At 41.3% G+C, this 72,089-nt stretch overlaps 1 protein-coding gene and 1 long non-coding RNA gene across 2 annotated transcripts in view; one reads left to right on the top strand and one right to left on the bottom strand.

Moving 5' to 3' along the window:
- The window catches only part of LOC122565046 (unconventional myosin-Vb-like), a 187,612-nt gene extending 182,856 nt beyond the window's left edge, over positions 1-4,756 (bottom strand). Inside the window, exon 1 of the mRNA XM_087975842.1 lies at positions 4,730-4,756. Within this exon, the coding sequence (XP_087831968.1) occupies positions 4,730-4,756 (27 nt within the window). The remainder of the gene's footprint in view (positions 1-4,729) is intronic.
- A 24,351-nt stretch (positions 4,757-29,107) lies between these two features.
- On the top strand, positions 29,108-71,817 carry LOC148142507 (uncharacterized). The gene is made up of 3 exons (XR_015751910.1): positions 29,108-29,246; positions 70,393-70,792; positions 71,679-71,817. It is a non-coding gene; the product is annotated as an uncharacterized LOC148142507 (long non-coding RNA).
- The last annotated feature ends 272 nt before the right edge of the window (positions 71,818-72,089 follow it).

The raw sequence follows: 72,089 nt of genomic DNA, 5'->3' as shown, positions 1-72,089 counted from the left end.
ACAGCAAGAGGAGGAAATCACAGGTGAGTTATCTATAGGCCCAAAAAGTTGCCTGTCAGGCAAAGTACACATCAGGAAATAATGGCGGTTTGTAAGAAAGGCATTAGGCTTGCGATTATGAGCTGCATATGGTCTAGACAAAAAAAAAAACAGATGAGCAAGGCTGGCATGGAAGTCAAATGTGTAGCATGCATCAGAAATAGCTTCTTAGAGCTGTACATTGCTACATCTAAAATAGTCTGTTCAGATGTAGCAATGAGAATAGGATTAATAATGGACATCTCATAGTTAAGACTCTCTAGGGGATAGAGATCATAACATTAGAATTTCAAAATCAGTTTTAAGCAGAGCAACTCAACTCTCAAACCAGTGACCTCAACTTAAACAAGGACAATTACAAAACAGTTCAGAAAGTTGTTTGAAGCATGCTGTCAAAGTAGACTAATGGGAAGGTCAGTGGATGCACAATGACAGGCATTTAACCAGATATTTCATTACACTCTGCAAAATCTAATCTAGGCATAAAAAGGACTTGAAGAGAAGGATGAACCACTATAATTAACAAAGACAATTGAAGAGGATATCCAGTCAAAAAATTATGGAATGCAAAACAATGAAAGCTAAGTGGTACGCCATGGGACTGGGGCTTTGCTTAAAGAACCAGCAGATTACTAAAAAAAAAGAGAATTGACTATGGAGCAAATAGAGGACACTGGTGCAAATAGAGGAAAAAAACAAAAAACTTGTATAGATATGTTTTTAAAAAAAGTGAGCTACAGTGAATATAGGACCCTTGGAGAATGTAACTGCAGAATTAACAACAGGGAACAAGGAAACAGCAGATCATTTACATGAATATGTTGCATCGGTCTTCACTGTGCAAGACAGTGAAACATCCCAAAGGTTAACAGATAAGGAAGGTGTTAATTGGAAGAAAAGTTCTGTAACATGAAGGATAAAGTATTTGACAAACCACCAGGATGCAGTGACCTGCATCCTTAAGTTTTAAAAGAAGTGGCTAGAGACAGTGGAAGCATTGATCAAACTATGCTATACCTCACTAGATTCTGGGAGGAATCCAGTGGATTGGAAACCCACTAAAACGTCCCTGTTCGAGAGGCCTGGGAGACAACAAGCAGGAAGCTATGGGTCAGTTAACCTAGCATCTGTCATTGGTCAATGTGAGAGTCCATCAACAATGAAATAGCATGGCATTTAGAAAAGCTTAACTCTGTAAAACTGAGTTAATCTAGTTTTGTAAAAGGGAAGCCTATTTTGTCAGATTTGTCACACGAGTTCAGAAGAATGAAGGATAATTTTATGGAATCAAAAAGATTGAGTTGACATGACAGGGTAGATGTGGAGGAAATCTCAAGCTATAGGACAGTTACAGAATAATGGGATACATTTAAAAATAAGTTTCTTCTCAGAGTAGTGAATATCTGGAATTCTTTGCCACAGACCAGTGGGTAGACAAGCAGGAGGCTGGAAGAACACAGCAAGCCGAGCAGCATCAGGTGGCCAGTGGGGGCAAGATAATTGAAAGTATTTAAACAAAAGATTGATGTTTGAAGTGTCAGGAGATTGAGGCCTACGAGGAGCTGGCATGAAAGAAGAGTGGAGACCTGGGGCAAATCAAGCAGAATATTATAGAAAGACAGGCAGGGAGGTTCGATGGGTCAAATGGCCTACTCCCACTCTTATGTACACATTACTAGGCAGCCAATACAGACAAAGGCACCAGCTATATATTCTGGTAACTTGAGTTCATTCTCTCTGAATGGCAGTCCAAAAAGAGAACATAATCACTTAAAATCATGGATAACCCAGCTGACCTCCTGGGTCAGCCAAGTAGGTAGAAAATGGTTTCAATAAGCAACTATCACAACGTCAATGTGGACAAGAGAATGCATTTCTCTGCACTAATGCATGACTGAAATATATGAGATCTCAAGTCAAAAAGTGTGTAGTACTTGGTCCGTGTAAGCATGGGGGAAAAAAAAACTACATTCTGGATGGAGCCATATCCTGTTGATCCATTTATCACAGTAACAGGCCTATTTGCAAATAGAACACCAAATCCAGCCCACAACAAGTAGGATTTTCCTTTCAAACCCCAAATCAAAACAACTTCAACCACAGCTGCCAGTGTTCCCAACACTTTCTCACAGACACTGAGTGCCTTTACAGTCTACACTCATTAAGTGTACCAACCTCAAAGCATCAGCATGAATATATTTAGTCATACAATGGTCTCAAAAAGTACACATTTAAAAATACATTTCATAAAATCTGTTGATCATTCAGAAGTCCTTGCAAGTGTATAAAAACTTCGTTGACTCCAATCAACTTACAGTTGATTTGCCACTGACAAAAACAACATTTTCATAGAATCATACAGTATTGAAGCAACCCTTGGCCCTATCAAACCATTCTACATTAGTCTCACCTTTGCAGCATTTGACCCATTGCTTTAAACATTGACATTTCAAGTGCTCATCCAAATACTTCAAAAAGGTTGAGAGAGATTTCCTGTCTCAACAATCATCCCAGGAAATGCATTCCAGACATTCTACTGCCCTCTGGGTGAAAACTTCCTCCAATCCTTTCCAAACCTCCTACCTTTCACTTGAAAAGGTATGCTCTGTTATTGGCCCTTCAACTCATTGGGACAGCTGCTTTCTTTTGATCTTGTTCACACCCCTCAATCAAGTCCCCTCGCACCCTTCTCTCTCAAAAGCCACCAAAGCTTATCCACCCTCTTCATACTTAATCTGATCCATCCCAGTAACATTCTGGCGAGTTTCTTTAAGCTGCCTCCAGTGCAATTGCATCCTTTCTATAATGTATGACCAGAACTGCACATAGCTGAGGCCTAACCAAAATTTTGTACAGTCCATCATAACTTCCCTGCTTTTAATCTCACAACTGTCAAAGGCAAGTTCCTATATGCTATAACTACCTCATTAACCTGTCCTGCCACATTCAGGGATATGTGGACAAGCACCCCAAGATCCCTCAGAGATTCTTAGTGGCCTGCAATTCATCCAAGACTCCTTTATTTTGTTACTTCTGAACAGTATCACTTCAAAAGGTTAATAAAATCAGCCACTGATCTGTCCATTGATCTCTATGCTCCTATAACCCAAGGCCTTCTTCCTCACTGTCAACCACTTGGCCAAACTTCAATCATCTGCACATTTAGTCATCACAGACCCCTACATTTTATATGTCACCAAAAAAGAAAAAAAGGGACTCAGCACCAATATGCGATTCACACTGGACACCAGCATCCAGTCACAAACTCTCCTATCACTCAGCCAATTTTGGATCCAACTTGACGAGCTACCTGGATCACACGTGCTTTTCTCAGTCTCCCATGAGTCAGTGTCAAGAGCTTTGCTGAAATTCACAAACTACACTGACCTCATCGACACAACTGGTCACTGCTCAAAAACTTCAAATTTGTTAGGCATGACCCCCTCTGACAAAGCTATGCTGACTATCTCTGATAAAACCTTACCTATACAAAGAGATCAATTCTCTCCTTCAGAATTTTCTCCAATAGCTCATGGGAGATTGATGAGACACTCACTGGACAAAGTTGCATACGTAAAGATGATTATCAGTGTATCTGAACATAGGAAGGAGATATGTCTGATATGTCATATCAGAAGGATGTTATGAAACTTGAGGGTTCAGAAAAGATTTCCAAGCATGTTGCCAGGGTTGGAGGTTTTGAGCTATCGGGAGAGGCTGAATAGGCTGAGGCTGTTTTCCCTGGAACTTCAGAAGCTGAAGGGGAGACCTTCTAGAGGTTTATAAATTCATTTGGTGCTTGATAGGATAAGCAGACAGTCAGTCATTTCCCTGGGTTGGGAAAGTCCAGAACTAGAGGACATAGCTCAAGCTAAAAGGGGAAAGATGTAAGAGAGACCCAAGGGGCAACTTTTTCCACACAGAGGGTGGTGTGTGTATGGAATGAGGTGCCAGAGGAAGTGGTAGTGGCTGGTACAATTACCACATTTAACAGGCATCTGGATGTGGATATGAATAGGAAGGGTTTAAGAGGGATATGGGTCAAGTGCTGGCAAATGGAACTACATTAGGTTAGGATATCTGCTCAGCATGGACAAGTTGGACCAAGGGGTCTGTTTCTGTGCTGCACATCTTTGACAAGCCACTTTCTTTCCTCTCTGATTATATGGATTTTAAAAAGGCAGGTATTCTTCAGTCAAGAATCATTTTTTCCTCATTGTTACAAAGTCCTTCTCATTATTTATAAGTTACAATACAAAAAAGTAATCTTCTTCAATCACCACTATTGTCTCCCAATTAATAAATATCACAACCTTAAATGGGATTACTACATTAAAAGGCCCTGTTTAAATACAGGCTTGAGACACACATTGGACGTGGTGTCATTTACTCACGATTTTGCATGGGCTACGCCCCCATCAGTAACTTCGAAATATATTTCCCCTTTCTTAACTCAAGAAAAAAAACTCTGATGCGAAAAACCAAACCGAGCTAGTAAGCGAATCCAAGACGTCTTTAATGTTATTTGCTTCAAAGTACACAAAGCGTAGTAAATTCCAATAGATATCAAATTGCTTCCACGTTTTTCAAAACGAGTCCCTCCATGTAGGCATCCAATTTGAAAATGTTCGAAATGTCTAACATTACGTCTAAGCAAATCACTTTCAAAACAAACAAAACTTGAGCATACCTTGGTGTAAAGTTCAACCACAGACATTGCGTCCCTTCAAGAAAAGCCTCCCTCTCTAATAGGGACACAAACAGATCAGACGAACTCAGGGAGAAAATAAACTATGCCTGTAGTTGTTTCGGTACAAGAGTTCGCACCTACCTTCAAGCTATCCCTATTACCCTTCTCTCAGCCAAAAACTAACTCACTACACGTGAACGCAACCACACAAACACCTGATGTCAATGAGGGAATCAGACCATAATGTGCGCTTTCTCACTGCCTGAAGACCGGAGCAAGGACTATTACCAAAGATAACGTGTTCAAGTCCAACATATCAACAACCAATGCAATTAATCATAAAGACATTCTTAGGGTTTTTGTGTCTCAGTTGTAATATCGCTCTCAGGCTTAAGTCAAACCTGCTCCAGAGTTATGTCAGAGCATCTCTAAACGGGTTGATTAAAAAATACAAATCCCGTAATTAATTCTTATCCGTTCAACAGTAAAACGGAAAAGGATTGCTAAACTGACTAAATCGTGACCATATATGTGTATGTGTGTGGCCTTCAAAATGTTCTTGAAATGAATTTGAACAGAAATTGTCTCAACCACAAATGCACCCTGGAGTGAAAAAAAAAGCACGAGTAATTTAGGTCACTTTCCCAAATACAGCTCACATAAAAGGAAAGGACTCAATTGCTGGTGGGGAGCCCCATCGAGATTGAAGTTAATGAATGTAAAGGATACAGAATGTCTTTGTACAGGTCTATATTGCCAGCCAGTGTTCCTCAAGAGAAAGTTCTTGGCTCAATTATCTTTTGTGCATTATCAGCTTTCCCTCTGCCATCAGCTTAAGAGTTTGTTGGCTGATACACTTGCGCTTACATCTCCAGTAATGAAGTAGTGTGACAATACTGTGCCTTTAAAGAGGTGCATTTGTCCTGTTCTTTTGAAGAGAGGGTTGAAGGTAGAGCTGATGAGCAGTCTGCCAAAGCCACTAGAGTAAACAGTTTCTGAGACCTTGGGTTATTATTAAAGTTGGAACAATAGAAGCAGCCTGGATGGGTGGGTCTAAGCTCCCACAGGCCCAGGAATGTAGCTTTCAGCAGTTGCTGTTGGTGTTTTGTGGAGTGGAAGCTGTCTTTTCCATCTCTCAGTTACAGCCAAAAGCTAGGGGTTCTCTTCCTGCTACTGGAGTTGTATATGAAATAATCTTTTGCTCTTTGCCAAGAGTGTGTTTATGGAAATGTTGCTGCACTGGAACAGTTAATTAGCAATAGTTACTGTATCTATTATTCTGTTAAGTTTTCCAATAGAGTTACATTATTCCAATACTTTCTTTCTTTTGTTGTATTTTAACTATAGAGGATGAATAAAGTGTGTTTTGCTTTGAATCTGTTAGTTTGACCAATCGAATTGCATCTGTAATACAACATCTTACCTTTTACCTTTAAAATAAGAAAGCATTAGGGTCTAGACTAACTTCTGAAATATTATGAGTGGGTTTGGCCTCGTCCATAACAAATGGCCTTTGCCATTACAATGCAAGACTTTGATAGGGTTGTGCTGATTTATGAAATATATTATTTCTGCCACAGAATTATCAGGCAATGATTAACACAAACAAAATCTCCTAGATACCTGTCCCTAACTTTCAACAACATCATCACTGAGTTCCTCACCAACTTCCTGCTGGTTAAATTGATTAGGAGTTTGACTGCACCAGCTATATCAGCACAGTGGCTGTAAGGAAAAGTTGAGTACTCTCTGACAAGTAGTACACTTCCTGATTCCTTAAAGCCTCAAAAAAGTTAAAATCAGGCCTTTGAAGGAACGCTATACACTCACTTCGATGGGTATAGATATATTATCACCATCCAGGTCAAAGTAGTACCTTTGCTTACATATAATGTTTGCACCAAACAAAGGCTAGGCAATGACCATCACCAATAAGAGACCATCTAACCATTATCCTTTGACATTCATTAACATTACTATCACTGAATTCCCCACTATCAACATCCTTGGGGTTATCATTGACCACAATCTCAACTAAGCTCACCACATAAACTCAATGGCTACAAGATCAGGCCAGAGGCTGGAAATACTGCCCCAACTCCTAACTCCCGAGCGCTTGTCCATCATCTACAAGGCACATGTACAAGGATGTGATGGAACACTTGCCTGGATGGGTGCAGCTTCAATAACATTCTAGAAGCTTGACAGCATCCAGGACAAAGTGGCCAGCTTAATTAGCACCACATCCACAAGCATCTACTCCCTATACTAGTGATGCTCTAACAGCAGTGTGTACTATCCAAAAGATACAGTACAGAAATTCACCAAAGAATCCTTAGGCAACACTTTCCAAACCCAAGACCTCTTCAATATAGACATACAGGGCAGCAGGTTATTGAGAACACCACTTCCCTCCAAATTCCTCTCCAAACCACTCATCATCCTGACTTGGAAATATATTGCATTTCCTTCACCGTTGCTAGGTCAAAATCCTGGAACTTCCTTCCTATTAGCATTGTGGGTCAACCTACAGCACATGGACTGCAGTGGCTCAAGAAGACAGCTCACCATCACTTTCTCAAGGGCAACTAGGGATGGGGAATAAATGCTGACCCAGCCAGCAATGCCCATGTTCCTCAAATGCATAATAAAAAAGATCATCCCTGATATATGCTTAATATTCACACCCTCCACCATCAGTGCATTGTGACTGGAGTATTCATTCTCTACAGGATGTACGACAACAAGTCATCATTAGAACCATTGTCATCAAGAAGGACAAACAGCAAGAAAATTACACAAAACCGCCATTGGCAATTTTTTCTCTAAATCATTCTGATTCAGGCATGTACCACTGTTACATCATGACCACTGGGACAGAATCATGGAATTTCCTTCCCATACAATCATGGCAACCCCATCAATGAATTCACTGCAGCAGTCAATGGAGAACATTTGTGGACCTGGCAAGATGTTGAGACAGATGGATGGGTGACCGTCAGGAGGGGCAGGCAGTGTCTGCGGCTATTACCATCTCTAACACATAAACCGTTTTGGATATTTTTGGGAGGCATGGCCTTTCAGGGGATAGTGAGAGCAGAGCAAGAATGGTGGCATCACAACAGCTCTGTCATACACAAGGGAAGATCAAAGTGCAGCAAGCAGTCAGTAGTCAAGGACTCTATAGTCGGGGTCACAGATAGACATTTCTGTGGTGAGACTCCAGGATGGTGTGTTTGCTCCCTTGGTGCCAGGGTCAAGGCATCTTTGAATGAGCCAGTGGTGAACAGCCAGAAGACGTGGTCCATATTAGAACTAATGACATAGTTAGGAAAGGAGATGAGGTCCTGCAAAATGGATTTAGGGAGTTCGGCAGGAAGCTAAAAAGCAAGATATCGTGGGTTGTATTCGTGGGATTACTAAAAGTGTGACATGCTAGTGAGACCAAAAGTATGAAGATAGTACAGCTGAATAGTTGGCTGAAGAGCTGGTTTAGGAGGGAGGAATTCAGATATCTGGATCATTGTAGCCATGATGTGGAGGAGCTGGTGTTGGATTGGAATGGACAAAGTTAAAAATCACACAACACCAGGTTATAGTCCCACAGGTTTATTTGGAATCACTAGAGTACAGAGCACTGCTCCTTCACTTGATCACGTAATCTCTTCCAGGGCAAGTGGCACCTGTACAAGAAGGATGGGTTGCAACTAAACTGGAGGGGCTCCAATATCCCGGCAGTGTTGTTTGCTCGCACAGTTTGGGAGGATTTAAACTAGTAGGGCAGGGGGTCATAGAATGAACAAGTGGGGCCAGTTTAATGAACAACGTGGGACTATAAAAAGTGTTTTGAGAAATAATAAAAAGATGCCTAAGGACAGAATACAGCATACAGCCAAAATTAGAGTTCTTTATACAAATGCACAGGGTGCGGGGAATAAATTAAATGAGCTGCAGGCACAGATTCAAATTGGAAACTATCATATAACAGTCATCGTGGAAACATGGCTGCAGAATGGTCAGGACTGAGAACTAATCATACCAGATTATAAGGTTAAAGGAGGGATAGAGAAAACTGCAGAAGAGGTGAAGTAGTGTTACTGATCAGAAACAAAATCAGTTCTATAGTGAGGGAGAATGTAATGAGTGGAATCACCCAGTGGAGACTTTAAGGATGGTATGTCTAGGAAAACTTAACAAACAGCAAAACCCCCAACTGATCTTGGAGGAACCTCACCGCACAGGAACAGATAAGTGCATAGTTTTTAACGTGTAACCTTGCTGTAAGTCTACAGGAGTGAGTAGATTGGGTATTTTCTTGATTATATGTTTTATTGAAATCTGTCTCTTGATTAAATTTTAAAGATATAAACCATAAGTACTAACTTAGCCTGGAGCACTGTCTTTTAGAGCAAAGAGACAGTGTTATTTTCTGGGTCAGTAGATTGTGAATGAGCAACAGTGGCCTTTAGTAGAGTGATGTGCTCTTCTTGTCAGATGTGGGAGTTCAGGGAGAGTTTCTATGTTACTGAGGATTATGTCTGCAGGAAGTGTCTTTGGTTGTGAATCCTATCAGATCAAATGGATCGGTTGGAGCGACAGTTTAAAGGTAATGAGGAATTTACAAGAGCCAGGGGTGTGATGGATGGCAATGACAAGAAGGGAAAAAAGCCACAGATACAGTCAGATAAATGGGTTACCTCCAGAAAAGGTAGGAGGGATAGGCAGGGAGTACAGGAGGCTTCTGTGGCTATCCCCATTTCAAACAAGTATGCTGTTTTGGAAAATGTAGGGGGTGATGGATTCTCAATGGAATGTAGCACAAACAGCCAAGTTTATGGTATCAAGACCGGCTCTAATGTAATGAGGGGTATGTCGGGTTCCAAGCGATTGATTGTGATAGTGGAATCTCCAGTCAGAGGCACAGACAGATGTCTCTGCAGCCAGTTGTGAAAAATAAGAATGGTGTGTTGCCTCCCAGGTGCCAGGATCAAGGATGTCTCAGAGAGGGTGCAGAATGTTCTCAAAGGGGACAAGGGCCAACAGAAGGTCATTGTACACATTGGAACCAATGACATAAGAAGGGAAAACGAGGAGATTCTGAAGGGAGAATATAGAAACTTAGGCAGGAATTTTAAAAGGAGGTCCGTGAAGGTAGTAAGATCTGGATTACTCCTGGTGCTTTGAGCTTGTGAGGGTAGGAATAGGAGAATGAAGCAGATGAATACATGGCTGAGAAGCTGGTGTATAGGAGAAGGGTTCACATTTTTGAATCATTGGAATCTCTTTTAGGATAGAAGTGACCAGTACAAGAAGGATGGATTGCACCTGAGTTGGAAGGGGATTAATATACTGGCAGGGAGATTTGCTAGAGCTGCTAAGGAGGATTTAACCGACTAAGGTCGGGATTGAGACCCAGGGAGATAGTGAGGAAAGAGATCAATCTGAGACTGGTACAGTTGGGAAAAGGAGCGAGTCAAACAGTCAGGGCAGGCAGGAACGAAGTAGAGAACAAAGTAGGACTGATAAATTAAACTGCATTTGCTTCAAGACAAGAGGCCTACCAGGGAAGGCAGATGAACTCAGGGCATAGTTAGGAACATGGGACCATAATATCATAGCAATTCTGGAAATGTGACTCAGGGAGGGACAGGACTGGCAGCTTAATGTTCCAGGATACAAATGCTACAGGAAGGATTGAAAGGGGGGGTGCAAAAGAGGAAGGGGAGTGGCGTTTTTGATAAGGGATAGCATTACTGCTGTACTTAGGGAGGATATTCCTGGGAATACATGCAAGGAAGTTATTTGGTAGAACTGAGAAATAAGAAAGGGATGATCACCTTATTGGGATTGTATTAGAGGCCCCTAATAGTCAGTGGGAAACTGAGAAACAAATTCGTTCCGGAGATCTCTATTATCTGTAAGAATAATAGGGTGGTTATGTAGGGGATTTGACTTTCCAAACATAGACTGTGATTGCCATGGTATTAAGGGTTTAGATGAAGAGGAATTTGGTAAGTGTGTACAAGAATATTCTCTGATTCAATATGTGGATGTACCTACCAGAGAAGGTGCAAAACTTGACCTACTCTTGGGAAGTAAGGCAGGATTTGTGATTGAGGTGTCAGTGGGGGAGCACTTTGGGGCCAGCGACCATAATTCTATTAGATTTAAAATAGTGATGGAAAAGGATAGACCAGATCTAACACTTGAAGTTCTAAATTGGAGGAAGGCTACTTTTGATGGTATTAGATAAAAACTTTCAAAAGTTGCTTGAGTGCAGATGTTCACAGGTAAAGGGACAGCTGGAAAATGGGAAGCCTTCAGAAGTGAGATAACGATAGCCTGGAGAAAGTATATTCCTGTTAGGGTGAAAGGAAAGGCTGGTAGGTATAGGGAATGCTGGATGGTTAGAGAAATTGAGGGTTTGGTTAAGAAAAAGAAGGAATCATATGTCAGGTATAGACAGGATAGATCGAGAGAATCCTTAGAAGAGTATAAAGGCAGTAGGAGTATACTTAAGAGGGAAATCAGGAGGGCAAAAAGGGGACATTAGATAGCTTTGGCAAACAGGGTTAAGAAGAATCCAAAGGGATTTTATAAATACATTAAGGACAAGAGGGTAATGAGGGAGAGAATAGGGCCCCTCAAAGATCATCAAGGCAGTTGTTATGTGGAGCCGCAGGAGATGAGCGAGATACTAAACGAGTATTTAGAGTGGAGAAGGACATACAAGGTATAGAATGTGGGGAAATAAATGGCGACATCTTGAAAAATGTCCATATTGCAGAGGAGGAAGTGCTGGATATCTTGAAATGCATTAAAGTGGATAAATCCCCAGGACCTGATCAGGTGTACCCTAGAACTCTGTGGAAAGCTAGGGAAGTGATCGCTGGACCCCTTGCTGAGTTATTTGTATCATCAATAGTCACAGGTGAGGTGCCGGAAGACTGGAGGTTGGCTAACATGGTACCACTATTTAAGAAAGGAAGCAAGGAAAAGCCGGGGAACTATAGACCAATGAGCCTGACATCGGTGATGGCCAAATGTTTAGAGGGAATTCTGAGGGACATGATGTACATGTATTTGGAAAGGCATTTGGAAAGGGATAGTCAACATGGCTTTGTGCGTGGGAAATCATGTCTCACAAACTTGATTGAGCTTTTTGAAGAAGTAACAAAGAGGATTGATGAGGGCAGAGCAGTGGACGTGATCTATATATGGACTTCAGTAAGGCGTTTGACACCGTTCCCCATGGGATTCTGGTACGAAAAGCGCAGCAGGTCAGGCAGCATCCAAGGAGCAGGAGAATCGATGTTTCGGGCATGAGCCCTTCTTCAGGAAGAAAGGCTCATGCCCGAAACATTAATTATCCACAATATTCATGAACAACTGGGGATAATGGCAAATATGGCAAATATCCAAATTTGCTGAAGACATTAACTTGGGTAGCATTATAGACTGTGTTGACAATAGCACAAAATTACAATAGGATATTGATAGATTATATGAACATGCAAAGCTGTAGCAATTACATTTTAAGTAATCAAGTGAGAGGTTATCCATTTTGGCACAAATTTTAGAAGGCACAATTTTAAATAGAGTGGATTTTCAATGAGATTTGGGGGTTCAGGTGCATAGCTCTTTAAAATGCCACAAACAAGTACAGAAAATAGACAAGTCTAATGGAATGCTGGCCTTCACATCTAAAGGGCTGGAGGAAAAAAGATGCAGATGCCATAATGCTAGTTAGACCCCACATAGAGTCCTGTAAGTGAATCTGGGCACCACACGTTAGGAAGGATGATTTGGCCCAGGAAGGTGTGTAACAAGGTTTTCAAGTCCAGGACTTCAGGGGTTAAATTATGAGGCAAGCTTAGACAAATGAAGCCATTATACTCTAGTATTTAGAAGGTTAAGAGCTGATCTAATTGAAGTCTTCAGCATATTAACAGGGGAAAAACAGGATAGATAAAGATAAACTATTTCCATTGGGTGAAGATTCTAGAATGGTCAGGCCATTCAGGAAAGATGTTAGAAAGCACTTCTACTGCAAAGCGTAAGTTTAGGAATCTCTTCCTCAAATAGTGGTTGACAATGATTCAGTTGTTAAATTTAAATCCAAGATGGACAAATTTTTATTAAGCAAGTATATCAAGGGATATGGTCAAATGTAGGCATATGGAGTTAGGCAATGGATCAGCCTTGATCTTACTCAATGGTGGATCAAGCTTGAGGGGCTGAATGGCCTACTGCTGTTCCTACGTTCTTAAGGTTGTACATTTTGAGAATTACAAAATAAACTATGGTCCATGTAAATTAATCAATCAAATTGAACTCATTTTAGAGCATTATGTTGTATGAGTTTGCATTTAATTCTCCACCACCACCTTTCCTTATTATTTTTCTGGCTCTATACTTTACAAAGAGGTAATAATAACTGTTGCTCCGGGGCTTCTGAATACATTGCAAAGTTAAAGTGAAGTGTAGAAGTTTGTAAGTGGCCAGTAAATTAACTATAACCTATCCTAACCTTCTCACCATTGAAATTCATGCTCACTATCTTAGAGAAACTTAGCTTAAAATTCAATATGTATTGATGAGCCTCTTCTGAACTGGAATGCAGTTCAGTCAATAATAGAGGGCCCATTCTGGTGATAGGTAGAAAATTCCAAAATGTTGATTCAGTGATGTTGAAGTCTTCATATCCTTTAGTAGAAAGGAGCACATTCTACTTTCTGTTGAGGCGCACAGGATTCCATCCCATGCCTTGGACACCAGCTTCCAAATGTCCCCTCCCCTCACCCATTCCAGGTTCAACCCACCAACTCGGCTCCATCCTCTTGATCTGACCTACCTGTCCATCTTCCTTCCCACCTAATTGCTCCATACTTCCCACTGACCTATCACATCACCCCTACCTTCGCCCAACCAACGCCATCCCAAATACTTTTCCCCTAGCCCCACACCCCTCATTTATTTCTCAGCTCCCTCCTCCCTCCCCAGTCTTGATGAAAGGTTGTGCCTGAAACGTCGACTCTCTTGCTCCTCAGATGCTGCCTGACCTGCTGTGCTTTTTCCAGCGCCAAATTTTATAGACTCTGACTCATCCAGCATCTGCAGTCCTCACTATCTCCTAGTTTAAACTATCAACAGTCATGTCTCTCCTTAATAAGACAGCAGCCCTATGGTGACTTCGACTTATATGGCCAGTTGAAATAAATAAGTAATTTAGCAATCAGTTAGACAATAGAACTGGAAACATTAGAGAATTCTAGCACGTCAAAGGTATATAATAATGGGATTTCATATTTATAATTAATATTGAGAAATAATAACATGAGAGGAGGAGAGAAATTAAAGACTCATGGTAGAATGGCAATGTCCATGAGTTATGTATAATTATCATAATTAAATAATATTAAAATATTTGTAGTAAATTAACAGCAATTGTACCAGAAGAAAATTAGTAATTTGAAAATTACCCCTGTTTTCTCTCAACCCTAGCTCATGAAATATCTTAGTTACTCATGAGAGAATATGCTCTGAAAACCTCTGAACCCTTCAGTGAGCTGGTGCCTTGAGTGAGCTGGGGTCCACTGAATGTTGAGCTAGGTGTGAGGCAGTGAATTGATGTAGAAACGATGCTGCCCCCTGAAGGCACGAGTTCTGATCATTCTCACCATTTGCATTTCTCTCTCTAGGGGCATGCTGATAAGAATTGTGCGCAATGTACAGGGTGCAGGTAAAAGAAAGAACCTGCAACTTTCATGAATCCAAAATACTGCGTACATTTTAACTGTAAAGAAAGGAATTTTGAAATACAGTTATTGTTGTAATGCAGGGACAAGCAGCAGTAAGTACCTCTGTGCCAGAAGATGTACAAAGCCAATTTTGACCAGATAGAGTCATAGAGTCATACAGGAGAAAGTGAGGTCTGCAGATGCTGGAGATCAGAGATGGAAATGTGTTGCTGGAAAAGCGCAGCAGGTCAGGCAGCATCAAGAGAACAGGAGAATCGACGTTTCGGGCATTAGCCCTTCTTCAGGAATGAGGAAAGTTGGTCCAGCAGGCTAAGATAAAAGATAGGGAGGAGGGAATTGGGGGAGGGGCGTCGGAAATGTGATAGGTGGAAAGAGGTCAAGGTGAGGGTGATAGGTCAGACTGGGGTGGGGGCAGAGAGGTCGGGAAGAAGATTGCAGGTTAGGAAGGCGGTGCTGAATTTGATGGATTTGACTGAGACAGGCTGGGGGGAGGGGAAATGAGGAAACTGGTGAAATCCGAGTTCATCCCTTGTGGTTGGAGGGTTCCTAGCTGGAAGATGAGGCGTTCTTCCTCCAGCCGTCGTTTTGCTGTGGTCTGACGATGGAGGAGTCCAAAGACCTGCATATCCTTGGTGGAGTGGGAAGGGGAATTGAAATGTTGAGCTACAGGGTGGTTGGGTTGGTTGGTCCGGGTGTCCCAGAGGTGTTCCCTGAAACGCTCCGCAAGTAGGCGGCCCGTCTCCCCAATATAGAGGAGGCCACATCGGGTGCAAAGGATGCAATAGATGATATGTGTGGAGGTACAGGTGAATCTGTGGCGGATATGGAAGTTTCCTTTGGGGCCTTGGAGGGAGGTGAGGGGGGACTCCCACAGCTACCTGGACTACACCTCCTCCCATCCTGCCCCCTGTAAAAACGCCATCCCATTCTCCCAATTCCTTTGACTCTGCCGCATCTGCTCCCAGGAGGACCAGTTCCAAAAACGCACATCCCAGATGGCCTCCTTCTTCAAGGACCGCAATTTCCCCCCCGACGTGGTCGACGATGCCCTCCACCGCATCTCTTCCACTTCCCGATCCTCCGCCCTTGAACCCCGCCCCTCCAACCACCACCAGGACAGAACCCCACTGGTCCTCACCTACCACCCCACTAACCTCCATGTACAGCGCATCATCCGCCGCCATTTCCGCCACCTCCAAACGGACCCCACCACCAAGGATATATTTCCCTCCCCTCCCCTATCAGCATTCCGTAAAGACCACTCCCTCCGTGACTCCCTTGTCAGATCCACACCCCCCACCAACCCAACCTCCACTCCCGGCACCTTCCCCTGCAACCGCAGGAGGTACAAGACTTGCGCCCACACCTCCCCCCTCACCTGATATGCAGGTCTTTGGACTCCTCCATCGTCAGACCACAGCAAAATGACGGCTGGAGGAAGAACGCCTCATCTTCCGGCTAGGAACCCTCCAACCACAAGGGATGAACTCGGATTTCACCAGTTTCCTCATTTCCCCTCCCCCCAGCCTGTCTCAGTCAAATCCATCAAATTCAGCACCGCCTTCCTAACCTGCAATCTTCTTCCCGACCTCTCCGCCCCCACCCCAGTCTGACCTATCACCCTCACCTTGACCTCTTTCCACCTATCACATTTCCGATGCCCCTCCTCCAAGTCCCTCCTCCCTATCTTTTATCTTAGCCTGCTGGACCAACTTTCCTCATTCCTGAAGAAGGGCTAATACCCGAAACGTCGATTCTCCTGTTCCCTAGATGCTGCCTGACCTGCTGCGCTTTTCCAGCAACACATTTCCTCATAGAGTCATACAGCCATACAGCACAGAGACAGGCCCTTTGGCCAAAACTGGTCCATGCCAACTAAAATGTCCATCCATGCTAACACCAATTCCCTACACTTGGCCCATATCCTTCTAAACCTTTCCTATCCATATATTTGTCCAAATGCCTTTTAAATGTTATTAATGTACCTGCCTCAACATCTTCCACTGGCAGATCATTTCATATGCGTACCACTCTTTCTGTAAAAAAGTTGCCCCTCAAGTTCCCTTTTATCCTTTCTCCTCCAAACTTGAACTGGTGTCCTCTAGTCTTCAATTCCCCAACCCTGGGAAAAAGACTGAGTGCATTCACCTTGTCCATTCCTCTCATGATCCTGTACGCTTCTATAAGATGCCCCCTCAGTCTTCTAAGCTCTAAAGAGAAAAGTCCTGGCTTGTCCAACCTCTTCCTATAACTGTGGCAACATACCTGTAAGTTTCTTCTCCACTCTTTCTGGTTTAATGATATCCTTCCTAGAACAGGGTGGCCCAAAACTGAACACAATACTCCAAGTGTGGCCTCACCAATGTCCTGTACAACTGCAACATAACTTCTCAACTTCTATACTCAGTGCCCTGACTGATGAAGGCCAATGTACCAAAACCTGCTTCATTGCCCTGTCTACCTGTGACTTCACTTTCAAAGAACCGTGCACCTGAACTCCAAGATCCATCTATTCCACTACACTTGTGAAGGCCCTATCATTCACCATGAAACTCCTATCTTGATTTGACTTTCCAAAATGCAAGACTTCACACTTATCTATATTAAACACCATTTTCTATTTCTCAGCTCACTTCCCCAGCTGATCAAGGTCCTGCTGCAATCTCTGATAACCTTCCTCATTGTCCACAATACCACCTATTTTAGTGTCATCTGCAAACTTACTAATCATGCCTTGTACATTCTCATTCAAATCATTGATATAGATCACAAACATCAATGGGCCCAGCACTGACTTCTGAGGCCCTCCACTAGTCACAGGCCTCCAGTCTGAAAAGCATCCTTCCACTATTACTCCCTGCTTCCTACCATCAAGCTAATTTTATATCCAATTTGCCAGCTCATCCTGGATTCCATGCGATCTAACCTTCCAGAGGAGCCTACCATGTGGAACCTTAACAAAGGCCTTACTGAAATTCATATAGACTACATCTACTGCCCTTCCTGGTCATTTCATCCAAGAACTCTAACATATTTGTGAGGCATGATCTCCCATGCACAAAGTTGTGCTGACTGGTCCTAAAACCCTGTCTTTCTAAATGTAAGTACTCTTCTCAAGTAACTTACCCACCACAGTTGTTAACTTACTGGTCTATAGTTCCCAGGTTTTTTGTTGCAGCCCTTATTAAATAAGTGCTACCCGCCAGTCTTTCAGGATCTTACCCATGGCTAACGATAATGCAAAAATATCAGCCAGGACACCTGCAATGTCTTCTCTAGCCTCCAGCAGTGTCCTTGGATACATCTGGTCAGGACCAGGAGATTTACCCACCTTCATACATTCTAATATGTCCAACACCTCCTCTACTGTTATATAGATTGTTCCCTGGATATGACCACAAACTGAAAATGAGTCCTTATATCCTTAAATATATTTCCTGTTATCCACCAATGTTGAAATGTCAGCATTTGGAACAAAGTCTCTGAATTTCAACTGGAATCAAAGTCTTATATTTTTTTCAAATATGTCTAGGTTTAAGATATGAATGAGAAGGATTTGTATGTATCCAGCAATTTTTACAACAACAAAGCACTCTATAAGGAATGAAGCACTTGTGAAGCATAGCCAGGTTTGGTAATGTAGATAATTTGTAGTTAATTTGCATGCAGCAAGCTCCAACAAACAGCAATATGTGGTGCTCCCCAGGGATTGATTCTGGGTCCTCTTTTGTTTGTAGAAATGATTTGGATGAGAATATGGAAGACATGATTAGTAAGTTTGTGGATGAGCCCAAAATTGGTGGCATAGTAGACAGTGAAGAAGGTTTTCTTAGATTATAAAGGGATCTTGATCAAATCAGTCACTGGCCGAAAAATGGCAGATGGAGTTCAATCTGGTTACAGGCGAAGTATTGCATTTTGGTATAACAAACAAAGGTAGGATTTATACAATTAATGATAGGGCCTTGGATGGTGTTGTAGAACAGAGCGAGCTGGGGTTCAGGCACATAATTCTTTGAAGTTTACGTCACATATAGACAGAGTTGCTAAAACGGCATTTAGCATACTTGCCTTCGTTGCTCAATCCTTTGAGTGTAGGAGTTGGGAAGTCATGTTGAGGTTGTACAGGCCATTGATGAAGCATCTTCTGGAGCACTGTGTCCAGTTCTGGTTGCCCAGTTATAGGAAGGATATTATTAAGCTAGAGAAGGTTCAAAAGTGATTTACCAGGATGTTGCTGGGAATGGAAAGTTTGAATTATAATGAAAGGCTGGATAGACTGGAACTTTTTTCACTACAGCGTAGGAGGTTGAGAGGTGACCTTATAGAAGTTTATAAAACCATGAGGGGTATAGATAGGGAATGGTAGATATCTTTTCTGTAGAATGGGGAATTTTAAGGTGAGAGGGGAGAGATTTAAAAAAGACATGAGGGGCAAAGTCTTTACACAGAGGGTGGTTCGCAAGTGGAACGAACTTCCTGAGGAAGTGATGGATGTGGGCACAATTACAACATTTAAAAGACATTTGGATAAGTACATGAATAGAAAGGGGTTTGGAAGGATATGTACCAGGAGCAATCAGATGGGACTGGTTTAAGTTTGGGATTATGTTTGGTATGGACTGGTTGGACTGAAGGGTGTGTTTCCATGTTGTATAACTCTATGTTAACAACCCATTAATCCATCTTCTGTTACTCTAATTGAGGGAGATTGTCACAAAGCTAGTTCCTTTTGTTCTAAAAGCTGTTCCTTGGCTCAAGGGGACTCTCCTCAATTTTTTTCAGAGGGGCAATAAACTGGGCTGGGCTCTGATCAGTCTGGTTTGGTACAGAGATGAAAAGGATTTTGAGAGGCCTTTTGTTTATATGTAAACAGATGAGACTTCAGGCCAAACTGGTCATACTTTGGAAGTGATCTGTATAAAGAGAGGGGAGATGTCAGCTCTCTATCTGAGCTGAGCTGAACTGAGCAGTTTTAGTTCAGTCTTGAACTGGGAAGTTCAACAGGGAATTGTGTGGAAACTCTCTCTCTCTTTTCTGCCCTACAACTTCAACCTGTAGGCATTTGTTCCATATTACTGGTTTTTAAAGGGAGTTTGCTTATTGGGACTGTTGTGGATATTCGGACCAGCATAATTAAGTCTAGTTGAATAGGTTGGGTTCTTTATTCTGTTCTTTGTGTTTTATTGTGTAATTTTGTGAATAAATTGTCTGTTTTAAAATCTAGTAGTCAACCTAGCTATCTTACGCTGGGTAATTTTCACTATACACTTACCAAAACAAATTGCAAAGTTATGGTCTGGGACTGCCTGCTTAAGAATGTTTTGAGTGGTCTGGCCTAGTCCATAACCAGATATACATTGGCCGGGCCATCAGGAATGATTCTCCTGCTCTTTACTGAGATAGTGTTATGAGATCTTGCCCTCCACTTGTGATAGCAGATAGGGATTCAGTTTAACATTTTGTCTAAAGACAGCACCTCCAGTAAAGCAGAATTGATGTGTTAATGTTGATGTTTGAACTCATAACGTTTTGACGCAGGGGCAAGAGTGCTACCCACTAAACCAAAGCTGACACATACCATAGATAGAATCCCACATATGGGGGATGGATTTGTGGTTCAAGACTTGCACATTCTCACCAGAATTCTAGTCTGACTCTTTTCCAGTTGTTCTTGGTCAACAATTATTTGGCAGCAATCTCACATATAGCAATGATGGTCCAGGGTAAGTAGACACCTTTGGATGTCCTTGGATGAATAGCCTTCCATAAAAACTACATAATCTATCAAACAGTCAACCATATCCCAAGATGTGTTCACACAGGATGGACTGGACTTGACTGAAGAAGGAGAAGTTGTACAACAGAACTTTATCTTCCCTGATGACAGCAACTTCATGTTCTGCCATTAATATAGGAGAATATTCCAAGATACTAGCTGCACAGAGAGTTACTTTGATATAAATTGACATACAGCTTGCCAAAGATAATTGTATTTAAGATGGGTGATTAAAAACTTTGTCAAAGAGTTGAAAAGGGGTCATAAAGGACAACTGAAGGAGGTGGAGTTTTTGATTGGTCTCTTGTACTTAATACATTAGTACAATAGACCAAGGTTACAAAAAGCAGATTGGCTGGACAATGTAAGTTTAGAGCAGTCAATAAGCACACTATTATTAAATATGAGAATGTTCAAAGTTAATGTCCATTTTAGATTTAATGTGATGCATATATTTTGTTCTACATTGTCTGCTTATTAGGGAGGACAAGGTCATTTCTTGAACGCTGGTAGTTACGTTAAGTACAGATATTTTATACCCTTTTTGATAAGATGCATTTTACAAAACATTAATATTTTATTACAATCTCCTCAAGCAGCTCCACAAAGTTACATCAATCTTAACATGGTTTTTATAATGAGTCTTAGACCTTAACTTCCAAATTTAGTTTAGTTCAATTTTCTATCAAAACTTCGATTTAAGTGTTGAAATGCATTTTGTGAGTTTGTTATGTGTAACTATGGGTATAAACTGTGTAAAGGTGCTCTGACAAATCTTATCCCCAATCCAGTTCAAATAAAATTTATTATAGAAAAATTGAATCTTTTCTAATGCTATAATGCTGTCAAATTTGGATGTTATAAAATGTGATTATTTGACTTATAGCTCTGATACAGTACACAGCAGCATGAATTTTTATGGATGTTGATGCTAATAACTCATTGTGAAAATATTGGCATAAGCAACTGAAATTACTGTGTTGATTTAAAATTACTGCCTCCATTGAGGACAAGTAGAAGACATTTACATCCTATTGGATCAAAAATCAGTTCACATCAATGACAATCATCAGAGATATCTCTATCTTTTCAATGATCATTGTTAAATGAACTTTAAAAATGTTTTTATGTTCAACCTACATTAACACTATGCCTCTGAATGTCCAAAATGTAAAATGAGAAGTAGATTGTTTTCATAAAAGACACCATGCCCTACCTGCGCGATTAATGAGCTCTTCCAATGCTTACTGCAATGTACATCTAGACCCAGATTTTGTCTCTGGTAAAGGTAGGAATGGATTTGGGAATCCTGAAATTTTGATATTTTTGGTTGCAAAAGCAAATGTCCTCTGCCACCCTGAAGTTATGTTGTTTGTTTGTGCATTTACTTTGGCTCAGTAAAGCTTTGAGTGCAAAATGTATATGTATCTTTTTTGATGTCAAAGTCATCATTGTGAGGACCACAAGAAATCTGAATATCCTCTGCCCATGTCTCCATGTGCTGGCATGGATTTTGGGAGCCATAAAATATCTGCCAACTTTGAGAGCTCATGACTACTGATGGACATCCCAAACAGTTGGTAGTATTCTGATAGATAAACGTTAAATATTTTTAAATGTTACATTTAATGTGCATGTGTTTTTATTGTAGAGATTGATTATAGGGCTCTGTCCTGCAAAGGTAAATAGGTAATTAAATTGACCAGCATTATTTAAATGTCGAGATGCATTAAAGTTCTTCCCACATTGGGGAAAGTGCCATAATGCACACAAATATGAAGAGAATTGTTCTTGGAATTTATCTTGTCATTATTACCTTCTTTGCAATTTAAACATACAGAAATTTTTAATTTCAGGGAAGAAGTTGCCATGCTGCTAAAAGCAAAAAGCATCTACTGCGCTCCATTGGTTGACAATCAAATCATAGAATTATAGAGCTGTACAACATGGAAACAGATCCTTCAGTTCAACTCATCTATGCTGACCAAATTTCCTAAATTAATCTAGTCCCATTTGCCAGCAACCCTTCCTGCCCACCCAGCTGCCTTTTAAATGTTGTAATAGTACCAGCCTCCATCATTCACTTTAAATTGAAAGTGGAAGGTTATCTGTTCTTTCAGTTTCAGCTGGTCTGGTGTTTCAAGTTATTGTTCTGAATAGCAGTGGCTTTTAAAAATGCTTGGCTGAGTTCCAAAGGCTGTGAAATACATAACTTAATTGGAACAATAGTTTGAGCTTGTAATTGACAATTTTAAAAGATTGTAATACAGGTACACAATCATTTATCCGAAATTCTGAAATCTGAAAAGCTCCGAAATCCAAAGCTTTCTTTGTGAAGTATTTTTCTGCATAACAAGGTTGTTTGGTGTGCGAACAAGTGACCCAAACCCACACCCACTCGACCCATGTCACTTTAATGTGATGTGGCGGTATGGCCCAGCACTGGCAGGCATCGATTGTGTCTCAGTGTTCGTACTAGTCACATGTGGGTTTGCTGTTCGGTAAATTTTTTTTATTTCACTGTGAAACTGTCGTTAATTCTGAAATCTGAAAAATTCCAAAATCCGGAAAACAACTGGCCCCAAGGATTTTGGATAAAGGATTGTGTACCTGTACCATAGTCTGTCTTTATATGGTTTTTGATTACATGGTTATTTGTTTACATGGATTATTGGCCACTCAAATGGACTTAACCTATTTTTATAGGACTACGACATTTTGTCTATGCAATATCAATGACAAATATCCAAAATATTTAGATCAGACTGCAACATGTTTAGTTTTTTTTCAGTTACAATTTTTAAGAAGTTGTATTGTTATTGTATGGTTCCTAAGGACTGTACATAGAGAATACTATGTGAGTGACTAGGAAGCATACCTGAGAACCATGGATGGAATATTGTGGAATATGAGGGAGATGGAAGACGGCAAGAAGGGTATGTGGGCTTTTGTAAGGGGGTTGCAGAATGAGGTTGCAGAAGCATAAGAATAATGTTAAAGATGGGTTATAGTCCCAAGTGGGCCTTCCAACTAGCTCACAACAAATACATAATCCTCTTGGACTGCGTTGTGACTCGCAAAAACTAACTTCCTACTGACATGTGCCTCTCTGACACAAAAGTATAGTTGGAATAGGGTTCAGAGGTCAGGAAAGGGACTGATTCATGCTTTGAGAGCAGAGGAGGAAAATCCAGGGCTAGAACCTCAAAATATAATCAATTTATTCACTTTACTCATTCATTCATGAGATGTGGACTTTGCTAGCTAGGTGAGGATTCACTGTCCATCCCTAATTGCCCTTTGAGAAGATGGTGTGAACTGCCTTCTTGAACCACTTTATATACACCCACAATGCTGTTAGGGTGGGGGTTTGAAGATATTGACTCAGTGACACTGAAGGAATGGTGATTTATTTCCAAGTCAGTATGGAGAATGACATGGATGGAAATTTGCAAGTGGTGGTATTCTTATATATCTGAAGGCCTTGACATAGATGGAAGTCATCGTGAGTTTGGACAATGCTGTCTAAGGAACCTTGCTGAATTTCTGCAGTGCATCTTCTAGATGGTACACAATCATGTTGCTGAGCTTTGATGGTGGAGGAATTGAATATTTGTAGACGGTGTCAAACGTCTGAAGTGTTTTTGGAGTTGCACACATTTGGGCAAGTGGGGAGTATTTCATCATTCTGCTGACTTGTGCTTTGCCAATTGTGTTAGACTTTAGGGAATTAGGAACTGAGTTACTCACTGCAGGATTCTTAGCCTCTGATCTGCTTTTGTAGCCACAGTACTTACATGGCCAGTCCCATTCAGTTTCTGGTCAATGATAACTGCAAGGATGTTGAAAGTGGGACATGCAATAATGGTAATGCCATTGAATGTCAAGGGGCAACGTTAAATTCTTTCCTGGCATTTGTATCATGCACAAATATTACTTGCCACTTTTCAGCCAAAATCTGAATATTATCAAGGTCTTGCTGCATTTAAATATGGACTGCCTCAGTATTTGAGGAACTGCAAATAGTGCAAATTGTGAAATCATTGGCAAATATTCCAACTTCAGATTTAATGATGGAGGGAAGCCCATTAATGATGTATTTGCAGACTGTTGTGCCTAGGACACTATCCTGATGTGAACTCCTGCAGAAATGTCCTAGAATTGAGATAACTGACCTCCAACAACCATCTTCCTTTGTTTTAGGTTTGATTCCAAACAGTGGAGCATTTTCCCCTGATTCCCAATGGCTCCAGTTTTATTAGGGTTCCTCGGTGCCACATTCAAGTCACAGTTTTCACGCAAATACTCTTTTCTGAATCATAAAGTGTTAACATATATATTTAAAAAATACATTTTTATAGGAGGGAGAAGTGAATACTTACTTCCTGAAACAAAATTGCTCACAGGACTTAAATTTCAGCTTTTAAGTTCAGGTGGATGGTACTTGACAATAATCATACTCCAAATTGCATCAAAGTAGTCATTTAATTTGAGTTTAACCACAGCTGAACAACCAACTAAATGGTTTTGTTTATTTTATTATTTTATCTCCATAGAGTCATAGAGGTGTACAGCATGGAAACAGACCCTTCGGTCCAACCCGTCCATGCCAACCAGATATCCCAACCCAATCTAGTCCCACCTGCCAGCACCTGGCCCATATCCCTCCAAACCCTTCCTATTCACATACCCATCCAAATGCCTCTTAAATGTTGCAATTGTACCAGCCTCCACCACATCCTCTGGCAGCTCATTCCATACATGTACCACCCTCTGTGTGAAAAAGTTGCCCCTTAAGTCTCTTTTATATCTTTCCCCTCTCACCCTAAACCTATGCAGCCTTCTGAAATTTTAAAGCAAACAGAAAATAACATAACAGTGGGCTTTTATTGGGCTTAAAGGTACATTTTAATGAAGAATGGAGATTTATTATAGTGATTTTGGAAATGACATCATCATATATTATTCAGTTCATGCAATATTTTTAACATGTTTACATGACTCGGCTGTGGCATATTTGACTCCCTACTGAGAAGATAAAAATGCTAACTAGCGAATATATGAAATATTGCCTGTTTGTATTAATTGCTGCAAACATTATCTGCATTAAAATACATTATAAAAAAATACAAATTTCTTGAATTAATTTGCTTTTCAACTGTCGAGAAATCTAAAGAGATTCTATTGCAGACCAGGTCAGATTTAATCAATGATCCTCCATAGGACTTTTTGCTGGTAGATATAATTAATCTCTGTCACTTTGAGCAAAATCAATATCATAAATAAATTATTACTCAAGGTGAGAAAGACTGCAGTTCCTGGTAACAATGAAACTAGGAGAAGAAATGTTTGCTGAAAATAATCTCTTTTTACAAAGTAATGCCACAAAAAATAAGAAAAGAAGCAAATTTGCTAAGTTTATAAACAAAGCTGAAAAAGTATTGGAAATTCTTACGCACAATGATACTTTCTGTCTTGCATTTGAAAATATCAGTTGTTAAATTTAAGGATTAAGCATTTCACTTCTCTACGATTTCCAGTGGTAGCCCCCAACTTCATAGGAATCTTTTTAATAGAATGTATTTATGCAATAACATCATTCTTTGGGGTGAATGAATAGGAATAGTGTGCAAATGAAAGGTGAGCAGACTTGCAAGGTGAATCTGACCTTTACAAAATAGAATGTTTTATTGATCTCAATGCATTTGCCTTTTAAGTGCAATGTAAGATTTCTTTTGCAACCAATCATCTACAGCAGAAAATAATGATCAAGTTGATGAAGCACTATTTTTGTGACAAACAACCTCAGCCTTTTCATAAAAACTTGGATGGTCAGAGCAAAAATGATTTGACAGTTATGCAAATAATATGGTGTTGTATTACTGTATAGAACATATGATGTTCCAGTATAAAGACCCTGGCCTCACCTTCCATAGCAGTGCGGTGTGTAATCAGTCAAACATATATAGTGTTACTGTCATGTAATGTAGCCATAAAATCAATAAGCATAGAACCCAGACTATGTGTAAGTCTGAGATCTTACAGCAGTATAAGTTGTTGCTAACAAACTTCAAGGTAGACATCTCTACAAGCACCCAGTGATATATGTTACAAGGGCTAATATATAAGGAGCATTCAGACCATATCATATTGGTGGTGGCTTTTGACCCAAGAGACTACATTATGTGTTCCTTGAAAATACTGTGACCATACAGAGATGACAGAACTTTGTAATAAACTGATTCCTAATTGACTATCTCCATCTTCATCATACAGTTAAGGATGGTGGATGGGTTCCTGAGCTATAAGCCCAATGAGTGACTGCTAATAAATAGTATAATTAATTTTTAGCGTACATTTATCACACTTTAATTAAAAGGTGCACTTGTTAACATTCTCTCAAAATATGTTAAGAAGGTAGCCTAGACCCTAAGCTTTTCTTATTTTAAAGGTAAATGTGAGGTGCTGTGCTCCAGATGCAATTCAATTGGTCAAGCTAATTGATGTAAAGCAAAACCCAACTTATTCATACACTACAGTTAAAATATAACCAAAGAAAATAATTGGCTTAGCTGTAATTCAATTTGAATGCTTAACAAAATAATATATATAGTAACTACTACTAATTAACTGTTCCAATATAGTAACATCCCATAAACACACCTTTGGCAAAAGGCAAATTCACAAAACAAATTATCTCACATACAGTTCTGTAATCCAGGAGGAAAGAGCATCAAAAGATAATTCTGAGAGAGAGAGAGTGAAGCAACTGGGAGAGATTTGTGCCTTCCGAGCCTGCTAAGAGCCCAGCAACAACTGCTGAAAGCTAAACCTAAAATCCCTAGTTCTGTAGGTGGGAGCTTGACCACACCCATTCAGTCTGCTTCTATTATTCCAACTTTTTTAAAAAACACCCAAGGTTTCACAAGTTGTGTATCTTATCACAGACCACTTGTCTCTCGAATGAAGCCATGACAAAACATACTTCATAAAGTCACATTATTGTTACTCAATAGTCAAAACTAAGCTTTTCTGAGTTAATGAAAGAGGATGTTTTCAAATTATAAACCTTAAAAAGATAATAAAACACAATACAAAACACACACAAACAAAGCTTTAAAAAGGAGACATGATTCGGAGATGCCGGTGTTGGACTGGGACGTACAAAGTTAAAAATCACACAACACCAGGTTATAGTCCAACAGGTGACAATCACCTGATGAAGGAGCGTCGCTCCGAAAGCTAGTGTGCTTCCAATTAAACCTGTTGGGCTATAACCTGGTGTTGTGTGATTTTTAACTTTAAAAAGGAGAGAGTAACTGATGACAGGAAGAATAATGGCTGCACAGTTTAAAAGTCCTTAGAGTCCTGGAGGTGTCAGATGTTGATTTGAGACCACAGTTGTTTAGTTGGGGATTGGTATCCTCAGCAGCAGTGGATTTTATAGATCCTTGAGGTCTTGGTGAATAGTTGCTTCTTTGATTTGCTGTTTTCAAGATGATGATGAATAAACAAGAAGAAAGGAGGTGTCAAGATCTTGGTGTTACCAATCCATATTTCTTTCTCCCCTCTGCTGCTTAACAACAGCTTATTGAATAGAATTAATCAGTATATCCAAAGTCCAGCACAGTTGTTGCTCCAAACCAGATACTCCATGTGCAATCTTTCATCTCTAATATATGCTGCTTATCAAGCAGGTACAAATTGGAACAGGAGATGCCAGACACGATGACTGGTTTCAATGCTTTTAGATAAAATGGTAATTTTAGTTGAGGTGGATTTGTTTCCTCCACATTAATTTCCTGAACTTGCCTCAATCTGGGGTCAGAAAATAATTTCAGCCATGACAGGTGGCACAGTGGCTCAGTGAGTAGCACTGCTCTCTCAGAACCACAAAGGACCGGGGTTCAATTCCAGCATTGGGTGACTGTCTGCGTGGAGTTTGCATGTTCTCCCTATTCCTGCTGGGTGTTCAACCCACAGTCCAAAGATATGCAGGTTAGGTGGATTGACCATGTGAATTTGCCCTATATTGTGCAGGCTAGGTGGATTAACCATGGTAAATGCAGGGCTAATGGGATAAAGTAGAATCTGGGTGGGATGCTTTTCAGATGATTGGTTCAGACTTGATGGGCCAAATGGCCTCTTTCTGCACTGTATAGATTCTATTCTATGATGTTTAGGTCACCATCCTTTTAAAACCATTTTAGTCCATGAAAAGCCTCAGATATTAAATTTGAAAAATTGTTGAAAATTGCTAGCCCATATTTTACCATTATCAAGACAGATGAACAATGTAAAGATAGAAAGATGAATGTGACCCCAGCAGAGTCTTAAAATCAACCCTAATTGGCCTATTTGGCTGCCCATCTCTCGGAAGTGGATTGTTGATTTTCCTTGCAGTCTGCATCTGGGAAACCCAACCAGAGAGGAGATAGCCTCAGGGAGCCAGTCAAAGACACATAAATATCTAAATTTCTCCACTTCTCCCAAGTCCAAACCCATGACAAAAATGAGCTGATAAACTCTGTTTCTCTCTGCACCAGCGCTGCCTGAACTGTTGTGCATCTGCAACATTTCCCATTTCTTTGTCAGATGTCCAAACTCCTCAGTATTTTACTTTTATATGTTTTCTGCAGTGTGGTGTCCAATTCTGTTCTGCCCACAGCTTTGTATTACAGTAACAAAACTTACAGTCATTTATATTTCAGTCAAAAAAATTCCTGTATCATCAGCAAACTTGGATACAGTAAACAGTTCTCTGTTCTCTGATCAGTAAATGTCATGAATTATTAATGTCCCAGCACAGATCCTTGTGGACACCACTCATGCTTCCAATTGGACTGCAATCCCTAATCTCTGTTTTCTATTGCTTTAACATCAATAATTTTTCTTCAATTCCATGGACTTTAGTTTCAGTTAACAGTTTCTTATGGGTTACCATCTCGCTGGGACTAAAGGAAAATATATATTCAAGGTTAGTGATATCATTTATTCATTTACAGCTAAATAATTAAAAACAGTGAAGAAAGTCTCTTGTTCAATGAACAACAGCATAGCTGCAAAAGGTAATAATGTACTGAATTCATAAGCGAAAACAAAATCTAAGTTCATGGATAACCTTGGACATTAAGTTACCAGGTTCTGAAACAAAAAATGTGGTTTCAAACTCTGTTTTCAGAAGTTGATTTATTAATTAAATGCTATTAATTTCATAGATTAAAGATCACCAATTAAGTGAAGCATAATAATTTACATAAATCACCAAATAATCGTGGAATTTGCTTTTAAAGTCTGTACTGTTTCAATGTCATATTGGTCAGAGGATTACCTTACAATCATGGTGATCATAAATCATCATTACTGACCTTACATTTGCATGGTAATTTTATAATTTTATATTGTTCCCTTAAAATGATCACTGTTTTCTAAAGATGATTTCAAGGTCAAGAACTTATAAGTCTACCCATATCTGTATTATTAAAATTGTGATGATTGCTTTTATGTCTAAAACCACAAAATAGTTATCATACTGGACTGGTAATCCAGGTGCCTGCCCTAGTAGAGGTTGAATCCCACCACAGCAACTGGAGAATTAAAAATTAATTGTTTTAAAATTGTTTTTAAATCATGCATTAAAAGGCTAAATCAACCATGGTACGCATGACACTGTCATATTGTTGAAAAAACCCATCTATGTGTTTTAGGGAACGCAATCTGTTGTCTTTACCTGGTCTGATCTGTATTTGACTTCATCGCAATGTTGCTAACTATTTTGGAATGGCCCAGCAAACTACTCAATTGTATTCTAAAAGGCTGCCCACCACAACTTTCTAAAGGCTAGCCTGAAATGGATACTAATTAGGGCCCTTCTGGCAATGGCCACAACATGTCAATATTTCTTTTTGAAAGAATTATAGGGTATGTGATAATCATTTGAAATATTTTGCATAAAAACAAGGTTGGGCTATGCTTGACTCATAAATTAGTGTTTTACATTGTTTAAAATTTATACTTTCACAGGAATTATAAAAGCAACATATACCCATAAAATAAAAGGTAAAGTCGACATAGTCCCGGAGGACCATGGAGCTGCTCTCTCATTAAAGAGAGAGAGAGAGCTGGGGAAGGTAACCACACCTCAGGCAAGGGGAGGGGTTGAGAAGGAGGGTCCTTCATGGTAACCTCAGCCGGTGCAGGAATTGAACCCATGCTGTTTGCTTCACTCTAGATCAGAAACCAGCTGCCACCTATAAAAGACCCTGGATCATTCCAATTCTAGTTATTTAAGATCAGCAGGGAAGGGAAAATCTCATGGGATCTTTCCAAATATTAAAATGCAAAAGCTGCTGACTTGGTTTTCAGGCATACTCACTTGCTTCTGGACACAAAAACATGAAGTGACTCAGAATGCAGTTGCACATGTTTAACTCACAGCCAATCCTATTTTCCTATAGCCTCTGTGCTTGTTTGGATTGAAATGCAGTCATGTGCAAATGTGTGCCCTTGTCTGCTGTGGTCATGTGACCTCTAACACAAGGTACAATCTCTATAGGTAGACCTCATAAGCTTTGCTTCAATGAAGTTCTCGTGCTGAACATACTGCAGTGTTGTACCCTTGAAACATGGTGTCAAAAGTTGGATTTTCCAGAGCTGAAATGAAAAGCATGGTGAACTGCCAGTGAAAAACAAAACAAAATAGCAGTGAAAATACTGCTTCAGAGAAAATGGCTGCAGATTTTCCCATACCAACTCTTCTCACAGTACTTAGTATATGTGGCAGAAGTGGGACTTTTTAGAGTCATACTGCATGGAAACAGACTCTTCGATCCAACTAGCCCATTTTCCCAAACTGAACTAGTCCCATTTGCCTGTGTTTGGTCCATATCCCTTCAAACCTTTTCTATTCATGTACTTATTCAAATGTCTTTCAAATGTTGTAACTGTACCTGCAGCCACCAGTTCCTCTGGCAGTTCATTCCACATATGAACTACTGTCCACGTGAAAAGGGTGTCCCTTATGTCCTTTTCATGTCTTTCTCCTCTCAACTTAAAAATATGCCCCCTAGTTTGGAAATCCCCCACCCTCGGGAAAAGACTCTTGCTATTCTGCTATTCACTTTATCTATGCCCCTCATGATCTACAGAGGAACTATACAGGAGTTCACTGAGGACAGAAGTGAATTCAGCTATAATACTGCTCAAACAATACATTTGAGTAGCCAATCAGCATTCACCAACTGGATTCAAGAGTGGATGAAAGACAAGTGTAGGAAGGTCGATATCCCTGGAATCTGGTTCTAATTTATTGAACAATAAAATGTTACAGTTAAAGATGTCCAAATTCAAGTACATGGGCCATGTACTGAGAGTGAAATGTCTTCATCTGGATTCTGAAAAGGGCAGATCTATAATAGTGATGCAATGACCAACGAATGTAAAATCATTGCAATAATTTGTTGAATTTGTCAACTATTTGGTGAAGTTCTTGTGTGAATCATTATCAACTGATGGCAAGGACATGCGGTGATGTTGGGGCATGGAATGTGAAGCAGCACTCATAAAAATCAAGCAACTGGTGATGGCAATGTCAGTGTGGAAACTCTATGATGTCAATGATGAAGGTACCCTGCAGTGTAACGCCAGCAAGACAGGACTTGGAGCAACTCCAATCCAGCAAGGACTACTGGTTGCAATTGCATCTAGGATTCTAATACAAACACAAAGGTATGTTCATGCCCAGATCGAGAAAGATGCTAGCCTTTGTCTCTGTGAACACTTTCATTAATACCATCTTGGAAGAGATAAAGTGCCAGGCGAGTCTGACCTTAAGCCATTGCAAAGCTATTTCCTGAAGCCACTACGATTTGCTGCAAAGCATCGACAAAGATTGTTACTTCAATTTCAGAGTTATCATCTGGACATAACACATAAGCAAGGGAAGATGATTCATCCTGCTGTTGAGAGCATCCCTCCCAATAAAATGGAGGATGTTACAACAGAGTGTTGAAATCTTCCGGCTTCAACATGAAAGCAGCAGCTCATTCTGCTCATCCAGCCAATAGAGACAATAAATATAACAGACAAGCACCTTGACCAAATCAAGCAAATTATTTGAGAAGATGCAAATCTCCAAAATTTTGCAAGGAGGAGTGATGAAAGGATGGCCAGACAGCATTAAGGACATGTCTGCTGCTATAAAAGCATATTGAGCATTTGGAGATAAATTGACAGCCCAAGAAGGCATATTGTACAAAGGAAATAGAATCATTACTCCAAAGGAGGTCAGAGAGGAAATGTTGAAATGCATCTCTGCAAATCATCAAGGAATTGAATCAAATCTGAGGAAGATAAAGATGTGCTCTACTGGTCAAACATGAACAACAAAGTCAAGAACCACATCAGTCAGCATATTACCTGTCATGAGGCCCAAACTAAGGAAGCTAGAGAGCTGCTGATGACACATAACATTCCAGACAGACCATGGTTGAAGCTAGAAGATTGTTTCACACTCACAAGAACTGATTATCTTGTTCACAGTGGATTAAATTCCAGGCAGACCATGGATGAAGCTACGAGAAGACTGTTTCACGCGCACACAGGCACCCACACACACCCTTACAGACACACACACTCCCACACTCACAAATGCACCCCCTCACAGACTTAAGACACTCTGCACTCACTACACACACACACATACACTTTCTCACACTCACAACCCCCAGCCCAGACAGACACGCACACACAGACAGATAAAGACCCACATACACACATATATTTTGTGGGGAGAATTTGTACTTGCAGGGTTACATTGTACTTTGCTCAAAAACTGCATGCATTCATGTAGAACTCTGAGCTCAAAAACTGCATGAATTAATGTAAAACTCCGTTATCTCACTTTTTAGATTAGAATCAATCTAAACATCATGGCATAGACAGAGAATACAGGGGGCCAGCACCTTTAACATATTGTCTAGCTATCACCATTGTTAACAGCTAACCCGAGAATGCAACTTGTTAAAAAAAAGGTTTTGTGATTTACACATGAAAGAAGTGAAACTATCACTGTATTCTGACAGGTGAAAGGCTTAACAGACAAGCAATCTTTCAATGTATAATTTCAGTTACATCACACTGTAAATTTTTGCTATAAATTCTGTGTTAGGATTGAGCCCTCCACTATCACCTGATGAAGGAGCGTCGCTCCGAAAGCTAGTGTGCTTCCAATTAAACCTGTTGGACTATAACCTAGTGTTGTGTGATTTTTAACTTTGTACACCCCAGTCCAACACCGGCATCTACAACTTATCAGACAGAAAAGCGGATCAGCTGATTTTAATAAGCATTGCTGAGAATATTGAACAGGTAAAATCACACTGCAGCAGTTATGGCATTCTGGACATTGTCATGAACTACAATAGACTTCAGTTCCTAAGGGAAGAATTCATGAAAGATCATCTAGCTTGCATATCCTTCCACATTATGGGCAATTTACTACAGCCAATCCATGCATCTTTGGATCGTGGGAGGAGACCCATGCAGACACAGGGAGAATATGCAAATTCCACACAGTCACCTGCTGCTGGAATCGAACCTGGGTCCCTAGTGCTGTAAGGCAGCAATGCTAACCACTGAGCCACCCTGCCACTACTGTTCAAAGGAGGACTTCACCACTTAAAGTGAACCTGCACCTCATAAAAATTGTGTATTGTTACTGCAGCAGGTGCTGGCAGTCATATAGAAAGTAACTCCATCTAAGGAAAAACATGTGTATGTAAGAGAGTGGGTTCAAAGCATGTCAGATGCTGCATAAGATGCCTTGGCAGAGGAAGGAGAAATAAGGAAAGATAACTTGTGTCTGCACATAGTGTGTCAGAGGCCAATGGGCCTTTCCCCGCCCTGAGATGACAGCTGTGTCCTGTTGTCACATTTCAGAGAAAAAACACTTCCTGAAATGCATCTGTCGCGTACATCATTCCTTGTTGAGGAGAATTGCTCCCAGAGGACCCTGCACAGAGATGACTTCCTGTTGAGAGTCCCTTCTCCTCCTCCCTCTTCCAATAAATTGTCCTCTTCTAAGTGGCCTCAATTTTAAAGTCAGCAAAACCTTCTTCAGCACCTCGCATTGCACTCCCTGTACCTTTGCAACTTTAAGCAATCATAGTGTCACAAAGGTAGTCCCTTGTTTTCTAAAAGCTGTTCCTTGGCTCAAGGAGACCCTGTCCTTGATTTTTTTTCAGAGGGGTAATAAACCAGGCCGGGCTCTGATCAGTCTGGTTTGGTACAGAGATGAAAAGGATTTTGAGAGGCCTTTTGTTTATATGTAAACAGATGAGACTTCAGGCTAAAGTGGTCATGCTTTAGAAGTGACCTGTATAAAGAGGTCAACTCTCTAGCTGAGTTGAGCTGAGCCGTTTTCGTTCAGTCTTGACCAGGTTGGAAGTTCAACAGGGAGCTGCGTGGAAACTGTCTCTCTCTCTCTCTCTCTCTCTTACTGCCTTTCAACTTCAACCTGTACGCATGTGTTCCATGTATACTGGTTTTTAAAGGGAGTTTCCTTATTGGGACTGTTGTGTATATTCGGATCAGCATAATTAAGTCTAGTTGGATAGGCCAAGTTCTGTAGAAGCTCTTTATTCTGTTCTTTGTGTTTCATTGTGTAATTTTGAGAATAAATTGTTGTCTGTTTTAAAATCTAGTAGTCAACCTAGCTATCTTACTCCGGGTAGTTTTCACTGTACACTTACCGAAACAAGTTGCAAAGTTATGGTCTGGGGCTGCCTGCTAAAGAATGTTTTGAGTGGTCTGGCCTAGTCCATAACAGATTGGGGGCTCATCTGGGATTTTAAGCAGTGAGTGGTAGGTGCTAGTGTCTTTATTCCAGGTGTTGGATTGGTTGGGTAGACAAAGCTTGGGATAGTAACAGCTCTTTCAGTTGCCAAAACTTTCTGGATGTGGATGCGGTGACTTTGGAAAGTTATATCAAATGGCATATACAAAAAAAGAAAGCGAATGCATTCTTGTATGTTATTACTTAACAAATGATGTCTTAATGAGGAAATGGAGACCATCACACTTTCAAACAGATGAGAAATAGGCAAAGATTCATCAAATTGTTTTGCCAGTAGGGTGTAGAAAGAGGTGCTGCGAGTGGTGCATAACCTACCACTTGGAGGTCATTTAGGAGTGTGGAAAACACAGGCTAAAATACAAAGACATTTTTACTGGCCTGGACTCAACAAAGCTGTAGTTGAATTTTGCCAGATGTCTCATACGTGTCAGCTAATTGGAAAACCACAGGCAGTAGTAAAGCCTGCACATTTAATACCTATTCCAGCATTTGAGGAACCTTTCACAAGAGTCTTGATTAATTGCGCAGGTCACCTACTTCAAACAAAAAGTGGGAATAAATATTTATTAACAATAATGGTTGTGTCGACTAGATTTCCAGAGGCAATCCCATTACGCAACGTCACAGCCAAACTGGTTGTAGAAGAATTACTTAAATTTTTTACTAGATACGGACTGGCAGAGATCCAGCAGAATAAGGATCGAACTTCACATCCAAACTATTCAAGGAGTTTATGGATAACTTGGGAATAAAGCAATTCAAATCTACAGCAAACCATCTGAAATCGCAGGGAGCAGAAGAGAGTTGGCATCGAACACTGAAGACCATGTGGAGGGCTTATGGTCAAGAGTATTCAAATGGTTAGGATAAGGGAGTTCCGTTTGTACTTTTTGTGATCAGAAATGCATTGAATGAATCAACCAAATTCAGTCAATTTGAATGAATTTTTGGGCATGAAGTAAGAGGACTGCTAAAATTGATTAAGGAGAAATTAATAATTCAGAGACGACCCATTTGGACTATGTGTCAAATTTTAGAGAACTATTAAATAGAGTTTGCTAGACAGCATTTGAAGGTAAACAGCATACAATGAGACTGGAAGTGGAACAGAAATCACAAATTTGCAATTTTGCAACTGGGGATAAGGTATTACTTCCAGTAACAGGTGAGTCTTTAAAAGCAAGGTTTTGTGGACCGTATCAAATTGAGAAGTAATTGAGTGAGGTGAACTACTTGATAAGGACTCCAGACTTGAAGAAATCTCACAGAATGTTTCATGTGAATATGTTCAAAAGGTATTTTGATAGGGAAGGAAAGAAGGAGAGAAGGTGTTAATGATTACAGCACAGAAGGAAGAACCAAGTTTAGAGGATTCTGAATTGGACATTCCTCAGATCAAAATCGACAATGAGGAAGTTGTCAAAAATTGGGATAAATTATTGAATTGCCTTTCACAAGAAAATCGAAATGACCTGCAAAAGTTATTACTATCACATGGGGAGATATGCGGAAATAAACTGGGGAGTACTAACCTAATTGTGCATGATGTAGATATAGGAGATGCTGTTCCAATTAAGCAACATCCTTATAGGCATAACCCTCTAACGTTGGCACAGGTTCAGAAGGAGATAGAATGCATGCTCCAAGATGGCATAATTGAAATGAGTTACAGTGACTGGAGCTCACCCATAGTCATTGTGCCAAAGCCAGATGATACCCAACCGTTATGTGTGTATTATTGCAAGGTCAACACCATTACAAAGACTGATGCATATCCAAATCCATGGTTGGAGGATTGTGTCGAAAAAGTGGGACAAGCAACTTACATTTCTAAGTTGGACTTGTTCAGAGGCTACTGGCAAGTACCTCTGTCAGGGAGAGCAAAGGCAATTTTGGCTTTCGTAATGCTAAATGGACTATATCAGTTCAAAGTCATGCCATTTGGTATGAAAAACCTCCAGCCATATTTCAGAGACTGACTAATAAGGTCATTGCAGGATTACCCAACTTAGTGTGGTTTATATTGATGACCTGGTGATTTTTAGTCACTCATGGAAGGAACATTTATAGCATTTATCAGACGTGTTTGACCCACTTCAGAAGGCAGGCTTGATGGTAAACCTAGCTAAAAGTGAATTTGCCAAAGCCCAAATCATGTTATTGGACATGGACAAATGGCCTCACGGGATGCGAAAACAAAAGTAATTGGGGAATTTCCCACACTATCGACAATAAAAACGGTACTATGGTTCCTGGAATTGAATGGATTTTACCGAAAGTTTGTGCCGAACTTTAGTAGTGTGGCTGCTCCACTCACCGAATTGTTACAAAAGGGCAAGACGTTTCAATGGACAGCGAACTGTCAAAAGGCATTTGACAGCCTAAAAACTGTGTTAACCACTGCCCCAGGATTAGCCACACCAGATTACATAAAGCCTTTCAAGGTTGCTGTCGATGCCAGTGATGTGGGTTTTGGTGCGGTGCTCCTGCAGAAGGATAATGAAGGGATAGAAAGACCCATCACGTATTTTTCCAGGAAGTTGAACGTTCATTAACAGAAATATTCAATGGTGGAGACAGAGACTTTAAGCTTGGTGTTGGCATTACAACATTTCAGTGTTTATATTACCAGCAATGCATCTGAAACAATCGTATACGCTGATCACAACACATTGACATAAAGTCATAGAGTCATAGAGATGTACAGCATGGAATCAGACCCTTCGGTTCAACCTGTCCACGCCGACCAGATATCCCAACCCAATCCAATCCCACCTGCCAGCACTCGGCCCATATCCCTCCAAACCCTTCCTATTCATATACCCATCCAAATGCCTCTTAAATGTTGCAATTGTACCAGCCTTCACAACAGCCTCTGGCAGCTTATTCCATACACGTACCACCCTCTGCATGAAAAAGTTGCCCCTTAGGTCTCTTTTGCATCTTTCCCCTCTCACCCTAAACCTATGCCCTCTAGTTCTGGACTCCCCGATCCCAGGGAAAAGACTTTGTCTATTTATCCCAACCATGCCCCTCATAATTTTGTAAACCTCCAAAAGGTCACCTCTCAGCCTCCGACGCTCCAGGGAAAACAGCCCCAGCCTGTTCAGCCACTCCCTATAGCTCAAATCCTCCAACCCTGGCAACATGCTTGTAAATCATTTCTGAACCCTTTCAAGTTTCACAACATCTTTCCGATAGGAAGGAGACCAGAATTGCACGTAATATTCCAACAGTGGCCTAACCAATGTCCTGTACAGTCACAACATGACCTCCCAACTCCAGTACTCAATACTCTGACCAATAAAGAAAAGCATACCAGATGCCTTCTTCACTATCCTATCTACCTGCGACTCCACTTTCAAGGAGCTATGAACCTGCACTCCAAGGTCTCTTTGTTCAGCAACACTCCCTAGAACCTTATCATTAAGTGTATAAGTCCTGCTAAGATTTGCTTTCCCAAAATGCAGCACCTCGCATTTATCAGAATTAAACTCCATCTGCCATTTCTCAGCCCATTGGCCCATCTGGTTCAGATCCTGTTGTAATCTGAGGTAACCCTCTTCACTGTACACTACACCTCCAATTTTGGTGTCATCTGCAAACTTACTAACTGTACCTCTTATGCTCGCATCCAAATCATTTATGTAAATGACAAAAAGTAGAGGGCCCAGTACCGATCCTTGTGGCATTCCATTGGTCACAGGCCTCCAGTCTGAAAAACAACCCTCCACCACCACCCTCTGTCTTCTACCTTTGAGCCAGGTCTGAATCCAAATGGCTAGTTCTACCTTTAGTCCATGAGATCTAACCTTACTAATCAGTGTCACATGGGGAAACTTGTCGAACGCCTTACTGAAGTCCATACAGATCACATCTAATGCTATGCCCTCATCAATCTTCTTTGTACTTCTTAAAAAAACTCAATCAAGTTTGTGAGACATGATTTCCCACGCACAAAGCCATATTGACTATCCCTAATCAGTCCTTGCCTTTCCAAATACACGTACATCCTGTCCCTCAGGATTCCCTCCAACAACTTGCCCACCACTGAGGTCAGGCTCACTGCTCTATAGTTCCCTGGCTTGTCTTTACTGTCCTTCTTAAATAGTGGCACCACATTTGCCAACCTCCAGTCTTCCGGCACCTCAACTGTGACTATCGATGATACAAATATCTCAGCAAGTGGCCCAGCAATCACTTCTCTAGCTTCCCATAGAGTTCTCGGGTACACCTGATCAGGTCCTGGGGATTTAACCGTTTCAAGACATCCAGCACTTCCTCCTCTGTAATCTGGACATTTTGCAAGATGTCACCATCTATTTCCCTACAGTCTATATCTTCCATATCCTTTTCCACAGTAAATACTGATGCAAAATATTCATTTAGTATCTCCCCCATTTTCTGTGGCTCCACACAAAGGCCGCTTTGTTGATCTTAGAGGGGCCCTATTCTCTCCCTGGTTACCCTTTTGTCCTTAATATATTTGTAAAAACCCTTTGGATTCTCCTTAATTCTATTTGCCAACGCTATCTCATATCCCCTTTTTGCCCTCCTGATTTCCCTCTTAAGTATATTCCTACTTCCTTTATACTCTTCTAAGGATTCACTCGATCTATCCCGTCTCTACCTGACATATGCTTCCTTCTTTTTCTTAACCAAACCCTCAATTTCTTTAGTCATCCAGCATTCCCTATACCTACCAGCCTTCCCTTTCACCCTGACAGGAATATACTGTCTCTGGATTCTTGTTATCTCATTTCTGAAGGCTTCCCATTTTCCAGCCATCCCTGCGAACATCTGCTCCCAATCAGCTTTCAACAGTTCTTGCCTAATACTGTCAAAATTGGCCTTTCTCCAATTTAGAACTTCAACTTTTTGATCTGGTCTATCCTTTTCCATCACGATTTTAAAACGAATAGAATTATGGTAGCTGGCCCCAAAGTGCTCCCCCACTGACACCTCAGTCACCTGCCCTGCCTTATTTCCCAAGAGTAGGTCAAGTTTTGCACCTTCTCTAGTAGGTACATCCACATACTGAATCAGAAAATTGTCTTGTACACACTTAAGAAATTCCTTTCCATCTAAGCCTTTAACTCTATGGCAGTCCCAGTCGATGTTTGGAAAATTAAAATTCCCAACCATAACTACCCTATTAAGGACAATAAACTGGGCTGGATTCTGATCAGTCTGGTTTGTTTCAGAGATGAAAAGGGTTTTGAGTGGCCTTTTGTTTATATGTAAACAGGTAACACTTCAGGCCAAAGTGGTCATGTTTTAGAAGTGACCTGTATAAGAAAAGGGGAGTGTTCAGCTCTCTAGCTGAGCTGAGAAGTTTTAGTTCAGTCTTGAGCTGGTTGCAAGTTCAACAGGGAGCTGTGTGAAAACTCTCTCTCTTTCTTTCTGCTCTTCAACTTCAACCTAGAAGTATGGTTCCATTTATACTGGTTTTTAAAGGGATTTTACTTATTGGGACTATTGTGTATATTCAGAACAGCATAATTAAGTATAGTTGGATAGGTTGAGTTCTGTAGGGGTTCTTTATTCTGTTCTTTGTGTTTCATTGTGTAATTTTGTCAATAAATTGTCTGTTTTAAAATCTAGTAGTCAACCTAGCTATCTTACTCTGGGTAATTTTCACTGTACACTTACCGAAACAAATTGCAAAGTTATGGTCTGGGGCTGCCTGCTAAAGAATGTTTTGAGCGGTCTGGCCTAGTCCATAACAACAGAAAACACCAAACTCGTGTAAAATTCACCAGCTAAGAGAAATCAACCGGAAAAGAATCTTTAAGTAGGAACAGTAGACAATTCCTTTAAATTAATAATGATTGTGGACAGTGTTTCCTGACGCTGAATTTGGAGTCAATTGAGTAAGGTTAATAGAGATAGCTATTGTTAATAGTTTGAGAACTGAGCTCCAAAATCACACTATTGGCATCAAACTGTTCTGTACATGGAGGTTCATTGCATGGTCACTATCACGATCACCTCCAGTATATCCAACGGAATTCCCTCTGGAAGTCTGTTGTGTTGTGATCTTGCTTTTAGACCTCTAATAGAAACAATTTAAACAATCCCAATTTCCACCCAAGGATTTGAGGGACTAGAAAATTACAGAAACAATTTTTTTTAAAATGCTGATTGTTAAATATTTAGAGAGAGTGATACAATTAGCATTTTAATAATTTTGCATTTAGCCATGATTTTTACTCCCTAAACCCTGAGACAAAATGGTCTGAATAATCTACAACTCATAACATGGCCTTACAGATTTTAGTTCCTATACTTTATTTTAAATTAAATGACTATTCTGAGGTTTCTAGTTACCATGAAATGCATTTTGTGCACTTTCCTGAATTGTTGTGATTTCATATGAATTTTAAGTTGTGAGAGATCACTCTGCAGAACTCCTGGTTACAAAGCATAAAACAATAAAGTGTAGGACTTGCTCAAGAAAGAGATGGTTAGGGAATGAAAGCTGGGTAGATAGAAGAATATGAATTACACAGAATGGAAGTGATGGACTTGCCCTAAGGCATAACTCAATTAATCATGTTGTATTTTACTCAATGAGAATTACCATGTTAGTGAATTTGTCAGGGAGGAACATCATTTCTATATTTATTAATAATTTCTGTAAGTGCTATTCCCTTTTGGATTAATATTAAGCTTGATTTTAGCAAAAAAGGGAACAGTTTTACTGTTTTTAGCTAATCCCCTTTAGAAGAATATGACTTGAAATATCAGGATCACTTACTCCATTTTAACTTACAATCCAGGATTTTCTTTTAATTATCAGTTTGTACTTGATTCTGGATGATTTGATCCCTTTAGGATCATTACAATGCAAACTTTAGCCTTAGAAACATTTATGATTTCTCCAGTGTATCTGAGAATCAAACTAGTTTGTGATTTGGTTCAGCAAATGGGCTGTAAAGAAATAGGTTCCATCACGATACCTAAGATATAACAGTGATGTACGTAGTGAGATTAGAAACTGTTCCTTTCTCTTTATGTTCTAAGTATTGTTATTTTCAATGGAGAAAGTGAGGACAGCAGATGCTGGAGATCAGAGCTGAAAATGTGTTGCTGGAAAAGCGCAGCAGGTCAGGCAGCATCCAAGGAACAGGAGAATCGACAATTCGGGGATGAGTCGAAGAAGGGCTCATGCCCGAAACGTCGATTCTCCTGCTCCTTGGATGCTGCCTGACCTGCTGCGCTTTTCCAGCAACACATTTTCAGCTCAGTTGTTATTTTCAATTATTCTGGACCTAAACTGCAAGGAAATGCCTACCAACAGCCACAATGGGATTATGTAAGAATTATTTGGACTATAAATGTGTGCATGTATGTCAATTACAGGAAATAGCACTTAAAAAGGACAGCTGCACTGACTTTGCAAACATCCACACATAACCGTTGGGTGCCATTTAGTTTTGGCACCATTACAATAGGTGAGCTCCAGTCAATGTAACTCACTTCAATTATGTTGTCTTGGAGCATGCGTTCAATCTCCTTTTGAACCTGTGCCAACTTTAAAGGGCTATGCCTACAAGGATGTTGCTTAACTGGAATAGCATCTCTATCGTGTATAATTAGGCTAGTACTTCACAGCTTATTTCCATTTATCTCCCATGTGGCAGCAATAACTCTTTCAGGTCATTTCGATTTTCCTTGGGAAAGTAACTCAATACTTTATCCCAATTTTTGACAACTTTCTCAATATCCAATTTAATTTGTAGAATGTCCAATTCCGAATTCTCTGAACTTGTTTCTTCCCTCTGTGTTGTAATCAATAACACATTCTCCTCTTGCTTTCCTTCCCTGTCAAAATACCTTTTGAGCATATTCACATGACACACTGAGATGTCTTTCTGTCTGGAGTCCCTTTCAAGTAGTTCACTTCACTCAATTTCCTTTCGATTTGATAAGATCCACTAAACCTTGCTTTTAAAGGTTCATTTATCACTGGAAGTAACACCAATACCTTATCCCCATTAGCAAAATTGTGAATATTTGATTTCTTGTCTGCTTCTTGTTTCATTATACGCTGCGATACTCTTAAATGCTGTCCAGCCAACTCCCCTGCTCTATTTAATTGTTCCCTAAAATTTGACACACAGTCCAAATGTGTGGTCTCCGAATTCTGACTTACTAATTTCTCCTTAATCAACTTTAACGATCCTCTCACTTCATGTCCAAAAACTCATTCAAATGGACTGAATTTCATTTAGTGCATTTCTGATCACAAAAAGCACAAATGGAATTCCCTTATCCTAACCATCTGGACAGTCTTGACTGTAAGCTGTCAGCATATTCTTTAATGTCGGATGCCACCTTTCTAACACTTCTTGAGATTCTGGATGGTATGCAGTAGATTTGCATTGTTTTATTCCTAAGCTGTCCATAACTTCCTTGAATAATTTTGATGTGATATTTGACCCTTGATCTGATTGCATATCTGTCGGTAGTCTGTATCTTGTGAAAAATTTGAGTAATTCCTCTATAATCCTTTTAGCTGTGATATTGCATAATGGGACAGCCTCTGGAAATCTAGTTGACATATCCATTATTGTTAACAAATACCAATTCCCAATTTTTGTTTGAGGTAGGGGACCCATGCAATCAATTTTGACTCTTGTAAACAGTTTCCCAAATGCAGGAATAGGTATTAAAGGTGTGGGTTTTATTACCAACCTTGGTTTTCCAATTACCAGACATGTATGACACATCTGGCAAAATTCAACTACATCCTTTTTCAGACCAGGTCAGTAAAAATGTCTTTGTATTTTAGTTTGTGTTTTCCTCACTCCTAAATGACCCCTAAGTGGTAGTTCATGTACCACTCGCAACAGCTCCTTTCTATACCCCACTGGCAATATGATTTGATGATCTTCTGCCTGTTTTCTCATCTGCCCGAATATGTGATGAACTGCATTTCCTCATTAAGACATGATTTTAAATTAATAACATTCAGGAATGCATTTGAATTCCTTTCTCGTGTATGTCTTTTGATGTAATTGCTTTAAAGTTTCATCTTTCTGCTGTAACTCAGTTAATTTTCCTGAGCTAAAGATGTCTGCATTGTCAGTTATCTAATTCTGGTTTGTGCTAACCATCTGATCAAACACAGTCTCTGTTAATTCCATTTCAACTTCTTTATCTGTATCTCTTGACCTCTCCTGTTTCAACTTGTGACTTTGTGAGCTTGTTACCATACAGTCAGAAAAATTCCAGGATATGTGTCCTGCAATGTTTCAATTGCCTGAGTTTTCCACTGGCTTTTCAATCACAGGAGTCAGTACTCCTACCAGTGAATCAGCTATATCATTAGCAAGGACAAATTGTATTCCTGGAGCTGACAGTTTGTCCAGTACTCTTACCATGAATTCTCTGCTCTTCACTGGACACTCTAACCTCACTTTACATAATTGAGCACTTTTTGTCTCACCATGAATTCCTGTTACTAGTAGCTTTTCTGGCAATAGTCCTTCAGAAGTACATATCTCCTCATCTTTCAGCATCACAGACTAAGAGGTTCACAATATTGTAATCTCTTTACCTGTTGTTCCTGGCTGAAGCGAATAAACTTTACCTTTGCAAGTATATGGTTTAAGAAGATCTGGCACTTCCTCCTTAACCAATCTCCCACCAGCTTGTACATTCTGATGCAGCTTTACCACTCCAAAAAAATTCACCGGCTTATCGTGTTTTCCTGCATTTGGCTTCCCAGTGCTTCTCCTAACCCACCAACAGTGTGATTTCATGTGCCCTATTTTATTGCAGTGAAAACACTGGAGCTTTTTAACTTCTCTTTCCCCTTCAAAGGTTTCCTTTTTACCCTGTGGTAAGTTATCCTTATGATCTTCACCAAGATCTACCTTTCCCTTTCCATGTGAGGATTTCTCTTTTCCCTAATATCTATTCCTCATGGATTGAAATTGATTCTGGAAGCCAAACTTTGTTTTACGGACCAACTCATAATCATCAGCCATTTCAGCTGCTAAACTTGCTGTATTAACTCTCTGCTGTTCCTCACTAGGCTTATCTTCAGCCTTCATCTCTATCCTTTTAAGCTAATATTCCTGTCCACATGGCAGTTTCTGAAGTTCAAATGCTCTCTCTTCAGCTAAAGCGATTCATTCTTTTTCTCTTTCCACTACTTTTAATCGTAATTCAAACTGTTTCATTTCTGTTGCCCTTTCCTTGTCTTTTGCCTCTAACTCAAGCTGCTTCATTTTCAATTGAACTTTAGCCATCTTTAATGATTCTGATGGTGATTCCAGAAAATTTAAATGTTGAGCTACTGTTGTAATTATCTCTCCTTTCCTCACAGAATGAGGCAGCTCCAACTCCAGCTTCTCTGCTAATTCCAGCAGCTTGGCCGTATTTACCTTTTGTAAAACCCCTAAGGTCACTTAGAGTCATAGAGACGTCCAGCACAGAAACAGACCCTACAGTCCAACCCGTCCATGCTGACCAAATAACCCAACCCAATCTAGTCCCACCTGCCAGCACCCGGCCCACATCCCTCCAAACCCTTCCTATTCACATTCCCATCCAGATGTATTTTACATGTTGCAATTGTACCAGCCTCCACCACTTCCTCTGGCAGCTCATTCCATACACGTACCACCCTCTGCGTGAAAACGTTGCCCCTTAGGTCTCTTTCATATCTTTCCCCTCTCACCCTAAACCTATGCCCTCTAGTTCTGGACTCCCCCACCCCAGGGAAAAGACTTTGTCTATTTATCCTATCCATGCCCCTCATGATTTATAAACCTGTATAAAGTCACCCTTCAGCCTCCGACACTCCAGGGAAAACAACTCTAGCCTATTCAACTTTTCCCTATAATTCAAATCCTCCAACCCCAGCAGCATCCTTGTAAAACTTTTCTGAACCCTTTCAAGTTTCACAACATCTTTCCGACAGGAAGGAGACCAGAATTGCATGGAATATTCCAACAGTGACCTAACCAATGTCCTGTACAGCCGCAACGTGACCTCCCAACTCCAGTACTCAATACTCTGACCAATAAAGAAAAGCATACCAAATGCCTTCTTCACTATCCTATCTACCTGCAACTCCACTTTCAAGGAGCTATGAACCTGCACTCCAAGGTCTCTTTGTTCAGCAACACTACCTAGGACCTTGCCATTAAGTCCTGCTTAGATTTGCTTTTCCAAAATGCAGCACCTCACATTTATCTAAATTAAACTCCATCTGCCACTTCTCAGCCCATTGGCCAATGTGATCAAGATCCCATTGTAATATGAGATAACTCTTCACTGTCCACTACACCTCCAATTTTGGTGTCATCTGCAAACTTACTAACTGTACCTCTTATGCTTGCATCCAAATCATTTATGTAAATGACAAAAAGTAGTGGACCCAGCACTGATCCTTGTGGCACTCCACTGATCACAGGCCTCCAGTCTGAAAAACAACCCTCCACCGCCACCCTCTGTCTTCTACCTTTGAGCCACTACTATATCCAAATGGCTGGTTCTCCCTGTATTCCACGAGATCTAACCTTGCTAATCAGTCTCCCATGGGGAATATTGTCGAATGCCTTACTGAAGTCAACATAGATCATGTCCACCGGTCTGCCCTCATCAATCTTCTTTGTTACTTCTTCAAAAATATGTTTGTTTTTCAAGATGTCACCGTCTATTTCCCTACATTCTATATCTTCCATGTCCTTTTCCACCGTAAATACTGATGCAAAATGCTCAGTTATCATTTCCCCCATCTCCTGCGGCTCCACACAAAGGCCGCCTTGCTGATCCTTGAGGGGTCCTATTCTCTCCCTAGTTACCCTTTTCTGCTTAATGTATTTATAAAAACCCTTTGGATTCTCCCTAACCTTATTTGCCAAAGCTAGCTCATGTCCCCTTCTTGCCCTCCTGATTGCTCTCTTAAGTATACTCCTCCTGCCTTTATACTCTTCTAAGGATTCGCTTGATCTAGCCTGTCTATACCTTACATATGCTTTCTTCTTTTTCTTAACCAAACCCTCAATTTCTTTAGTCATCCAGCATTCCCTATACCTACCAGCCTTTCCTTTCACCCCAACAGGATTATACTTTCATCCCCCAGAAAACCCTTGGTGACTGGAAGAGCCATCGCTATCCCAAGCATTGTTTAAACCAACCAAATCAACCCTGTTATAGAATTCTATGCTACTTTCTCCCCACCCCTACCCTCCTCTCACTTATCTCTCCACCCTTCAGGTTCTCTGTCTGTATTCCTGATGAAGGGCTTTTCCCCGAAACGTCGATTTTACTGCTCCTGGAATGCTACCTGAACTGTTGTGCTCTTCCAGCACCACTAATCCAGAATCTGGTTTCCAACATCTGCAGTCATTGTTTTTACCGATGGGAATGCAGAGTTACAGGGATAGGATGGGGGCGGGGGGGGATTGTGGTGGTGGATCTGGATGGGATGCACTTTGGAGCGTCCGTGTAGACTTGATGGTCTGAATGGCCTGCTCCACATTGCAGGGATTCTATGATTGTTTCACACTATTGGCTTTCCTGATGGTGAATCGAGCTGATCAACAGGACAGTTTGCACTTTCTGGAAAGTGAAAATATTCAGGTCAACAAAGAGCACAAGTTTGCCATGCTGCATGAATTGCAATCAATGGCAGGTGGGTAAATGGTCCATTGTGTTGGAAAGATATTTCATATTTAATGTTTCCTGGCAGATTTAAATTTTGAAGGATTGTGGAAAAAAATTATTTATTTCAAGCTTTATACAAATATCTGAATTGGTTTCTTCAAGAGAGCTCATGGCAAGATCACTGTGGGCCTTGGCAATTTTAATAAGGTTTTTGAGAAATCACCTGTCTGGTGCGAACTGTTGGTTCTGCTGTAGAACACTCTTAGGCCTGGGCTTGAAGAGTTATTTACATTTGGTCTTCAACTGGGCGACATAAAGCCTGGGGAGAAGATATCTCCCATTTATAAAAAGAGAACAGAGTCGAGTGTGTCGTGCTGGAAAAGCACAGCAGGTCAGGCATCATCTGAGGAGCAGGAAAATCGACTAGTCGTGCAAAAGCCCTTCATCAGCAATGTGGCTGGGAGCCTCGGGGGTGGAAAGATAAATGGGAAGGGGGTGGGGCTGAGGGTAAGGTAGCTGAGAGTGCAATAGGTGGATGGAGGTGTGGATACAGGTGATAGGTCAGAGGGGAGGGTGGAGTGGATAGATGGGAAGGATGATGGACAGGTAGGACAGGTCATGAGTACGGTGCTGAGCTGGATGGTTGGAGCTGGGGTAAGGTGGAGGGAGGGGAAATGATGAAACTGGTGAAATCCACATTGATGCCCTGGGGTTGGAGGGTCCGAAGGTGGAAGACGAGGCATTCTTTCTCCAGGCATCGGGTAGTGGGGGAGTGGTGATGGAGGAGGCCCAGGACTTGTGTGTCTTTGGCAGAGTGGGAGGGGGAGTAAAAGTGTTCCACCAGGGGGCGGTGGGGTTGATTGGTGCAGGTGTCCCGGAGATGTTCTCTGAAGTGCTCTGCAAGTAGGCGGCTTGTCTCCCCAATGTAGAGCAGACTGCATCGGGAGCAACGGATACAATAAATGACATGCGTGGAAGTGCAGGTGAAACTTTGATGGATGTGGAAGGCTCCTTTGGGGCCTTGGACAGAGGTGAGGGGGGAGGTGTGGGTGCAGGTTTTGCAATTCTTGCAATGGCAGGGGAAGGTGCCAGGAGGGGAGGGTGGGTTGTTGAGGGGCGTGGACCTGACAAGGCAGTCGCGGAGGGAAGGTCTTTATGGAAAATGGATAAAGATGGGGAGGGAAATATTTCTCCGGTGGTGGGGTCTGTTTGTATGTGGCGGAAGTGGAGGAGGATGATGCGATGTATACGGAGGTTGGTGGGGTGGAAGGTGAGGAGCAGGGAGGTCTGTCCTTGTTGCAGTTGGAGGGGTGGGGTTCCTGACACCGCAGGAATTGCAAAACCGGCACCACACCTCCCCCCCTCACCTCCATCCAAGGACCCAAAGAAGCCTTCCACATCCATCAAAGTTTCACCTGCACCTCCACACGTCATTTATTGTATCCATTGCTCCTGATGCGGTCTTCTCTACAGTGGGTATACAGGATGCCTACTCGCAGAGCGCTTCAGAGAACATCTCCAGGATACCAGCACCAACCAACACCACCGACCTGTGGCCGAACACTTCAACTCCCCCTCCCACTCCGTCAAGAGCACACAGGCCTCCTCCATCACCACTCCCTCACTACCCGACGCCTGGAGGAAGAGCGCCTCATCTTCTGCTTCAGGATCCTCCAACTACCTGGCAATGTGGATTTCACCAGTTTCCCCATTTCCTCTCCTTCCACCTTACCCCAGTTCCAACCTTGCAGCTCAGCACCGTACTCATGACCCGTCCTACCTTTCCAACTTCCTTCCCATCTATCAACTCCACCCTCCCCTCCGACCTATCACCATTACCCCACCTCATCCACCTATCGCACTCCCAGCTACTTTCCCCCAACGCCACCCCCCTTCCAATTATCTTTCCCCCCCGAGGCTTCCGGCCTCATTCCTGAAGGATTTTTGCCCAAAACGTCGATTTTCCTGCTCCTCGGATGCTGCCTGACCTGCTGTGCCTTTCCAGCACTGCACTCGCGTCTCCAATCTCCACCATTTGCAGTTCTCACTTTCGCCTATAGAAAGAGAACACACTTGCTGTGTTCAGGATGAATCTTATTTGTTATTTTTTAAAAGAGTGATTGAAAGAACATTTCAATATTATGATTCCTGCAAAGATTTCAAGGACAACTTGACAATATATGCCAAAAAATCAGAGCATCAACCTTCAAACCATTCTATACTTTGCATGTGTTGCAGATATTAAGGATGATAAACATTTATATTTTGATGTTACCAACTGGAATAATAATGATAAAACAATAATCGTGCTTATTAAGAAACTGTACTTGTTTTTATTTAAAATCTGACATAAATCAGGTATTTAATTGGACATCTTTATAACCACAAAAAACTCTTTTTATTTCATATAGAGTAATGGAATGAGATCAACAGTGCACTCCTCCCACCGAGGTTGTTAAATTGTGATCCCTGGGAATATAAAACTTTGCACCGTTGTGTTGGATGTCCTTGGTCTAGGGAGCTCAACAGAGAGAGATAAAACACAAAGGCTAATACATAGGCAGTCAATTGCTTTTTTTTCCTTAAAAATATAAACCTTTGAAGACAGCCCTTTTTTGAAGAATAAAAATCAATTGCAAAACATAAAATCAACTAATAAAATTTCAAGTGTGTCCAGAGGGGCTTGCCTCGAAGCTCTCACTGAGGAATATATTACTATTTTATGCTTCTAATATTTGATCTTTCCCCTTCAGTCTTCCGTTTGCTTATTAATTTTAAAACGTGATCAGACTGAAGGAATGTTAGAAATACCCGCATCTTAAATTAGAACTGGTGTGTTTAAGTACTCATTTTATTGCAAGGACTGTTCTTGAGTTGCCAGATTATTTAGAGCTAATGTCAGTTTTTATGAAGCTGTTAATGAAGCTTTGTTAGGTTAGAATCAGAGCCCAAGTAAGGGAAAGTAAAATTATTGAGAAAGTAGCACATGAATACACCTATACAGTTCTGAGCAGCCTATCTAAATTGGTGTTGCCGAAAACTTATTAACAGATCATAAATCTTCTCAGCTGTATGGCAGAGAAACCATGCAACAGGGAGAAAGAATTTATGCTTAAATTGAAAGTACAGAAAGGTAAATGGAGTTAATCCTCCATAACATTAGCATAACAGCTACAGAAATATGGTTTAAGTGCCATTAATGTATTTTCTCAGGGCTACAACTCTTCAATCAAACTCGTGGCAGATAAACAAGCAAACCTTTGTAGCAAGTGAGCACTGCAGATGCTGGGGATTAGAGTCGAAGAGTGTGGTGCAAGAAAAGCACAGCCAGTCAGGCTGCATCTGAGGAGCAGAAAAATCGATGTTTCAAGCATAAGCTCTTCATCACGAATGAGGGGTGGGTCTAAGGGGGCAGAGACATAAATGGGAGGGGTGTGGGGCTGGTGGAAAAGTAGCTGGGAATGCGATAGGTAGATGAAGTTGGGGGTGAAGGTGTTAGGTTGGAGAGGAGGGTGGAGCGGTTAGATAGGAAGGAAGATGGACAGGTGGGACAGGACAAGAGGGTGAAATGGGGAAACTGGTGAAATCCACATTGAAACCGTGTGGTTGGAGGGTACAAAGGTGGAAGAGGAGGTGTTCTTCCTCCAGGTCTCAGGTGGTAAGGGTTTGGTGGTGGAGGCGGCCCAGGACCTGCAAATTCTTGGCAGAGTGAGAGGGGGAGTTAAAGTGTTTGGCCACGGGGTGTTGGGGTTGTTTCGTACGTGTCCTGGAGATGTTCTCTGAAGCGTTCTGCAAGTAGGCGTCCTGTCTCCCCAATGTACAGGAGACCACATCGGGAGCAACAGATACAGTTGATGACGTGTGGAAGTACAGGTAAATCTCTGATAAATATGGAAGGCTCCTTTGTGGCCTTGGACGGAGGTGACGGGGGAGATGTGGGTGCAGGTTTTGCAATTCCTGCAGTGACAGGGGAAGGTGCCGGCGGGTGGGAGGAGGGTGGGTTGGTGGGGAGCGTGGACCTAACAAGAAAATCGTGGAGGGAATGGTCTTTACAGAAATGCAGATAGGGGTGGGGAGGGAAATATATCCCAGTGGTGGGATCTGTTTGTAGGTAGCAGAAATGGTGGAGGATTATGCAATGTATCCAGAGATTGGTGGGGAAAGTGCGGACAAGGAGGTTCTGTTCTTGTTGCGCTTGGAGGGGTGGGGTATGAGGGTGAAGGTGCAGGAAGTGGATGAGATGCGCTGGAGGGCATCATCGACCACGTGGGAGGAGGAATTGCATTTTTGAAGGAGGAGGCCATCTGGTATGTTCTATGGTGGAATTGGGAATAAGGGACAGCATTTTTACAGGAGACAGGATAGGAGGAGGTGTAGTCCAGATAATTGTGGGAGTCAGTGGGTTTGTAGCAGATGTCCATGTTGAGTTGGTCACTGTTAATGGAGGTGGAGAGGTCCAGGAAGGGGAGGGAGGTGTCCGAGATGGTCCAGGTGAATTTAAAGTCAGGGTGGAATGTGTTAGTGAAGTTGATAAACTTTTCAACCTCCTCAGGGGAGCACAAGGTGGCGCTGATACAGTCATCGATGCCGCGGAGGAAAAAGTGGGGAATGGTGCCGGTGTTGCTCCAGAGGATGGACTATTTCTCATACCTGATGAAGAGGCATCCATAGCTGGGGCCCATGCAGATGCCCCACCAATCTTATCTCTACATATCTTGACACCATCCTATTCCCCCTCCCCCCCTGTCCAGGAACTCCCCACCTACGTTCGGGACGCCACCCACGCCCTCAACCTCCTCCATGACTTTTGTTTCCCTGGCCCCCAAAGCCTCATCTTCATCATGGACATCCATCCACCATGACGAAGGCCTCCAAGCCCTCAGTTTCTTCCTCTCCCTTCGAACCCACCAGTACCCGTCCACTGACACACTCATTCGTTCGGCTGAATTGGTCCTCAGCCTCAATAATTTCTCCTTTGAATACTCCCACTTCCTCCCGACCAAAAGGGTAGCCATGAACACCCACATGGGCCCCAGCTATGCCTGCCTCTTCGTTGGGTACATGGAGCAGTCCATCCTCTGGAGCTACACTGGCACCATTCCCCACCTTTTCCTCCGCTACATCGATGACCGTATCAGCGCCACCTCATGCTCCCAAGTAGCAATTGAGTTACAGATGATTTGAAGCTGAGGAGGTTGTACTGATGCAAGCTTTTCTGGCAATGAGAAGTCAATTGGTCTATAGACTAATGACCAGTTATCAATGACAGAGGAAAAATGGCCTCTATGTTCAATTGTCAGATAACTAAACAGCTTGGAGCTGGGAATAAGTTAGGGAGAGAGAAGTGTTTGATTCTTTCCCAGTTTGCAAGCAGTCTGTCTGATCTCTGCAGCCAGAAATCACTGTAAACTGAGTGAAGCCAGTTTATTTGTCTTGAAACAATTGTTGTAAGATGTGGCTGTTAACTGATAAGTCAGAGATATTATACGACTGAATCAGCCATCTTGTTTCTCCCACCAACCAGTGGAAGCAAACAGAGAAAGCCAACTGAAGGTGGCCATCAAATGAGTCAGAAAGATAATCTCAGCAACAGGACCTAAAAACAAAGACTACTAAACTGTCTTTCCAGTGTTTCCCCTCAGTTTATAATCTATTTTATGTTAGGTGGAAGTGGATACTGCAGATGCTGGAGATTAGAGTCAAGATTAGAGTGGTGCTGGAAAAGGTACAGCAGGTCAGGCAGCATCCAAGGAGCAGGAAAATCAATGTTTCAGGCAAAAGCCCTTCATCAGGAATGTTTTACCATCAGGTAGTGTCTATTTTGCCCTGTCTATTGATCAGTTTGGTTGTTTATAAGATGGATTTTGTAAGGGAATTGGAGTCTTAATGGAGGTATTATAATAAAGCAATTTATAATTGTTTATCTGTAACTAGAGTCTAAATATTTGTGCAAACTAGCAATTATTCTGCTGTACAGAAATTTGGTCCATGCTTTCTGAGAATCTCAGCTTGAAAATCAAGTAAATTAGGGAACCTTGCGACTTTTAAAACATCTTTAACTTGCTTGATGACGCTGGGAGTAGCAGGGCCTGATTTTCAGTACACTACCCCAGTGGATCATAACAAGGCACTTAAATGGGATACATCACAGTCATTGTCTAGATTAGAGTGGTGCTGGAAAAGCACAGCAGTTCAGGCAGCATCCGAGGAGCAGGAAAATCGACGTTTCAGGCAAAAGCCCTTCATCAGAATAGCATTTATCACAGTCATTGACTAGTGGCTTGTAGGTTGTGGAAACATTTTGGAAAGTCACGAGATGAGTCACACCATAGAAAATTGAGCAAATAAGCTGCTTCAATATTCACAGAATGAAATGTCCAGTAGTTTCTGGTCAATGGTGACCTCAGGTTGTTGGAGCTTGATAGCGGTAATGTTATTGCATAGCAAGGGAAATGGGCTATGCTGTCTCTTGCTGGAGATGATGATACCCTATCATTTACATATTGTGAAACAGTAGTAAGGGAGCATGGGAGAGAATCAACAGAAACACCAGCTGGAGAGGGAGAATTAATGGGTTAAATTATATTGCACTGTATAATACAAATCTGACAGATTGTATAAAAAAGACATTGTGCAGGGCAAGTCAGTGAAATTGCATGGGAGAGACTGGTACAAGCAAATGGTGAATAAAATGTGAGGAAATTAAAACAGATGATGTTGGGAAAATGCCATTAATCCACATATCCCAAGAAAAACAACACAAGTCAATAGTATGAGCTCAGAGATCTCCAAGTTCTCTTCCTTCAAAAGAAGCTACTACTCAAACATCAACATATCTGAAGATCAACAGACACATCCAATATCACAATCACACAACAAAATTGCCACTATTTCTTGCTATCTGATTATGGTACTTTTGTAATGTAAGAACACGTGGTTTGGATGAACATAAAATCAGGCTTGCCTTTACAATGAATAAAAGAAGGAATGCTTGTTAGAAAGTCAGAATGATACAAATGAATAGTGAACCTTCAAACAGAAATCAAATGGAGGGCTCCACAAGTGAAAGGCACAAACTGCTATGTCATCCGAAGCGCTCTGTTCAGTGGACCTTTTAATGACTACATCAGGCTATTGGCATATATTTTCTCCCATACTATTACAGTGACTAATTTATATTACAATCTGCCTAGGGGTCAGTAACTTTCATGTTTAAAGTAGGCAAAATGAAAGATCTAGGGCCCTTACCAAGCAAATAAAGCCACATGGTTCCATGGTTTTAAACAAACAACAATAAATTTTAACCATACAATAGTAGAACAGTAATACAAACTACAACACATGCACTACTTACATTCTAACGCTCAGAATTAACATGTGGTGAATATATAAGTATTACAATGTTTTTGCTGATTTTAACCAACCAAAGTTGGAGCTCGAGAGACACCCAGTGGGAGAATTGTCTTTGTGAAGTTAGCTGTTCATGAAGAGCTGGAGGTGTTCTTGTGGATGAATGTGGGAGTACAGTTTTAGTGTCTCTGGAAATTTAGCTCCCAGAAAATCAGGGGGAACCCAGAACAGGAAAAGATGTTGAGGCAGTCATGATGGAAGAGCTGTTGAGAGGGAATTTCACAGCCAGATTCGGGGAAAAAAAAAGACTTGTGATCCCTTATGCATGTAGAGATTTGAAAACCCACTGTAACTTAAACATCTGGGAAACTGATGAAAAAGCTGTGGGCTGTGTCTTGATCTCACTAATTACTTGTATGTGCTGTGGGATGTTCAATCACAGCCTATTCTCTATATTTACCTAATGTTAATTCTGAGTGTTAGAATGTAAGTTGTACAAGTGATTGCATGGCAAAAAATGATCATTGTTTGCTCAAAATGATGGAATCCATATGGCTTTATTTGATTGGTAATGGGACCAGAAATTACACTGTCAACTTTAAAAATGAAAGTTACAGCCCCTAGGCAGCTCGTAACATATATTGGATAATCCAGCCATAAAATAATTTGGAGGTTTCTGCAGGTTTCAAAATCCACAGACAAATATGAGAGCTAGGACTTGTTGATGTTAAGACTGTTAAGATCTTCATGATGAAATTTTCTGTATATATATTGAAAAGCGAATTGAGTTGCTGCAACTTTTCCAGGAAGGGCTGATTTATCCCTAAATGATTTGCAAGAATGAACAAAGTCTAGATTAATAGTATTAGCAAAAAAATTGGAGTCGGAGTTAAAATGCAGCCTAAAAGAGGATAGCTAGTTGAGGTACAAACAGAATCTAGGATCAGAAGGAGAGTCTAACCCAGACGGAATACTGTTTGAGTTGGCTGGAATTCAGTTGCAACGATGCAGCATGAAATTTTAAAAAAAAAGAAAAATAAATGAGAAACTTGAATTCAAAAGAAAAAGGCAAACGTTTGAACTTACCTCCAGAGAGAGAAGTCGACATTGAAAGAAAAACACAAGGAAAGAGAAAGAGAATTTCAAAGAGAAAGAAATCAGAAAGCATGAATTGAATATTAAAAAGCGGTAAGTTACATGGCTGAAGGGAAACTGGTCGAGTCAATAGAAATTATAGTGTAGCAAGTAAAAATAATTTTAGAAAACCAATACATTTTCATTGCTAGAAGACAGAGCATGCAAAACCAAATTTTGGGAAGTAGAACAGTAAACTGGTGGGAGTTGTAGGGGGGAGAAATTGTCATCACAATGGGTTAGAACCCCAAAGTACCAAAGGCATTGAGTTAAAAGTTAACAATGTGTTTTTTTTAAAAATAAATCTACTACAGCCAAAAAATGGCTGCAGGTGTAAATTCAGTATCTTTCTGGTAGATTCCTCTATGGGACCCATGGAATCGAGTGAAAGGCAAACTTCAACCAGGGAAAAAAATGTAACAGGAAGAGATAACAATAGGGCTGGCCATTTCCTTCCTCTCAGCAAAAAGCCACATCTTGCAGAATCTGTGTTCTGGCCTTCCAGGAATATACGAAAGAGGTTTTAAAAACTGACTGTAACACTAATCCTGTGTATGTTAGTGCCCAAAGTCCTAGTATGTAGACTAGTGTACTGGGAGGGTCATAGGGAACAACCATATGAACAGCCCTCCTGTGCAGGTGAAGAAAGAAAAAAGACTCAGTCCCATTCTGAGTACTGCCAGTCAGTCAGTCACTGCCATTAGGAATCAGGACCAAAAAGTTCGAATCAACCTTTTAAAGCCAGGAATCTCAAAATTGATTTCAATTACCCAAGATCAACGTTATTGGTAACCTCCACAACTGCTGCAATATTCAACTACCAGTTCTTCATAACCAATTCAGAAACATTTCTTTTTTTTGAATTTTTTTATCTTTTTGATCTTATCTTTTACATCTAACCTGTGTATGGTGTTACTATTTCTTCTTGCATTTAGTAAATAATAAACCGATTTTCTTTGCATTAATTCAAGGAAGTCTGATTAAATTGGCACCTATGAAAACATTTGTCCATTTGCATCAGGGAGAATGGCATCTAAAAGGCAAAAATTCCTTTTTAAAATTACCTTATGAACAACTGAAATGTGGCTGAAAAATCAAATATTGACTTGAATGTACTTTTATTTGAAATTATTTTCATTTTGCTTCACATTTTTGTAAAAATGTAATCCAAATATTTTAAAATCACAGGATGTGAAAAGTATGGATGGGCACTTGGAATTTCAAGTTATGAAATTTGCAATCTTGCTTGAGTTTTTGTTTTGTAAAGTTTGAATGTTGACTGTATTCTGTTTTCTAACATCCAGATGTGTATAATTGACAGCTATACATCACTTCAGATCCAGTGTCTCCTGTTTGCCTCCAAACTCAGGATTATTACATATTAAGAATATTGACCTGTGCCGGCCTGTGTCATTTGTGAGGATTCTGTCCTCCCGACCCGAAAAAGTATGATTTGATTCATTAGGAACTTATGATGAGGATGTGATTCAGGTTAGTCCAGGGAATCCCTCCTTGAACACTGCCACAGCAATCTGGTTACTGAAGGTCACAGAGGTTTAGTCTCAAAAAGAGAAGTGATTCCTTATTCTTCCAACAACAGAGTCAGAGATGTACAACACGGAAACAGACCCTTCGGTCCAACTCATCCATGCCGACCAGATAGCCCAACCCAATCTAGTCCCACCTGCCAGCACTTGGCCTATATCCCTCCAAACCCTTCCTATTCATATACCCCTCCAGGTGCCTTTTAAATGTTGCAATTGTACTAGCCTCCACCACTTCCTCTGGCAGCTCATTCCATATGTGTACCACCCTCTGTGTGAAAAGGTTGCCCCTTAGGTCTCTCTTATATCTTTTCCCCTCTCACCGTAAACCTATACCCTCTAGTTCTGGACTTCCCCACCCCAGGGAAAAACCTTTGTCTATTTATCCTATCCACCCCCCTCATGATTTTATAAACCTCTATAAGGTCACCCCTCAGCCTTCAACACTCCAGGGAAAACAGCCCCAGCCTGTTCAACCTCGCCCTGTAGCTAAAATCCTCCAACCCTGGCAACATCCTTGCAAATCTTTTCTGAACCCTTTCAAGTTTCACAACATCTTTCCGATAGGAAGGAGACCAGAATTGCACACAATATTCCAACATGTGCAAACAAGATAATAATATTGGGGCAGGTAAGTCATTGATAGTGACTGATCATACTGTGTGTTCCAGAAGATTTAATGAAAGAATAAGTATCACTACAGGGGTCTTTATGAAACTTATCAACCTGTTCCCTTGTATCAGGTTAACCTAAGAAGTGACTTACCAGACAGAATTGTTACTGCTGGAATTGTTCCTAGTTGACCTTTTGAGGAGGTAGATTTTATACAGTGTGATGATTCTGCAGTTCTCAGCATTTCTAAGAGCTTGAAAAGAATTGGTTAAGGTGAAAGAAACTGAGAATTTTTAGTTACAACGTCCTAGACTGTTTCCTACTTATGGAGTAGCTATAGCCAAGCTCTTTAGGCTAGATGGGATTAAATAGAAAGATGATTAGCCCAGGAGCAAGCATGTTAGTATCAGCAATGTAAGAATGTCAAAAGCAGAATCAGAAACCGTTCTGTGTGGAATCAGCTTTCATATGCTAAAGATGAGTTTGTTAACGAAAAGTGGTGACAACACTTGAATATCAGTCACAGTTAGAAAAACACTTGAATGAGTACTTGAAACCTGTAGAAGTTCAATCAAAACAGATTTTCAATTAAAACCCAATAAGTTTTCCAAGTAACAGAAGTAGTTCTGAAGTATCCTTCTGAAAAATACTATCTACCAAAGGAATTCCTAATAGTCATAGAGTCATGTCCTTCCTATTCATGTCCTTACCCAAAGGTCGTTTAAATGTTGTAACTGTACCTACATCAACCATTACCTCTGGCAGTTCACTCCACACTAACCACTCTCTCTGTAAATAAAAGTTACCTCTCACGTCCTTTTAAATCTTTTTCCCCTCACCTTAAAAATATGCTCCATTGTTCTGAACTCACCCATCTTAGGAAAAAGACTTTTGCTATTCACCTTATCCATGCCCCTCATGATTTTATAAACTTCTTCAAAGTAACCCCTCAACCTCCTATGCTATAAAGTCCCAGCCTACCCAGCTTGTTTTACATTTCAAGCCCTCCGTTCCTGGCAAAATTCTGGTAAATCTTTTCTGAACTCTCTCCAGTTTAAGAATATCCTTCCTATAACAAGGCAACAAGAACTGCACACACAATATTCCAGAAGAGGCCTCACCAATGTCCTGTATAACCTCAACATGACGTTCCAACCCATATACTCAAAGATCTGAGCAATGAAGGCAAGTGTGCTAAATATGTTCTTAATCACCCTGTCTGTGAAGCAAATTTCAAAGAATTATGAATCAGTACTGTTAATTGATTGCAAAAAAGCCCATATGACAAATTATTTAACTCCATCTTGAAAAGAACAATGAAAGTTTTGAACTCCAGTGGAGACTGGAGAATAAGGAAAATGAGATACACAGTATGGAAGACTAGATCCAGATTTACTTTTTTAAAAAAATGTATTTTTATTGAAAAATAGATTTTTTGATATTACAAATACAATTCAAAACAATACAAAGAACACAAAAAAGTAAAAAACCCAAACCGCCCTCATGTACAAATGTATAAATATACTGTATATAGAAAAATATATATTAAGAAAACCCCAACTAACTACTTAACTAAATAAATAATAACCAAACTAATAATAACTCAGCTCAGCCAAACAAAATACTCATACGTTCACAGTATCCCCTCCCCATATGCTGCACCCGTAAAACACAATCGTTACAGCTATATAAACGCCCTTAGTGCAGCAGCCAAATCTGTGTCCAGGTATTCCAAAAAGGCCCGCCATGTCTTATAGGAATTTTCAGTTTTGTGGTGTACCATACTGGTGAGAAAATCCAAGAGGATATGGCTCCATAACAATCTTCCGCCAACCCCAATAGGCCTGGGGGATTTTCGGACACCCAACCTAACAAGATATTCTTTGTTGTGCAGAAAGTGAGGATGTTGAAAAGAATTTTCTTATGCGCATCTACAGGGAACACACTGGGCAGGCCAAGAGGAGAGATCGGATCCTACTCCACCTTTACACCCAAAATCCTCTCCTGCCACAGTGCTCCAGTATGTTTGAAGCTTCTCACAGGACCAGAGACAAAGGGCGAGTGCGCCCGTACCCACCTTGCACTTGGGACATATTGAAGGTATGGTTTAAATTTTGACAAACAACACAGAGCCAAGTGGACGCTGTGAGAATCTTCAACTGTAAATCATGGATCCTATTGTAAATTGTTATCTTTCTTGCGTTTTCCCAAATATCTTCCCATGCCTCTGAGGAGACCTCAAAGCCTAGCTCTCTCACCCACGCCTTAAAGTCGATCAAACACATCTGAGGGGGCACCCCCCAATTGATGATATAAAGTGCTTACAGAAAGTGTACTCTTAACACTGAGCACCCTCCTCTTTATATCGGATTTGTAGGGATTTGTCAAAAGTGTAGTTGTTTTTGAATAAAATCCCTAACATGAAAAAAAAGGTCCTTATTAGATAGCTCGCATTTCCATGCTAACTGATCAAAGGACATAATCGTGTCTCCCTCAAATAAATCACCCATGCAAGACACACCCCTAGCTGCCCAATGTTTGAATGCTGAATCCATCAACTCCGGTCAAAAATCCGGCAAACTCACTATAGGTGTAAGAGAAGATATTTTTCCAATATTGCCTTCCCTCTGCCGAATTGCCCTCCATGTTTTAATAGTATTGATAACTACTGGGTTACGGCAATATTCCCTAACTGTCCTCATTTTGTCCAAAAACAGCAAGCTAATGAGGAGGCAGCCTGCCGGAGAAGTTTTGATATCTAACGATATTGAAAGAGCGTTGCCACAAGCCCAATAACTCAAGAAAGATAAAAACTATCAACTAAGCTCGCTTTAACGTCAAGGAGATCCACTCCCCCCAGTCTGTAAGACAAATACAGTTTAGCTACTTTAATAAGGGGCCGATTACAATACCAAATAAAAGAGCTGAACCAGCCAGTCTCCTGAATGTTTGCTTATCAAAAATCAGGGGGAGCATCCATAGAGGGTACAACAAACGGAGGAGAATATTCATCTTAATAAGCGCTATCCAACCCAACCATGAGACCGGAAGTGCCTCTCATCTTTGAAGGTCTTGCTTAATTTTGTCAAACAATTGAAACAATATTAGCTTTGAACAACAGATCCAGAACTGGAGTAATGAATATGCCCAAATACAGAAAACCCCGCTGTGACCACTTAAATGGGAATAGATATTCACCCTCAAGACCTAGCACCTTCATAAGATCATCATAGGCATAGCCTCTGATTTTGCAAGATTAATCTTGTACCCCAAAAGGGTGCCAAACACACCGATGCATTGTATCAGGTGAGGCATTCAAACTGCTGGATTTGACAAAAAAAGGATATCATCTGCGTACAACGAAATCTTATGTAATTTTGACCCCACTTCTGGAGCCGACATGTTCGAATTTCTATGAATGACCTCTGCCAATGGGTTAATCACCAATGCAAAAAGCAATGACAAAAGGGGACATCCCTGCCGGCTGAACCTAAAAATGTTAAAATTGCTGGATTGCACCTCATTGGTGATGACCACAGCAAGAGGGTCTCTGTTGAGAACCTTTACCGATCTTATAAAAATTTTGCCCCAGCCAAACCACTCCAGAGTACAAAAAGGTACCGCCACTCAACTCTGTCAAAAGCCTTCTCTGCATTGAAAGAAATCACCAATCCCTGTATGGACTGTTGTTGACATGCTTGAACTACATTAAGCAGCCTCCCAACATTATTGGAGGATCTGCAGCCCTACATGAAGCCCATCTGGTCCTTTTTAACAACAGAAGGTAACGCAGTCTCCAGCCTCAATGCAAGAGTCTTAGAGAGGATTTTAAAGTCCACACTTAAGAGTGAAATGGGCCTGTACGAAGCACAGTCCTCCAGGACCTTCCCTTTTTTAAGAAATAAGTGAAATATTGGCCTCTCCGAGATAGCGGAAGACAATCATGGCTGTATGAGTCATTGAACATGTTGAGCATCGGACCTGATATTATGCCTATATATTCCTTATAGAATTCACTGGGAAGCCCATCAAGACCGGGTGCCTTTCCACACTGAAGCTGCTGCATAGCCTCTTGCATCTCTTGCTCTGATAAGTGGGCATTGAGAAAAGACTCTTGTTCGGGGGTCATGCCCGGGAGCTCCAGATCCTTGAAGGACTCCATTTTGGCCTGCTGTTCCTCACAACCCTCAGATTGGTATCATTCAGAGTAAAATCTCTGGAATGCCACATGAATCTTTTTGGAGTCACACGTTATTTTGCTCGACCCTTCCCTAATCCCTGTGATGGTTGAGGGGTGCTCCTTTTCATGGCTAGATATGCTAAATATTTGCCTGGCCTGTCACCATGCTCATATAACCTTTGCTTTGCAAAAGTAAGCTGCTTCTTTGCTGTCTGCATGAGCATGGAATTCAATGCATAACACAGTGCCATAATCCTCTTGGAGTTTGACCAACGAGGGTCTGTCATAATAAGCCTTCTCAGTTGCCTTCAACCGTGCTTTGAGGAGATGCCTGCCTGGCAGAGTAGGAAATAACTAACTCCCTGGCATAGGCTTTGGCAGTTGCCCAAAGGACAAACAGGCTACTAACTGAGTCTGAATTAATGTCTAGGAGCATCCTAAATTCCTTAGAGAAGTACTCCTCAAACTTATTATCCTTAAGGATGAAAGGATCCATTCGCCAGTCCCTCAGGCCCACTATAGCATCCTTAATTTTAACCAAGTACACTGGATGGTGCCCGGAGATGGTAATATTACCAATTGTACAAGATGCCACCAAGTCCAGGGCTGCCACAGGTGTAAGAAACAAAAAAATCAATCCTAGTGTGACATCTGTGTGGATTGGAAAAAAATGTAAAATCGCTGCCTGTAGGGTGGAGATGCCTCCAGACATCCACCAATCCGAACACCGTACACAGATCTCCTAGTTGTTTAGTTTGTATAGAGGATATGGGTGGGGGAGGGGAGGAGTGCATTTCAGCAACCTGACTACTGTAGGATCCATAAGACAATTAAAATCTCCCCCAATAATGATATGCTGGGATTTGAGACTGATCAATTCAGAAAACGCATCTACCAGAAATTTGAGGGAATGGGCCAGAGGGCAGTAAACATTTAATACACCATATTCTTCCTTGTTTCCCGGGGCTTGGAGGATTACAAACCTCCTGCGTGTGTCTTTAACACACATAAATGGGCGGCACGGTAGCACAGTGGTTAGCACTGCTGCCTCACAGCGCCAGAGACCCGTGTTCAATTCCCGCCTCAGGCGACTGACTGTGTGGAGTTTGCATGTTCTCCCCGTGTCTGCGTGGGTTTCCTCCGGGTGCTCCGGTTTCCTCCCACCATCCAAAAGATGTGCAGGGTCAGGTGAATTGGCCATACTAAATTGCCCGTAGTGTTAGGTAAGGGGTAAATGTAGGGGTAGGGGTGGGTTTCGCTTCGGCGGGTCGGTGTGGACTTGTTGGGCCGAAGGGCCTGTTTCCACACTGTAATTTAATCTAATCTAATCTAATCTAATAAATGGGAGATTCCTGCTAACCAATATAGGCTACTCCCCGATTTCTGGTATTAAATGCAACAAGGGGTACGTTGGGTTCCATGAGATCAATTGTATTAGGGGACTCTCCAGTTAGAGGTACAGACAGATGTTTCGGTGGCCAGCAGCAAAAAAGAAGAATGGTGTGTTGCCTCCCTGGTCGCAGGATCAAGGATGTCTCAGAGGGTGCAGAATGTTCTCAAGGGGGAGGGGGACCAGCAGGAGGTCATTGTACACATTGTTCCAATGACATAGGAAGGGAAAAGGTTGAGATTCTGAAGGGAGAAGAGAGAGATTTAGGCAGGAATTTAAAAAGGAGATTGAGTACAGGAGTTGGGACGTCATGTTGTGGCTTTACAAAACATTGGTTAGACCACTGATGGAATATTGTGCGCAATTCTGGTTTCCTTCCTATCGGAAATATATTGTGAAACTTGAAAGGGTTCAGAAAGGATTTACAAGGATGTTGCCAGGGTTGGAGGATTTGAACTATAGGGAAAGGCTGAATAGGCTGGGGCTGTTTTCCCTGGAGCGCGGAGGCTGAAGGGTGACCTTATATAGGTTTATAAAATTATGAGGAGTATGGATAGGGTAAATAGACAAAGTATTTTCCCTGGGGTGGGGGAATCCAGAACTAGAGGGCATAGGTTTAGGGTGAGAGGGGAAAGATATAAAAGAGATCCAAGGGGAAACTTTTTCACGCAGAGGGTGGTGGTACGTGTATGGAATGAGCTGCCAGAGGAAGTGGTGGAGGCTGGTACAATTGCAACATTTCAGAGGCATCTGGATGGGTATATGAATAGGAAGGGTTTGGAGGGATATGGACCAGGTGCTGGCAGATGGGACTAGATTGGGTTGGGATATCTGGTCAGCATGGACGGGTTGGACCAAAGGGTCTGATTCCATGCTGTACATCTCTATGACTATGAGATCCTCGACAGTAGTAATATCTGGTTTACTTCCGGTGCTGGGAGCTAGTGAGGGTAGGAATAGGAAGATAGAGCAGATGAATGAATGGCTGAGGAGCTGGTGCATGGAAGAAGGATTCACATTTTTGGATCTTTGGAATCTCTTCTGGGGTAGAAGTGACCTGTCCAAGAAGGATGGATTGCACCAGAATTGGAAGGGGGACTAATATATTGGCAGAGAAATTGCCGAGAGCTGCGCAGGAGGATTTAAACTACTAAGGTGGGGGTGTGGGACCCAACGAAATAATGAGGAAAGAGATCAATCTGAGATTGGTACAGTTGAGAAAAGTGAGCCAAACAGTCAGGGCAGACAGGGACAAAGCAGAGAACAAGGTAGGACTGAAACTAAACTGCATTTATTTCAATGTAAGGGGCCTAACAGGGAAGGCAGATGAACTCAGGGCATGGTTAGGAACATGGGACTGGGATATCATAGCAATTACAGAAACGTGGCTCAGGGATGGACAGGACTGGCAGCTTAATGTTCCAGGATACAAATGCTACAGGAAGGATAGAAAGGGAGGCAAGAAAGGAGGGGGAGTGGCAGTTTAGATAAGGGATAACATTACAGCTGTACTGAGGGAGGATATTCCTGGAAATATATCCAGGGACGTTACTTGAAAAATAAGAAAGGGATGATCACCTTATTGGGATTGTAATATAGACCCCAATTTCAGCAGGAAATTGAGAAACAAATTTATAAGGAGATGTCAGTTATTTGTAAGAAAAATAGGGTGGTTATGGTAGGGGATTTCAACTTTCCAAACATAAACTGGGACTGCCATTGTATTAAGGGTTTAGATGGAGAGGAATTTGTTAAGATTGTACAAGAAAATTTTCTGATTCAATATTTGGATATACCAACAGAGAAGGTGCAAAACTTGACCTACTCTTGGGAAATAAGGCAGGGCAGGTGACTGAGGCATCAGTGGTGGAGTACTTTGGGCCAGTGACTATAATTCTATTAGTTTTAGAATAGTGATGGAAAAGGATAGACCAGATCTAAAAGTTGAAGTTCGAAATTGAAGTTCTAAATTGGAGGAAGGCTAATTTTGACGGTATTAGGCAAGAACTTTCAAAAGCTAATTTGAGGCAGATGTTTGCAGGTAAAGGGATGGCTGGAAAATGGGAAACCTTCAGAAATGAGATAACAAGAGTCCAGAGACAGTATATTCCTGTTAGTGTGAAAGGAAAGGTTGGTAGGTGTGTAGGGAATGCTGGATGACTAAAGAAATTGAGGGTGCATCTGTAAAGGTTGATGAGGGTCCTTAGGACATGCTGAATTTCCTGAGATGTCTGAGGAAGAAGATGCATTCTTGTGACTTCTTGACAGTTGCATCTACGTGGAAAGTCCAGGAAAGGTCGTTGATTATTGTCAGTCCGAGGAACTTGACGTTCTCAACTCTCTCAACCTCTGCTCTGTTGATGTAGATGGGGGGAATGTTCTCCTCTGTTCTTTCTGAAGTTAATTATCAGTTCTTTACTTTTGCTGGCATTGAGATTGTTACCATTGCATTACATCACCAAGCCCTCTAGCTCCTTCCTGTATTCTGACTCATCGTTGTTTAATATCCATCCTACCCCAGTAGTGTCTTCAGCAGATGGCCTTTGCTCAGAATTTGGCAACATAGTGGTGTGTGTTTAAAGAGTACAGTAGGGAGCTGCGAACACATCCTTGGGAGGTTGTAGTGTTGAATGTTATCGTGGAGGAGGTGCAGTTGTCTATTTTCGCTGATTTTGATCTATGGATCAGGAAGCTGAGGATCCAGTTGCAGAGGGTGGAGTTGAGACCCAGGTGTTGGAATTTTGAGATCAGTGTGGAGATGATAATGGTGTTGACGATGGAGCTGAAGTCAATGAGCAGGAGCCTGATTTAGGTGTCTTTTTTGTCCAGGTGTTCCAGGGATGAGTGTGGGGCGAGGAAATGGCATAGGCTCTAGACCTGTTACATCGGTTGGCAAATTGTAGGGGACCGAGGCAGGCTGGGAGACTGGAGTTGATGTGGGCCGTGACCGACCTCTCGGAGCACTTCATGATCATGGAGGTCACAGCTGCTGGGCGGTAGTCAATAAGGCACATTGCACGTGCTTTCTTAGGTATGGGGATGAGGGAGGGAGAGGTTGAAGATATCAGTGAATACCTCCGACAGCTTGTCCACGTAGGAGCTGTGTGTATTGCTGGGGACTCCCACCAGGCCAGTTGCTTTCCTTGGGTTGACTCCCAGCAATATTGATTTGACATCTGTAGCGGTGCAGAAAGGAACAGGTGTGCCTGGGGCTGTCAGGGCAGGTAACTTCGCACTGCTGGCACTCTGCTCAAGCCAAGCACAGAAAGTATTGAGCACATCATGGAGGGATGTGTCATTGTCCACTATCTTGCTCTGCTTCATTTTGTATCCCGTTATGTTGTTTATGCCACGCCGCAGGTGGCGGGAGGAATAGTTGGTCTGGTACTGCCTCTTGGTATCTCTGATCAGGTTTTGTGGAGGTTACATCTGGATTTTCTGTATAGGTCTGGATCGTCCAACTTGAATGTTGCATGCCTGGTCTTCAGTAGGGAGTTGGGTCCCAAAATCCAATTTCCCATCCCGCTGCCAAGACTGCAGCCAGGGCACTTAAATACCTGAACCGGGTATAAACTGCTTGCAAGTAGGCATCGAGCCAACCCAACCATTTTCCCTCCTCCTAGCTACAGCCACACCACAAACATAAGTGGAAAACAAATAAAATACTCCATGGTTAACAAATGTGACAAAGAAATTTTGAAAATTAAAAGGGTAAATACTCCACCCATCCTTTGGTATAACTTAGAATTTGAAAGTACATATCCCAACAGCGCCCAAACATAGTTTAAACCAGATTATTACCAATAAAAAAAAGGAAAAGAAAGCCCCAACCAGACTTCCTCTTGCTTTTTAAAAAAAAGACTTACCCAAATAACACTACTTTGTCTATACTAAATTGTCCATATTAAGTTAATTTGTCCACAAAGCCTCTTCCCTTCTCTGACATGTCAAAGAGATGTACGGATCCATCTAAGGTGATCTGAAGCACTGCCGGATACCTCAGAGAACTGGATCCTGAGCTCCCTCAGTCTTCTCTTGACACAGTCATAGGATTTTCTTTTCTGGATCACCGCTGAGAAGTCCTGGAAGAACATGACCTTAAGAGCCCTCATAAATTAGGGCCTTCGGATCCTTCCCCTGGATTCTGGATGCTTCCACGTTTCTCTCTATCTCCATAATGATGAAATCGCACTAAGAGTGGATGAGGATGTTGACCTGAATCTGACCTCCATGTTGTGACCCGGTGAGCCCTCTCATTCCAGCCTCCAAGTTAAGGAATTTCGGCAACCAGTCCTCAATAAATTCCGCCGGCCACTCTCATTCCTTACCCTCAGGCAGACAGACGATACGAATATTTTTTCTTACCCCTATTCTCAAGGTCATCAACCTGGTCAAGCAAATTACAGACCTGCATCTCCAGGGCTTGGATCCTATCCTTGGAGGAACTGGTATCAGCTTCCACCACTGTGACTCTGTTCAACCTCATCCGTCCTTTTTTTCCAGGTCTCCTAGTTGTTGTTTATGCTTCTGCAGCATGACAGACATTGGGGCCAGCTTCTCTTCTATCTGCTTACCCAACATCTCACGAGATTTTGCGAGCTCCTTCGCCAGGGCCTTAAAAGTAATCAGAGTCTTAGGATCCTGCAGGCTGGGCCACGGGCTTGGTCTTGGATGCTCCTCCTCTCTTCTGTGGCATCCCTGGATGGCGAAAATCCCGGTAACTTGTTTTTCTACAATTTCTTGGGACCCCACAACCTTTCCAGAGTACTAGGATATTGCGAGGTTCGAGGTTGGGTGGGTTAAAAGGTGGCTCTGCTTGTGCTGCGGAATGAAGCTCTGCAATGCGATCCTCCCAGATCCCCGCCATCTTGGATTCCCAGATCCAGATTTTAAAAGCAACTAACGAACACTTCAAGAAACAGAACGAGAAGCTGATAGGTAAACTGAAAGAGTCTAAAGTACAGTCAGTAACCAAGGAGAAAGTGTTCTGAAATGAACAGAATACCCATGTGAAATGGTCAAACTTATATCATGGTTCAATAGATGACTCTGAAACCAAGGCAACTGACCTGAAAGGAACAGTTCCTAAACTGAATGAAATTATCAATCAACTTCAAAAGGAATTGAATAAAAAGCGAGTAACCAAATTTTTGTGAGAAGTTATAAAATAAGTTTTCCCTAATCAGTGTGAATAAAATGAAGACTGTGACACATTGTTTAGATTCACCAGGAATGCTTTGAACAGAAATACAAAATGCTCTCAGTGCAGATATATTCGGATGAAATGACATAACTTGTGTTATGGAAGTGATTGGTGGAAGATAGTTTTGAACTTTGTTTTCAATTCGAAATGCATGCTTTTCATTGCAAATTTAAAGGACCAATTGAAAGTACATTTATGTTAACAGAGGTGAAGGCTAAGAAAAAAAGCCCCATTTTTCGGCATTCATGTTGAGAAATTTATGCAAAAGTAATGCGTGTCATATAGCATGAGTAATATGAATCCATATGCAAAGAGGGGGAGACCACCAGACCACTGGTTTGCAGTCACACCAGAAAAGTGCCCAGAGATGATGGGTCTGGAGGTGGGAAATGAACGTAATTAGGCCAGATGGTCATGGACCAGGATCCAGTCAGCTTCCTGATTAAGTTCCCGGCAGGAAGGTCAAGCTTGTCTTTTCCACTTTGCAGTAAATTGAGGCCCTTAAGTGGTCAGTTAATGATCAGTAAGGGCCTCATCCCACCTGGGCTGCAAGTACTTCGGTTTCAGACAAACTAGAAAGAGTTTGGAAATGTCATCACCACAGGAACTGACATCACCAACCCAAGGAAACCTAAACACAAATAGAAAGTGGGCCATGCAACCAGTGCTTCATCCAGAGACTCACTGATATTACCTAGTATGGTGACAAAACAACTGAAAACGAACCTTCCAGCTCAGCAAGCAAACCTACATCCAGAACCTCAACCTGAGCTACCAACTTCTTAAAACTTACTCATGCAGATGGTGTCGGCAATAATGGCAAAACAACATGGAGAATTTACAATTGTCTTAAGAAGCAGGCACTGTAATGAGTTTTCTCTTTGATGCACAACAACCCTCTGATGACAGAGCTCCCACAATGATATTAGATTGGGAATTCCACAATTTGAGCAAAGTCAGAATGGTCGTGTTACTCATGGGGAAGCATGAAGGTAATAATATTCCCACGTAATGCCTGACTAGTTCACTTTGAAGAAAGAGAAAGGTTTAATCAGTAAGTTAGCTCGCTGAGCTGGAAGGTTTCAGATGTTTTGTCACCATGACTAGGTATCGAAAAAGAAAGATTAACAAATATGTTATTGAGATCGCACAGATTTACACAATTGTCATTATTTTAAAATGTTGCAAAATAAAACAAGATACATCTAATGTTTTCTTTTGTCCTTAAGGATGGCACCTAATTTGAAGGAGGACAGAGAAAATATTTTAAGGGCACTCTGAAGACCTCATTGAAAAAGGGACAAATTGGTATTGGTGCATCAGAATCTGCAAGTAACCACATTGCGTGCTATAGCTCTTTCAAGAAGCTGGAAAAGAGCTAGACACCGAGTGTACCAACTGTGCTGCAGAAGAGGAACAAAATAGAAGGATAGAAGGATAGGGAAGAGAAACACTTAAAAACCCTTCCCTCTCAGCAAGACAAATATAGTCCTCTCGGGCCAATGATGAGTGGCTCCAGAATCGAATAGCTGAGTCATCAGAAAACACACCAATCCTGAAGCCTGGCGGAAAGGAGTCTTTGTTACATGGCACTGATGATGGCAAGTGGCATAATGCACTAATAATAAGGTAATCATGATAATCAATCAATTAGGTTCAGAACTACATAGGTGGTAGAGAATTTGAGGGCATATACCTCAAGCATATTACAATTATCTTGTAAGAATCTTTTCAAATATGATGTATAAATGATATGGTTCCTCCCTAATGTGATTTCTCTAAAAGTAGTCTGTTAAGTAGTACAAATTAAATTTAAAAATCCAAGACTGCTAAGCTTTAGACAAAAATGTTTTGGTTTAGTACATTACTCCCCATATAGCTTCCATAATGACTATGATAGATATAGCAAAATGAACCCTGAAAGTTATTCTTCAGTGAAATTGGGATATGGGAACCGATTGGGAACTGAAAGTAACTGTAGATTGTTCATTAAAGCTGGAGTTGACACAGGGCACACAGACACAGGATGGCCACTGAGCCATAAATTGGAGCACACAAGATAGCTGCTGAGCCATTACATGGAAAAATACAGCAAAGCATACACAGATACTGTTTGAGACTAACAGGATACCAGCACAACAGACACAGAGCATAGATGATTAGTTTAAGGTAGGTGAGGGAGAGAATACCCTCAGTAACATCTACTACCAGAGTGTCTGAGTCCAGCCACCACCTTCAATAGAAATGTTAACTACCTGTGACGGCTCGTTTACAAGTATTAATACTTCAGATCTGCAGTGATGGAAAACTATCTTCTTTCTTAGGAAAAACGATCATGACCACTAGAATGGACAATCATTTTTGTAATTTTTTTTCACAACAAAGCACGCTGTACAAACAGACACAATACTTGAACTATTGTATTACAAAATGTATAAAATATCATGACGTGCTCAGAGAGTGAGAGGAGGCTCACAGCTGACAGCCATGCTAATATATGTCTTTCTCTACCCAGAGCTCCGGTTTCTTTACCCAATAAACTCAGTCTTTGAAACCACATTCTGACTGAGACTGGCAATTCTCCCCACAGCAACTGGTGCTGCGAGCAGGGTCTCCTATTCCCGGTGCTCTGATCAAAGGCCATGATCGGGAGCCAAGGTAAGAGACACTTTGAATCCGCAAACGGGAAGAGTCAGACCGGGCCAAAGACACAGTTTAAAAAGATATACCATTGTAATGTGTAACTTGTGCAATAGTACTGGATTGTGGAGTCCATGCCTGTGGAGCGTAAGTGGGAAAGTGTACGAACCGGTGTGATAACCAACTGCTTGTGCTGAAATGACCAGAGGACAAGGTAGTGCCTGTCTCAAAATCCCTGCCCTAAATCGTTTGTTAAGAGGGGTAGCCCCCACACGATATTTGGGAA

This window comes from Chiloscyllium plagiosum, unplaced genomic scaffold (genome assembly GCF_037043375.1).
Source record: "Chiloscyllium plagiosum isolate Xiang-an unplaced genomic scaffold, Cpla_swu_hap1 HiC_scaffold_28, whole genome shotgun sequence".
NCBI lineage: Eukaryota > Metazoa > Chordata > Chondrichthyes > Orectolobiformes > Hemiscylliidae > Chiloscyllium > Chiloscyllium plagiosum.
Note: the sequence above shows the minus strand (reverse complement) of the source record. Positions and strands in the feature narration are given on the sequence as shown.